The sequence below is a fragment of the Nansenia antarctica genome (assembly GCF_963989245.1).
Source record: "Nansenia antarctica genome assembly, chromosome: 1".
Classification (NCBI taxonomy): Eukaryota; Metazoa; Chordata; class Actinopteri; order Argentiniformes; family Microstomatidae; genus Nansenia; species Nansenia antarctica.
Window position 1 is genome coordinate 74,459,362 of NC_137674.1, and position 70,961 is coordinate 74,530,322.

The 70,961-nt window shown below is 46.8% G+C and overlaps 3 protein-coding genes across 5 annotated transcripts in view; all 3 read left to right on the top strand.

Annotated features, from left to right (window-relative positions):
• The window catches only part of cgnl1 (cingulin-like 1), a gene marked incomplete at its 5' end in the record, with an annotated part of 37,389 nt that extends 11,986 nt beyond the window's left edge, over positions 1-25,403 (top strand). Inside the window, 11 exons of the mRNA XM_080526112.1 lie at positions 6,266-6,472; positions 6,816-6,920; positions 7,053-7,205; positions 7,799-7,969; positions 16,424-16,585; positions 17,814-17,903; positions 20,990-21,073; positions 21,507-21,631; positions 22,531-22,639; positions 22,948-23,111; positions 23,525-25,403. Coding sequence (XP_080382238.1) covers positions 6,266-6,472; positions 6,816-6,920; positions 7,053-7,205; positions 7,799-7,969; positions 16,424-16,585; positions 17,814-17,903; positions 20,990-21,073; positions 21,507-21,631; positions 22,531-22,639; positions 22,948-23,111; positions 23,525-23,678 — 1,524 coding nt within the window. The 3' untranslated portion in view covers positions 23,679-25,403. The remainder of the gene's footprint in view (positions 1-6,265; positions 6,473-6,815; positions 6,921-7,052; positions 7,206-7,798; positions 7,970-16,423; positions 16,586-17,813; positions 17,904-20,989; positions 21,074-21,506; positions 21,632-22,530; positions 22,640-22,947; positions 23,112-23,524) is intronic.
• A 4,783-nt stretch (positions 25,404-30,186) lies between these two features.
• Positions 30,187-53,601, top strand: myzap (myocardial zonula adherens protein). Of its 3 annotated transcripts, none has more exons than XM_080542406.1 (14): positions 30,187-30,322; positions 31,950-32,033; positions 42,377-42,466; positions 46,419-46,586; positions 46,831-46,923; positions 47,099-47,212; positions 47,856-48,008; positions 48,824-48,949; positions 49,342-49,470; positions 49,599-49,693; positions 51,523-51,628; positions 51,927-52,010; positions 52,326-52,432; positions 52,523-53,601. In XM_080542406.1, exons 1-14 carry the CDS (start codon positions 30,257-30,259, stop codon positions 52,965-52,967), a joined length of 1,860 nt encoding a protein of 619 aa, XP_080398532.1. In that variant the 5' UTR covers positions 30,187-30,256; the 3' UTR covers positions 52,968-53,601. The 3 variants fall into 3 exon arrangements, with proteins under 3 accessions (XP_080398532.1, XP_080398534.1, XP_080398533.1); XM_080542408.1 differs by having other exon boundaries at positions 52,371-52,432; XM_080542407.1 differs by having other exon boundaries at positions 47,880-48,008.
• Positions 53,602-54,094: 493 nt separating this feature from the next.
• Positions 54,095-57,090, top strand: polr2m (RNA polymerase II subunit M). The gene is made up of 4 exons (XM_080542463.1): positions 54,095-54,262; positions 54,544-55,140; positions 55,859-56,081; positions 56,427-57,090. Exons 1-4 carry the CDS (start codon positions 54,147-54,149, stop codon positions 56,556-56,558), a joined length of 1,068 nt encoding a protein of 355 aa, XP_080398589.1. The 5' UTR covers positions 54,095-54,146; the 3' UTR covers positions 56,559-57,090.
• Positions 57,091-70,961: the final 13,871 nt, after the last annotated feature.

Sequence of the window (70,961 nt, forward strand, 5' to 3'; positions counted from 1 at the left end):
GCTATTTGGCCCGGCAATAGAGCCTCCATTTAAAATTAAAATAAAAAAGGTTTTCTTTCCCTGTCCCTCAGGACAAGACAAGATTTGATTGCTGGCATCTTATGTTGACTGGAGGGACGCCAATACTTCTCAAGCATCACGTTTTAATTTCCACAGCAAGCCTTTTCTCTCGAGCTATCACAGGCCTTTCTTAACCAGGCAAACCCCTCGTCTGTGTGCCTTTTGTTAGAGAGGGAAGCTATTGTAACGCATACCTCTCTGCTGGTGAAACAAACCACGGCTTAGTCATCGCCAGAGAAGAGTTTGAACCGTGGAGGTATTTCTTTTCCTTCAGGACAGAGTGCTCGGTGTTGAATACAGTCAACTCGATACCACACAGGAAATTACCTGTATACCTGGGGTGACCTTGGTCATTCCTATGTGTTTTTATTGAGTCACGATCCCGGCTGTCCACCACTGTAGCACTCCCCCCCCCCCCCCCCCCCCCCCCCCCCCTCTTCTTATCCCATGTTTGCTTTCGCCTCAGGGAGAGAAGCACATGAGGGGAAGTCATTTGAGCGCAGGGCCATAAAAACGACGAGGGCCTACCATCACCTTGACTTTCAGAACCCTCTAACCTGGGCCATAAAGGTTCATGTGACACTGACCACTTGCTTTATTTTATTCGTCCATGTGGTCGTATCTGTTTCTGTCTGTTTGAATGATGTCACATGAGCGTGTTGTTGCAGCTGCGTCTGAGGGATATCCTGTGTTCCTCTGCATCCTGGCCTCGGCAGGCTGGGCTAGGTACGGGGGAAACACACTTCTGCCCCTCGGCTCCTCACTAAAGCCATTTTGTCAGTGGCACTGTGACATTCTGTAGCAGCTTGACGATGTGTCAGTTCAGCCAGAGAAATGTTGCTGCTCTGTGCTTCTCCCAAGGCCACAGCAGACAGAGCGAGCAGAACAGCGTGTTCCATTGTACTTACAGTACTCACGTTTCTCAGGCAGTATGCTGATGATAATCTTGAATTGTCAGTGTTGTTGTCAGTGTTGTTGTAAAACCAGTCTTTATTTGGAATGCCGTATGTTGACCTATTCTGACAACAGTATATATTATACTCCCTAGTAATGCTCTGTTTGTTCCTGCAAGCTGTGCATGTCATGAATATATTATGCATGTTTAGGCGTGTGATACAGTATTACTTCCACATGTATTAGATTCGATTTGAAATGCAGAAATGCATCTAACCAGAAGTGCAAAGAGTGATATAAAACATGATATAAAACATGACAATGATAGTGATAGGTACAATATGGCAAGTACGGTAGTTTAGAGGTATATACAGTTGAGCTATGTACAGTTAAGGTAGATTATGTACAGTATGTATAAATAAAGGCTATATCAAAAAGAGGTATGTGCAATGTGCAAAAATATGGTATGTGCAAAGGTAGTATTGGAAACAGCAGTAGTGCAAAGAGTAAATGAGTGTTCACATTGACCAGGGGTGTGTGCAATCAGTAGTAGTGCAAAGGCTAAATTGGATTGTCCATCTCTTTACTATGGAGGGAACACGCTTCCCAGTGAATCAAACAGCACATTTCTAAATGTTACTGGCAAGGGACGGAACACACTGCACGGTTCAACTACAATGTTTTCAGGATCGGTTTTGGACTTTTTTTTTTAATATTCTTGGGGGGATTAAGAGTGGGATTAACTGGATTGTCATCTGAAACAGGACATTTTATGTGCCTACTAATGTGAATGGAGTGGGGCTCTGCTGGGGTAAGGATTACCGCGGCAGGTTTATTGTGCCCGTAATTGCTGCATGAATATCAGTAAACTCCATTGTTTACGCTCTGGGCTCCACAGATGATTCAGCAGGGGTTCCCTAGTGACCTGGGAATCAGAGAAAACTGAGTGGTTTGACCTTAGCGCACACACACACACACACACACACTGGGCCATGCATACTTCATCCCATCGTTAGTGGCACTCTTTTTATAGGCAGCACAATGGTAGTTAATGCCCAACTATAGACAAACAGTTTAAGAGTACACACGAGAGCTCTTGAAATCAAACTCCCCAATTGTTCATATCAAAGCTTTGTAACACCCCGAGCCTGTAAAACACAGACAAACACTGACAACAATGATCACCAGGACTCCCTGTGAATTTCCACCACCCAGGCTCTGTCTGTCTCACCCAGGGTGGTGGTGTCCTGGCCAGAGCCTGCACAGAATCATCGGCTGGGAAATGGGACAGTCAGAGAACGGGTGAGAGGGGTGAGGAGGGGGGTGAGAGGGGGAGAGGGAGGTGTTTGGAAGATAAAAGACTAATAAAAGTCACTGAGTTCCCTCATTTCCTCTGCGGTTGCGTCCTTTCCCCCCCTCATCCTGATGACCCTTCACCCCACAGTCATCCCCAGTTAGTTCATCGCCGTGGAAACACAGAGATGATACGACAACATTCGTTGACTTAAGTTACCTATAATGTAGCAGGACTGCAATGTTTGGCCCAATCATACATACTGTATCGGGTAAATATCAGACACGTTTTCTTTTTTTACTTTTACTTGCGGGTATGAATACGGACAGATGTTACGTGATCTTTCCGATGTTTTGAAAGATGTAATGGATATGCCTCCGTTCTCACACTTTTTAGGGACGTTTTTTTCAGCTTTTTGCACACAACCGGTTCCAGGTCATTCCGTAAGAGTCAAACTCTCAGGCTGTCAGGCTGTCAGGCTCTCTGGGAACCAGATATTGCTCTGAGCCGTCCAGGTTGACCCAGCCGACACAGGCAGGAATGAGGGTGGCGCTGAGGGGAACGGGCCAGACCGGCCAGCGTCTGTGGGCTCGGGAGGGAGGGGGGGAGGGAGGGGGGAGGGAGGTGTGGTGGTTAATGATCTGTCTCATCTCCGCTGGGTGACTTCAACGCCTCACCTCAGCTCAAACACTGGAACGCAGAGCCTCATTGACCAATGAGGGTCCTCCACCTCTCCGGCGAGGTGAGAGGATGTGTGAGGGAAGGAGGGAGGGAGGGGTGGAGGGAGGGAGGGGTGGAGATAGGGGAGGTGGGAGTGTGTAGGGACTTTGGACTCTTTTGACTGAAATCTTGCCTGTGGATAATATGTTACTACAGTGCAGTGGCTCTCTAATGGCAGAGGACTGGATCCATGCCAACATGTATTTACACAAACACACACACACACACACACACACAAACACACAGTCACATACTCTATTCTTAGCACAACACACACTCCTACACACCCACTCAGACACCCATAATTAACTAAACTCATGACTACAAACCTCCAGTGCTGTAATTGCAGTTCCATGCCATTAGCTGTCTGGTATTTAGCACTGATTCATTAGGGCCGGTTTTGTGGTGTGTTTAGTCAATGCTCCGTGAGATAGTTAGCGGTATTGCTCACCTGGAGCTCAGTGTGTTTGTGTGTGTGTGTGTGTGTGTGTGTGTGTGTGAGTTGTGTGTGTGTGTGTGTGTGTGTGTGTGTGTGTGTGTGTGTCCGACAGCTGCGTGCAGAGTGTGTGTGTGTGTGTGTGTGTGTGTGTGTATCCACAGGCTTGTCTTGGCCCTGTGCTCGGTCTGGGTCCAGTGAGAGGAACCTGCCGGTCCGGCCCGGTGAAGGGGAATAGAACCCTGGTGTGCTGATCTGCACCGCCGGGCCCTGACCCTCCTGGGAGCCGCCAGTCCTGCTCACAATGGACCTGTGTGCCTGCCCACTGTACGACAGAACACACCAGAACCTGGGAATGGAATACGTTTTAGTAAATGATACGTCGTCATTGGTCCTTAATTTTTTTCCTGATTCCTACGTGATCTGCCTAGAAAGCGTCCGGGCCCTACCTGCAGTTTTGCTGGTCAGGTTTTGTCAACAAACCCCTACTACCATACAGTATGTATTGGCAATGAGTCACACTTCCTCCATCTTGGGTGTGCCTGTGGGAAAAAAAGAAAGAATAAAAAAGAATAAAAAGCGCGGGCTCTCGTTTCTCTACCGCCGCCAAACAGGAAACGACCGAACCTGCTCGTCTGCATTCTGTTTGACGTTCCAGATATTCTCGTTTTCCCCCCAAAAACCCTCATGCGGCCGCCAGTCCACTGTCACTATCTGTCATTTTCAGGAAGATATCAGTCAACAAATCGCTCTCAGACAGAAGTGTCATCATACACAGCCAAAACCTGCTACAGTATCTGTTATACAGTATGTATTGCACATCCTCAGCGGAGGTTACGTTGAATCAGTACTAAGAGTTCCTGCTCTACTGCTGGTTTGCACAACCCTGGTCAATGTGAACACTCTTACCCTTTGCACTACTGCTGTTTACCATACTACCGTTGCACATACCGTATTTTTGCACATTGCACATACCTCTTTGATATAGCCTCTTTTATACATCCTGTACATTATATAATGTACATAAGCTACCCTAACTGTACATAGCTCATAACTGTATATACCTCTAAACTACCGTACTTGCCATACTGTACCACTATCATTGTCATGTTTTATATCGTGTTTTTATATCACTATTTGCACTTCTGGTTAGATGCTAAACTGTATTTCGTTGTCTGGTACTTGTACTCTGCAAAGACCAATGATAAAGTTGAATCTAATCTAATCTAGTCAAGTGCGTAAAGTCCTTTACCTACAGTACACAGTTAGCCCAGACAGGGCAGCCTCCCCCATTCATAAACAGGACACAGGGTGGAGAGAGAAAGCCCCACAGGACCCTCCTTTTCACTGGCTCTGCCGCACCAGCAGCCAAGCACCGCACAGAGAGAGGGTGGCACCAACAGCTCAGAGAGAGGGTGGCACCAACAGCACAGAGAGAGGGTGGCACCAACAGCACAGAGAGAGGGTGGCACCAACAGCACCGAGAGAGGGTGGCACCAACAGCACAGAGAGAGGGTGGCACCAACAGCACAGAGAGAGGGTGGCACCAACAGCACAGAGAGAGGGTGGCACCAACAGCACAGAGAGAGGGTGGCACCAACAGCTCAGAGAGAGGGTGGCACCAACAGCACAGAGAGAGGGTGGCACCAACAGCACAGAGAGAGGGTGGCACCAACAGCTCAGAGAGAGGGTGGCACCAACAGCACAGAGAGAGGGTGGCACCAACAGCACAGAGAGAGGGTGGCACCAACAGCACAGAGAGAGGGTGGCACCAACAGCACAGAGAGAGGGTGGCACCAACAGCACAGAGAGAGGGTGGCACCAACAGCACAGAGAGAGGGTGGCACCAACAGCTCAGAGAGAGGGTGGCACCAACAGCACAGAGAGAGGGTGGCACCAACAGCACAGAGAGAGGGTGGCACCAACAGCACAGAGAGAGGGTGGCACCAACAGCTCAGAGAGACACCGGGCCGTTCAATTAGGGAATGTGATCATGTATAGCTGACAAGTGAGGACCAACAAGCTTTTAGCTTGACTAAGCCACAAGCTGCAGCTGTACAGCCCCAAGAGGCAGGTTGGAGAGGCAGGTTGGAGAGGCAGGTTGGAGAGGCAGGTTGGAGAGGCAGTGAAACGGCAGTCATGTGGTCCAGTTCAGGAGACTTAGAAAGGACCGGGGAGGTTAAAGGGGTCTGTGGTTTGTTCACGTCCATCACCTCCGTCTCCCCAGCCTGCTGTTGCTGCTGTCACCCCAGCCTTTTGTTTGGGCCCACGGTGCATCGGTGACAGCAGCTCAACAGGAGGTTGAATAGAGGCTTACATTCCGACAAGTTGATTGCACGGCAAATAAAACATTGTTAAGGTTTTTGTTTTTTAATGAAGTGTCAGGACTTACAGTAGATGGACGCGCCGCTGTCGTTCTGCTCTGTAGAAAAGCCGCGTGGGAATCGGGGGAGTTTCTTTTCGAAGTCGGACTTTGTCAGACTGTGCCGTAGCCGTTCCGTTGTGCTTCCTGTCGAGCGATGTTGGGCTGTTGCCCGCCCGAGGTCACATGTGGTGTAGGAGGTAGAGCCGGCGTCTAATGATCGCAAGGTCGGCAGTACAGAGGTTCGAACCCCAGCTGTCCACATGTCGAGGTTTCCTGGGGGCAAGACACTGAACCCCAAATTGCTCCCAATGAGCGGGGCCGGCGCCTTGCATGGTAGCTTGCCGTCGTTGGTGTGTGAATGTGTGTGTGAAGGGGTGAATGAGAGGCCGTTGTAAAGCGCTTTGGAATAAGGAGCTATATAAGTCAGTCCATTTACATGCTTCTTCTTCTTCTGCGTACGCACGGACGCTGACCCTCCTCCGCTCTCGTCCACCAGGTCAGCGCGTCGGCGAGCCAGGAGAAGGCCGAGGTGGAGGCGGCCAAGGGGGCGGCGGAGGGCCAGGCGGGGAGGCTTACCCAGGAGGCCGAGCGGCTGCGCAAGCGTGCCCAGGAGCTGGAGAACGAGGTGGCCAAACTCAACCGCATCATCGACGAGGCCAAACTGCAGGAGAGCCGCTTGGGAGACCGAGTGGGCAGACTGGAGGTGAGGGACCTCAACACAACGTAGTGTAGTGTACAAGGGGAGTACACTACTGGCGGAGGTAGAAATCGGAGGAGGGATGGTATCGAACACAGATGGAATCAAACACGCATGGAATGGAACGAGGAGTGGTGTTTAATATTGCAATGAGCCCGTCCTCCGATTTCTGCCTCCGCTAGCCTCCACTGGTACTGTAACATGAGCTACTGAGTAGAGCTACCGTAAACTAGACATTAGCCAATCACTCACAAAGTTGTATTTTTAGATTGAAAACATTTATTGAGATGACAGTAATCAGTTGTGTGTTTGTGTATTTGATGTTTCCAGTGGTATTTTATGTTCACAGAGAGAGAAGAGGCAGCTGGAAGAGTCTTTGGCCGAAATCAAGGAGCAAGAGGAGGAGATGTCACGTGCCAACCGTCTCTTGACCACGCGGTTAGAGGACGTACAGGTGAGGTCGACCGTAACTTGACCACACACACTTACTGTACAGCAATTGGTTGGATTCAAGATTCAAGCAAGGAAGACACAGTTTGATGAGTTGTCCCCATGCTAACATCTCTGTTAATCCTTTGTGTCTCAGAGGAACTTGACCAAGCTGAACCACGACCACAGGGACCTGGAGGAGAGGCTGAAGGAGGAGAGGAGTCAGAAAGAACAGTTCAAGAACACCAAGAACGAGATAGAGGACGAGAGGAGGCTGCTGGACCGCACCGTGGAGAAACTACAGAGAGAGGTGTGTGTGTGTGTGTGTCTCTCTGTGTGTGTGTGTGTGTGTGTGTGTGTGTGTGTGTGTGTGTGTCTGTGTCTGTGTCTGTGTGTCCATGACTGTCTTTGTGTCCTGTTCATACAGTGTGTATGTTTGAAACCGCAATCAACACTTCACATATGTGTGTGTGTGTATGTGTGTGTGTCTCTCTCCATCTCTCTCTTTTTTGTCTCCTTCTTTCTCTCCCTCCCTCTCCCCCTCTCTCTCCTTCTCTCTCTCCCTCTCTCTCCCTCTCTCTCCCTCTCCCTCTCTCTCCCTCTCCCTCTCTCTCCCTCCCTCTATCTCCGTCTCTCTCTCCGTCTCTCTCTCCCCCTCTCTCTCCCACCCTCTCTCTCCTTCTCTCTCTCCCTCTTTCTCCCTCTCTCTCTCTCCCTCTCTCTCTCCCTCTCTCTCTCCCTCTCTCTCTCCCTCTCTCTCTCCCTCTCTCTCCCCCTCTCCCTCTCTCCCTCTCTCTCCCTCGCTCCCTCTCTCTCTCCCCCTCTCTCTCTCTCCCTCTCTCTCTCCGCCTCTCTCTCCCTCTCTCCCTCTCTCTCCCTCTCTCCCACTCTCTCCGTCCTCAGATGAGTGAGATCGTGGAGGCGTCCCAGTCGTCCACCCAGGAGCTGCAGGAGCAGATCGACGTGTACAAGGAGAAGAACCGCCGGGAGCTGTCGGACCTCCAGAGGCAGCTGCGGGACCGGGGGCTGGAGCTGGACAAATCCCGTCTGGCTGCCAAGAACCTGCAGGAAGAGGTGGGTGACCGTGGACCCCCCAACCCCCCCCGCTCCCGGGCCACAACAATGGAGGATGAGCCATTGTTCTGACTCAGAGGGGTGTAAACCCCCCCGTGTCCCTCCCCTTTCTTGGTTTGGACAGTGATGTCATGGGTGTGGAATGTGCACCCTCTCCTCCCCCCCCCCCTTCCTGTTTGCCCCAAACAGGGCCATGACATCATGTCAGTGGTGTGGGTATTGAAGGGTATTCTGTGGTAGAGAGGACGCCACTGCTGAGGTATTTGTTGTTGAGCGTTGGAGAGGTGGAGCCTCAGTACAGTGTGGAGGGTGGCAGGGGGAATGTTTAGAGTTCTCTTGAATGGCTCAGCCATTGAGAACTCCCATCAGCACTGAGGAGCTGTGATGGACCTCTCTTAATTAAGTACCGTACTCAATCATTTTCTGTGGCTCTTGTCTTGACATCGCCTCCATTGTTCCTGTGCTTCATTAGAGAGGTAGCTAGGTAGGCTTATGGAATTCGAAGGAAACTGGAATACTCTCCACGGCAATTTGGCCCCCTGTTTAGTGTTTTTCCAGGGAAATATTCCAATTACTATGGTTAGTTCTCACAATGTAGTTATTATTAGGCAAGGCAAGGCAAGGCAAGGCAAGGCAAGTTTATTTGTATAGCACATTTCATACAACAGGGGCAATTCAAAGTGCTTTACATGCATTATTTAAAAATACAGCAAGAGGAGCATAAGAAAATAACAATTACAATGAATAAAAGCAAATATAAGAAGTAAATAGATAAAACATTTAAAAAGACAATAGTTAATGGGAAAAAGACATTGATAGAAGTGTTTGTGTTTAATCATATCCCTCCACATCCTTCTACATCCCTCTACATCCCTCTACATCCCTCCACATCCCTCTACATCCCTCTACATCCCTCTACATCCCTCCACATCCCTCCACATCCCTCTACATCCCTCTACATCCCTCTACATCCCTCTACATCCCTCTACATCCCTCTACATCCCTCCACATCCCTCTACATCCCTCTACATCCCTCTACATCCCTCTACAACACTCTACATCCCTCCACATCCCTCTACATCCCTCTACATCCCTCTACATCCCTCCACATCCCTCTACATCCCTCTACATCCCTCTACATCCCTCTACATCCCTCTACAACCCTCTACATCCCTCTACATCTCTCTACAACCCTCTACATCCCTCCACATCCCTCCACATTTCTCTACATCCCTCTACATCCCTCTACACCCCTCTACATCCCTCCACATCCCTCCACATCCCTCTACATCCCTCTACATCCCTCTACATCCCTCTACATCCCTCCACATCCCTCTACATCCCTCTACATCCCTCTACATCCCTCCACATCCCTCTACATCCCTCTACATCCCTCTACATCCCTCTACATCCCTCTACAACCCTCTACATCCCTCTACATCTCTCTACAACCCTCTACATCCCTCCACATCCCTCCACATTTCTCTACATCCCTCTACATCCCTCTACACCCCTCTACACCACTCCATATCCCTCCACATCCCTCCACAAGAGGAGCATAAGAAAATAAAAATTACAATGAATAAAAGCAAATATAAGAAGTAAATAGATAAAACATTTAAAAAGACAATAGTTAATGGAAAAAAGACATTGATAGAAGTGTTTGTGTTTAATCATAACTGGTGCAAAACATGAAGGTTTTTAGCTTAGATTTAAATATTTTAAGGGTTTGGGCCTGTTTGATTTCTTCAGGGAGTTTGTTCCAGGAGCATGCAGCAGCGTGACTGAAAGCTGCTGCACCGTGTTTTGTTTTTACTCTTGGAATTATTAGCTGATTTGTCTCAGCTGACCTTAGGGACCTTGCGGGAATATAGGGTGGGAGGAGATCTGATATGTATTTTGGTCCAAGACCATTTTGTGATTTGTATGTAATTAGGAGGATTTTGAATTCAATTCTCTGAGAGACTGGTAGCCAGTGCAGGGATCTCAGGATTGGTGTAATGTGTTCAAATTTCTTTGTTTTTGTTAGGACCCTAGCAGCGGCGTTTTGGATGAGCTGCAATTTACGAACAGCTCCTTTAGATAGGCCTGTTAGTAGACCATTACAATAATCAAGTCTACTCGAAACAAATGCATGGATGAGTTTTTCAAGGTCTTGCTTGGACATGAAACCTCTCATTCTTGTTATGTTTTTCAGGTGATAGTAGGCTGATTTAGTTATTGAGTTTATGTGGCTGTTGAAGTTTAGATCGGAGTCTAGAATTACACCAAGATTTCTGACCTGTTTTTTACTGTGAAGAGAGAGAGAATCAAGTTTTGCACTGACTTTCGATCTTTTGTCAGGTGCACCGAATACAATTATCTCTGTTTTGTCCTTGTTTAGTTGGAGGAAGTTTTGTGTCATCCAGGCGTTTATTTGCTCAATGCAATTACAGAGATTGTCAATGGGACTATAGTCGTTCGGTGAGAGGGCTATGTAGATTTGAGTGTCATCCGCATAGTTGTGGTAGGCAATTTTGTTCTTTTTTATGATGTGTCCCAATGGAAGCATGTAGAGATTGAATAGAAGGGGGCCAAGGATTGACCCTTGGGGAACCCCACATGTCATTTTAATTTGGTCAGATACAAAGTTGCCAATGGAGACATAGTAGCTTCTGTCCTGTAGGTAGGATCTAAACCAGTTTAGGGCAGTGCCCGAAAGTCCTACCCAGGTTTTTAGTCTATCTATTAGAATGTCATGGTCTACAGTGTCAAAGGCAGCACTAAGATCTAGTAGTACCAAAACTGAGATTTTTCCGGAGTCTGTGTTTACGCGAATGTCATTAAGGACCTTAATAAGGGCCGTTTCAGTGCTATGTAGGGGGCGAAAGCCTGATTGAAAGTCATCAAAGAGATCATTTAGGGTCAAATAATTGCTAAGTTGTTCGTGGGCAACCATTTCAATAATTTTTCCTGTACAGGGAAGGTTTGATATGGGTCTGTAGTTGTTTAGTACAAATGGGTCTAGGCCGTTCTTTTTTAGTAGAGGCTTAATAACTGCAGTTTTCAGGGCTTCAGGGAAGATTCCTGATGAAAGGGAGGTGTTAATTATTTGTATTAGTTCGCCTGCCATGCAGCTAAATATGTTTTTTAAAAAGCTTGTTGGCAGGACATCAAGGGCACAGGTGGATGGTTTAAGACGTGACATGATTTTATCTAGGGTCTTGTAATCAATGATGTTAAATTGTGACATGGTTGTTATGTCCGCCCTATTTGGGGTTGTTAATGGGGACATGTTTTTCATGCCTGACACAGAAGACCTAATGCCTTGTCTAATGGTTTCTATTTTATTGTTAAAAAAGGATGCAAGCTCATTGCATTTACTAGTTGAGTGAAATTCCTGAGCAATGGGTGTTGGGGGATTTGTTAGTCTGTCAACAGTTCTGAAAAGGATGCGGGCATTATTTATGTTATTGTTTATGATCTTAGAGAAAAATGATTGCCTGGCACTTCTTATTTCTAAGTTATAGTTCTGAAGATTCTCTTTATAGATATCATAGTGGACTTGAAGGTTTGTTTTTCTCCATCTGCGCTCTGCTTTACGACATTCTCTTTTTTGGGTCTTTACGGATGGGGCAGTTCTCCAGGGAGCTTTTTGCTTACCAGAGATGCATTTGGATCTAATGGGTGCAATATCATCAATGGTTTTTGTGATTTTTAAGTTGAAATCGTGTAGAAGGTCATTTACTGAGGTTGGAATAGAAGTTTGGGGTGGGGGGGCTAGGGAAAAGGCCTGTGTGAACAGTGCACTGGTCTTTTCATTGATATATCGTTTGGAAATAGTTTTAGACATAGTTTGAATAACAGGAAAGATAGATACGTCAAAGAATATGCAACAGTGGTCAGACAGGGCAATGTCAGTTACAACAACATTTGAAATATCTAGGCCTTTGGTGATGATAAGGTCCAGAGTGTGACCTCGATTATGAGTAGGGAGGTTCACATGTTGTTGAAGTTCAAAAACATCTAACAGAACAGAGAGTTCTTTGGCTTTGTTGTCCTCTGAGTTATCTACATGAATATTGAAATCACCAGCAATGATCAGACCATTAAATTCAGTAGTAATGATGGAGAGAAGCTCTGTAAGTTCATTAAAGAAGCTTGTAGAGTATTGGGGTGGTCTGTATAAAATTATAAAAATAATTCGAGTGGAACATTTAAAAACAACTGAAAGATATTCAAATGATAAAAATTCCCCGAAGGATTTCTGTTTGCAGTTAAAACTGTCTCGGAAGAAAGAGGCGATTCCACCACCTTTTTTGTGGGATCTAACGACATCTAAGGTTCTAAAATTGGGGGGTGCTGACTCAATAAGAATTGGTGTCTTGTTATCTTTATCTAACCAGGTCTCAGTGATAAATAAGAAATCTAGTTCATAGGAGCTAATCAAGTCGTTGATTAAGAGAGACTTATTAGCTAAGGATCTGGCATTGAAAAGTGCTAGCTTGAGTGGTTTTGTGTTTGGTCTCTGTGTGGGCTGTGTGTGGCAGGGTACAGAAATTAAATTTGAGGGGTGTATAAAGCATTCAGACTTGCAATTAACTGTTCTGTTACTGATATGAACAGGGATAGCAAGAGTTGAGAGTCCCAGCTTTATATCAGGAATGTCAATGGTATCAACTCTATGGAAGCAGGGACTGTTAGAGCATCAACTGATTCTGGGTGTCATCCGGGGGATGGGGATGGGTGTTGTAGATAGCATCCTGTGGCGGGGTAGGGCGATGGGTATTGTTGGTGAGGCTGGCATTGTTGATGAGGCTGGCGTCACAGGGAGTGTGGGGCCAGGTGTTGTAGAATGGAGAGTTGCCTGAGATGGAGCAGCTTTCGGGGTGAGCTCTACTCCTGTCTTCACCATTTTCTCTAACCTAGCTGAGAAAGGCAGGAACGGCGTGAGTTGGAGGAAGGAGAGCTCAGTGGACTCAGTGGATGAGTGTCTCTGGGAGTTGGGGGTAGAGTGGTTTGGGGGGTCGGGGGCAGAGTGGTTTGGGGGGTCGGGGGCAGGGAGGGAGGGTGGGGGGAGAGAAAAGGGGCTGGACCGTCGCCTTAGTGGGGGTTCAGCCAGCTGTGATGAGTTTGGAGGGCCCTTTACTGTAGGCTGTGATGAGTCACAGGACTGTGGGGAGAGTTTATCCACTGTGAGCAGTTCAGCTGCCTGTGCTGAGTCTGAAGAATCCTGCACTATAGGCCTTTCAGTTGGTTCAAGAGTGAGGGAAGGGGGAGCAGAGTTTATGAGGTTGAAGAGTATGTTGTTCATCAAATGGTATTCTCCCGATCTGTTTAAGTGGAGGCCATCTCTTTTGAATAGGTCTCTCTGCCTCCAGAATATGTTCCAGTGGTCAATGAATTTCAGCCTTTTAAGTTGGCACGCAGCAGAGAGCCACGTATTAAGGCTTAGGAGCCGGCTGAATTCCAGGTTACCTCTGTCAACAGTGGGTAGCGGTCCACAGATGAATGTCTCAATCTTAAGCTTGTCAAGTCTATTGAAAAGTTCCATGAAATCACGTCTCAAGTCTACTGAGCCCATTTTACGTGAATCGGTTTGTCCCACATGTAATACAAGACGCTTTGTGTCTGGGTTTTTAGACAGTGTTTCTTCCAAATCTTTTGTTATTTCTGAGACCGTTAGGTTAGGAAGACAGTGGATATGTAATTTTTTACCTCTTACGTTTCTGATCGCCGAGTCTCCAATCAGCAAAGTATCTTTTGGAGGTGAAGTCTGTTTCATCCGCTGCATGTCACACAGAGAAGTAGAAGAAGGAGGGGGTGACCTTGAGCTCGTGTCTGCGGGCCGGGGAGTCACCGGGGGGGGCCGGGGAGTCACGTGATTCCCAGGCCTGGGAAATCTTGGCGTGACTCTGATGTTCTTATCTCGGGCCTTGGGAGTCATGCCAGCTCGCTGCTCCGCGGGCCGGTGTCTCAGACTCCTATCTCGGCTCTGTTTAGTCATGCAAGCCCATGGCTCGGGCCTACCTGTTGCTAATGATGCTAGCGGTGCTAACGAGGACTTCAGTTGGCTGCTTTTCAGTAGTTTCGGGGGATAATTCATCTGTCCAGTGAATTTTGCAGCTGTCACCTGCCTCGTTAGCTTTGGGAAGTGTGAATTTTGATTTAAATCCTCTTCAATGGCTTGCGTGGGTGGAGAACCATTAGCGTAGCGATTCTCGAGTGCGGAGAGTCGCCCCTGGAGAGTATATTCCAATAAGTCTACTCTCTTTGAAAGATCCACACAACTTTGACAGATAGCAGGCATGGTAGGAATAACAGCTATATTAAAAAAAAAAAAAAATGTTAAAACTATAAAAAAGAAGCAAGAAAAAAGCAGGAAAGCAGTGGTATGAGAGGAGCGAGGGAGAAACACGTCTAATCTACTCAGAAGCAGGAAGCAGAGTCTTCAGTAACTGTATTACTCTTCAGTAACTGTGGTCAGCTCACACAATGTAGCCCTAACCCCTGTCCCGGGCACTCCTCATTGGTTCGAATTATGCGCTTTCAATCTTGTCAACGCTTTGGAACGCAGGGAATGTTTTTGTTGAATATGTGAATTGAATTAGAAGGGGCAGGGAATATTTGGCTGGAATAATAAAGCCCTCCCCCAGCATGCATCTGGGTTACTCACCCTTGTAAAAAGCCATTAAAGACAATCACTCCCTCAATCTACAGGCAGGATAAACGCTGTAGTTAGCAGTTCAGCACGTACAGTAACTCTGAGGGAGGTTTTAGTGAAGGTTTCTGAACAGTTTCCATGACTGTGTCAGACGCTACATGACTTGAGAGGCCTAGCTCTGAACGGTTAATGTTTCCATGAGAGTTTGAGAGTGTGTGTGTGTGTGTGTGTGTGTGTGTGTGTGTGACAGTGTAATGTATATGTGATAATGGATAACGCTGATGCATCGTAGCCCAGCTGGTCTCCAGGATGCGGGGGAGGGGGGGGTGGTGTTGTGTCAGTGTTGTGAGAGCTGGACTCCACATCCTCCTCTCCTCCCCCACGATCCCAACACTCCTCTAATGACCGGTGATGTCACTTTTCCAGCTGCTCTCTCCGATACCTAGTCTGTCCCCATCCCACCCCACAACGCACTCTCCCTCTCCTACCCTGCCACATCCCTCTCCTTCTCCCTCTCCCTCTCCCTCTCCCTCTCCCTCTCCCTCTCCCTCTCCCTCTCCTACCCTGCCACATCCCTCTCCCTCTCCCTCTCCCTCTCCCTCTCCCTCTCCCTCTCCTACCCTGCCACATCCCTCTCCCTCTCCCTCTCCCTCTCCCCCTCCCTCTCCCTCTCCCTCTCCTACCCTGCCACATCCCTCTCCCTCTCTCTCTCCCTCCCTCTCCCTCTCCCTCTCCCCCTCCCTCTCCTACCCTGCCACATCCCTCTCCCTCTCTCTCTCCCTCCCTCTCCCTCTCCCTCTCCCCCTCCCTCTCCTACCCTGCCACATCCCTCTCCCTCTCCCTCTCCTACCCTGCCACATCCCTCTCCCTCTCCCTCTCCCTCTCCCTCTCCCTCTCCCTCCCCTACGCCTGCCTTTACAGTGGCTGCGTTCGTAAAATACGCTCTGGAAATCTGATCAGCACTCATGGAATGCCCCTTGTCCAAATCAAATGACTTGGTCCCTTTATGACGTTGAACCCAGTGTGCGCTCCAGCGCTCTCAGAGCGAATTTACGAACGCAGCCAGTATGTCAAGGCTAAGTGAGGAGAAATGTTATTCCTTGTTTGATCTAATTCACTCACTCAGCCCTATAGTAGTTCCAGTTCCTGACTCGGGTCATTATGATTAGGACTGCCCGTAGACTGAAGCAAGGATAAGAGGGAATGCATTTGAAAGTGTCTTTGAACAAATGCAAGTTGTTCAAACATTTATCTGAAATCACACGGAGGTTGCATCTTGTGGGCGTTTTTTTTAAAATCTGCAGACTTTACAGTAAAGAGTGTGCATGCAAGCTCTGAAATACCACACGTTTTTATTGTTAACTTCATCTCTCAACTCAGATGAACCACATTGTTATTGATTATAAAATCAGCAACGATCAGCATGTACCGTACAGTTTACAGAATGTTCCAGAAATAATGCAATAGGGGTGCATGGTCGCGGCCGTGTTGGTATCTCAGTGAACCGCTGCTTGTGCTGAGCTGTGGGTTTGGTCCGGTCCAGTGTTTATTTTGGCAGGCTTTTTTTTATAAATCTTTTTTTATTTTAGTCTTTAGATGAAGACGCACATTCGTTTTAGTCATTATTTAGTCATTTTGATCCTTCTTAACTTTAGTGTAGTTTTAGTTGACGAAAACTGAAAACATTTCAGTCTAGTTTTAGTCTACAAAAACACCAAGACATTTCAGTCTAGTTTTAGTCTACAAAAACACCAAAACACTTTAGTCTAGTTTTAGTCATCGACGATGGTCCTTTCTGTCGCTCCCTGCAGCTGAGTCACGTAGAGGAGGACCTGAGGCAGTGTAAGGCGGAGCGGGACGACGCTGTCCTCAAGGAGAAGGCCCTGGAGCAGAAGGTGTACGACCTGGAGGTGGAGGCCGAGACCAGAGCCCACTCCAAGGACGACAAAGTGCGACATGTCAAACTGGTGGAGGTAGGTAGTGCGTGACGGAGTGTCCGTGTCCGTGTCTCGGTGGCCCTCAGTCATCGTGCACGCTGTGCCCTCGTTGTTGTGTCATCTGTGCCTGTTGGGAGGTGTCCTTGTGATGTTTATCTCCCTCTCGTACATTGTGTGGCCCTTTGTATCGCTCTCTCTCGCTCTCACTCTCTCTGTCTCTCCCTTTTTCTCTCTCTCTCTCTCTCTCTCTCTCTCTCTCTGTCTCTCTCTCTCTCTCTCTGTGTCTCTCTCTGTGTCTCTCTCTGTCTCTCTCTGTCTCTCTCTCTCTCTCTCTGTCTCTCTCTCTGTCTCTCTCTCTCTCTCTATGTCTCTCTCTGTCTCTCTCTCGCTGTCTCTCTCTCTCTCTCTCCCTCTGTGAGTACACTCTAATCCTCATGAGTGCCTGAGGTAGTACTGGGTCACATGTCCTGCAGGCCTCTGCTGTCGACAGGCTTACAGCAAAACACTGTAAGAGGAAGTCTAAAGCTGTCATTAAAGGATCCCGCCCATGGTAACGACACAAGGGATCAAATAAACGAGTTTCCCTCGATTCTAAGAAGCCAAACGACCCATGCTGTCATAAGAGGCCTTATGACGATGGTTTACATGACAAAGGAGAGAGAGAGAACCCTATGTCGTAATTTCTTTTTTTTACCTTTATTTTACCAGGCGAGACAATTAAGAACAAAATTCTTATTTACAATGGCGGCCTGCCTCATAAGGGGAAAGGGGAGGAGGGCTGAAAGATAAAACATGTTAAAAACAAAGCACTTAAAACCACAATTAAATCGACAATTGAATGAGATGCCACAAAACAACAATAAGCATTAAACACATGCATGTAACACAAACAATACAACAAAAGCACTAACGGACATCAAGAATGGAATACAACAGTAAGCACAAAAAGCAGACAGGCAACACTATAGACAATACAATACAACAAAACGCACTGGGACACAGCCAATCAAACACAACAATACAGCAATAAGCACTGATGCACAGTTAAGGAAAGACAATAATACAACAATAAGCGCTGGGACACGACCAATCAACACAGCGATACAACATAGACACTAAGACAGCCAGTAAACAAACCAATACAACAATACACACTGAGACACAGTCAAGCAAACATAAATACGGTACAACAATAACAGTAAAGAAAAAGACTGTTCGAAGGAAATGTTATTGACAACGTTGATGTTGACGCTGTGGCCTGTAGGACCGGATGGCTCAGCTGGAGTTGGACCTGGAGGAGGAGCGGCAGAGCGGAGACCTGCTGATGGACAGGATAGACCGGGGCAGGGAGCAGGTGAGTCAGTCCTTACACTCCACCGCTCTTCAACTGACCCCACGGTCAGCGGTCGTCAGTCCTACGATCGCTGTCTTATCAGGTCCTTCTCCACTTTGTAACTGACCCCAGATCTTCTCTGCCTCCGCTAACTTGGAATGTCCATGCATGAATCTTCATCATCATAATCATCATCATCATCATCATCCTTATCTAGAAAAGATAGGTTTGAGACTGACTGTTGTTTCTCAGACAATATGGGAAGCATTGTGTGTGTGTGTGTGTGTGTGTGTGTGTGTGTGTGTGTGTGTGTGTGTGTGTGCGTGCGTGTGTGTGTGTGTGTGTGCGTGCGTGTGTGTGTGCATGCTTGTGTGTGTGTGTGTGTGGCTTTGGAGCTGTCAGTGGCGGGTGGGGATGACACTGGAGCACAAGGCACTGATATACGTGAATACATGCACTACTACAGTATATCTGAAATACTCCCATCATAATCCTTTGTCCCCATGTGTGTGCACATGCGTGTGCCCGTGTACGGGTTCCCCACTCTACAGATCAGCAGTCCAAAAATCCCAGTTAATTTCTGTTCTGGTGGAGAGTGGAGGGGTTATTGCAATTGTAAGAGGATCTTGCATAATCGTTGAGTTTGGCAGGCTGCCCGCGCGGTGTAACAGCGCCTGTCCAATTTTCATGCATCAGTCACAAAAGACCCCCTTTTAAATGCACCGCCACTGCCAAAATATGCAGACTGCCAAACGGCTCAAGTTTACAGGCTAAGGAGTTCACTTAGCTGGATCTGAGTCTCAGGGAACAAATCCATTTCTTTGCTCGATCATATTATTATTTTATTTAATTATTTAATTTATTTCTTTATTTCTTTATTTATTGAGAGAGAGAGAGAGAGAGAGAGAGAGAGAGAGAGAGAGAGAGAGAGAGAGAGAGAGAGAGAGAGAGAGAGAGAGAGAGAGAGAGAGAGAGAGAGAGAGAGAGAGAGAGAGAGAGAGAGAGAGAGAGAGAGAGAGAGAGAGAGAGAGAGAGAGAGAGAGAGAGAGAGAGAGAGGACTAAGAGGGACTAAGAGTGGTTAGTCAGAGAGTGCTGCTGAATCATCTCTGGAGAATGTTGGGTCCTGGACTGGTTTTCGTGAGGAAACGACATTGTTCCAGATACAATGCGTGTACCGTACAGGAGCGGCTTCCTCAAGGACGCAGAAGGTTTTTACTTTGTTTTACTTTGTGTATTACTGCACTCATGCCCTAAGTGTGTGTATCCTGTAAGGGTTGGTCCTGATGCGATGCCTCTACAGTCAAGCCTGTCCCCATGCATCAGTCAATTTATTCATATTACTGCAGTGCCGTAGGGATGAACAGTGCACTATTATCTGAACCAATGCCACAGCTTCAGCAAAGGATTGATTCGAAGGGTTTGAGTGTGGATGTTCTATTAAGAGTTTTGATAAAGAACGCAGATGGAAGTATATACACCAGAGGCCTAAAAGGAGCGGACCAGTACAGTACTTGAATTTCCTTGAAAAAAACTTGTCCCCGAGAGAAGAGAGTGGCATTGTGGCCGACTGGCATCGCTGCGATGCCAGGGCTGGGGTGAATCGCCACGGCAACGGTGGAGCGGTGGTGTGTGTGTATGTGGTGGAGTCTGAGCAGTGTGGATGAGGTTAGTTAGGAGGAGGGTGATGGTGGGGGGGGGTGGAGGTGGGAGTGTGTGTGTGTGTGTGGGGAGGATGAGGAGGGTGAGAGTGTGTGTGTGTGTGTGTGTGTGTGTGTGTGTGTGTGTGTGTGGGGACGACGGTGAGGGTGTGTGTGCGTGTGTGTGTGTGTGTGTGTGTGTGTGTGTGTAGGGGGGGGTCCGCATGGCCATGGGGGTCTGGTGGAGAGTGTGGCGGCGGAGGAGGAGGAGGAGGAGGAGGGAGGCAGGAAGAACACCTGCGTCTCTCCTGGCACCAGGTGCTCCTCTCCTGTCTAAACGAGAGTAATCTCCCCTCCTCTCCTCCCGCCGTCTCTCACAAAGCAGATTAGTTTCGCTGTATGTTCCAGTCTGCTGATTCAGCTCCCTCCAGCACCGCGCAGGGCACACCGGTTATGTGGGCCATCGTTCATCAGAGGAGCCCCACTGTCAGCCGCTAATTGGCATAAAATATCACCCATTCTAAGGCTCTCCTCTGGAACAAAAAAGGAGAGAGTCATCCGCTCCGTATCGATTAGTTGTCTCTCCTTCGAGACTGCCTCTGTTCTCCTCTTCTCTCCTGAACTAGGCTAGAGAGGCAATGTCACCCAACGATGTCTCTTAAGAGAGTTCTCTCGGAGCTCATGAGGTAGTTTGGTTTGAGGGGATTAGCTATGCTCACAGGAAGGCATTTTAATCACGATTTGATTGTTATTATATGGAAGCATCTTCACCCCCCCGCCCACCCCCCTGCCCCATCTTAAATTACCAAAACCAACCAACCAGAGATCAACGTTTGACGACGATTCCAACTTGCTAATCTTTTATCTTCCTACAGTCAGGTTCAAAAGCTAACATTTTACATTTCTGATCTGAGGGGTTCCACCGGCTTGAGGAATGAATGGGCTTTAAGTTTCATTCTTGGCTCTTGTCATGAGATAGAATGAAATATCGCTGATTTGATTCATGGCCTCACTGATAGTACAAACCACATAAGAGTTGACGTGACAAACACGCAGAGGAATGTCACCTAACAGGATACACATACACCAGGATACAAAACCGCCAATTAGCATTGGCCTGTAGTCAACGTTGGGTGGTACTGTACTACAGTCCCTGCACACCTACTCATACACTACACACACACTACACACACTACACTACACACACTACACACAATACAAAGGCTTCCTTTCATGCAGACACACAGGCAAGGTCTGAAGATAAGGGTCTGCTCGGTCTGCTGCTGCTGTGTGTGTGTCTGTGCGTGTGCGTGTGTGTGTGCGTGCGTGCGTGCGTGTGTGCGTGCGTGCGTGTGTGCGTGTGCGTGCGTGTGTGTGTGTGTGTGCGTGCGTGCGCGCGTGTGCGTACGTTTTGCTACGTGCTCGCGAAACCATAGCGATGACACGTCCTCTCGGCTCTGGGTTGACAGGTGGAGCAGATGAGGAATGAACTCCTGCAGGAGAGGGCTGGGAGACAGGACCTGGAGTGTGACAAGATGGCTCTGGAGAGACAGGTACACACACGCCAACCCGCCCCCTGCTCACATCAGCCCACTCCTGTCTGGACCGAAACACCCTCGTCCTCCGTCCTCAGCCGACATGAAAACTCTATTATATCAAACCGAAAGCCTCCATCCCCCCTCTCTCATCCATCTCTGTCTTTCTCTCTACGGATCCCTTTCTCTCTCTCTCTCTCTCTCTCTCTCTCTCTCTCTCTCTCTCTCTCTCTCTCTCCGCAAACACACACACACACACACACATTTCATTTGTTAACCCATCTCTCATCCCGCTGGGGTCTCTTGCTTTGTGATAGTGCTTTAGGTTTTTGTTGACCACAGACAAACAAAGCGATATCGATAAAGTCAAAAGTGCTATAAGTCCCAGAGAGAGAGAGAGAGTGAGTTGGGACGTGTGTTTAACTGTGGGATGACGTGGTCTCTCTTCTAGAACAAGGACCTGAAGAGCAGGGTGTCCCACCTGGAGGGCTCCCAGAGGTCCAACAAAGAGGGCCTGGTCTCCCAGCTAGAGACCCGCATCCAGGAGCTGGAGGAACGGCTGGAGGGGGAGGAGAGGTAGGGGCTGGGGTTAGAGGGATGGAGGGAGGGAGGAGAGGTTGGGGCTGGGGATGGAGGGAGGGAGGGAGGCAGGGGATGAGAGGTAGGGGCTGGGGTTAGAGGGATGGAGGGAGGGATGGAGGGGCTGGGGATGGAGGGATGGAGGAAGGGAGGTAGGGAGGGAGGAGAGGTAGGGCTGGGGTTAGAGGGATAGAGGGAGGGAGGAGAGGTTGGGGCTGGGGATGGAGGGAGGGAGGGAGGCAGGGGATGAGAGGTAGGGGCTGGGGTTAAGGGATGGAGGGAGGGATGGAGGGGCTGGGGATGGAGGGATGGAGGAAGGGAGGGAGGGAGGGAGGAGAGGTAGGGCTGGGGTTAGAGGGATGGAGGGAGGGAGGTGAGAGGTAGGCCTGTGGTTTGTGTGTGTGTGTGTGTGTGTGTGTGTGTTTCTTGCGGAGGGATGGTGGAAGGGAGGGAGGAAGGGAAGGAGAGGTAGGGCTGGGGTTAGAGATGGAGGGAGGGAGGGAGGGGGAGGAGAGGTAGGGCTGGGGTTAGAGATGGAGGGAGGGAGGGGGAGGAGAGGTAGGGCTGGGGTTAGAGATGGAGGGAGGGAGGGGGAGGAGAGTTAGTGCTGGGGTTAGAGATGGAGGGAGGGAGGGGAGGAGCGGTAGGGAGGTATGGTGCCCTTGCTATCGTGACCGTGTTGAACCTACACACTCATTCCCAGAAGCTGTGTTGACCCTTGTGATTAATCAGGCCAACACTTGATCTTGGTTAACGGATCGGAGAAGGTTTAGAAACATTCTTTAGGTTATTAGAAATCGTCTAGTACTGTATGCATTAAATGTGTCATGCTATGCACCACTGCTGTACTGTGGCTGGTCGTCAGACTTTTACCCATGATGCTCTGCTCTCCCCAGGGACCGCGCCAACCTGCAGCTGGTGAACCGCCGCCTGGAGAGGAAGGTGAAGGAGATGATGATGCAGGTGGATGAAGAGCACCACTCCATGCAGGACCAAAAGGACCAGGTATGGACATGACATACACACACACACACACACGGGCATACACACACACACACACACACACACGGGCATACACACACACACACACACACACACACGGGCATACACACACACACACACACACGCACACACACGGGCATACACACACACACACACACGCACACACACCCTGTACACTCCAGCGTCCGTGCTCCCGCAGTCTTAACCCTTTGCGCTCCTCCTCCTCCTCTCCTCCTCCTCCTGCACTCCTCCTCCTCCTCCTCCTCCTGCACTCCTCCTCCTCCTTCTCTCCTCCTCTCCTCCTCCTGTAGCTGAACCTGCGTCTGAAGGCCCTGAAGAGGCAGATGGACGAGGCGGAGGAGGAGATCGACCGTCTGGAGCACGGCAAGAAGAAGCTGCAGAGAGACCTGGACGAGCAGCAGGAGGCCAACGAGCAGCTCCAGAGCCAGCTCAAGACACTGCGCAGCGAGATGAGGTGACAGGACAGACACACACACACACACACACACACACACACACACACACGTTAATATATTTAATACACAAATATTAATGTACTTCTACATGTAGCAGTCAAAAGTTTGGACACAGGAGGGGTGGGTGGGTGGGTACATAGGGAAAAAGAAGAAATAGAAGGACCTTCTATTCAAGCCCTTGTGTGCCCATAAGTGTTGTATGCCTTGTGTTCTACTTCCTTCTATTAAAAATATTGTAAGAGAAAAAAAGAAAATGGTTTGGACACACTTTCCCATTCAATTGCGTCGCCTAGCGCCCCCCTCCACCAACCTGCCGTCACATGGCTGGCGGTCTGAAGCCCCACACCTAGATGGGGTCACCGCAGTAACACACACTCACTCTCTCTCTCTCTTGTTATCTCCTCCCCCGAAGACGCAAGACCAACTCCGCCCCTCTGCTGAACAACCTGGACGACGACGACGACGAAGACGACACCAGCACTGACGGAGAGACCTACTTCAGCTCGTCATCGGGGTACAAGCGCTCGTCCAGCCAGGACAACATCATCTCCACCTTCTCTCTGTGAACTCTTCCCCCACTCTCAGGTCACCATGACAACACTCACACTCACTACGGAAGGGGAGCCCCGAGCGGACTGACTTCCTCCCTTCAGATATGACCACATCCTGTCCAAGTGCTTTTTTAGGAAGTAGGCCAACTAGCGCTGAAACCACGGGACCATGATGTCTTCTATGTGGCTTGTTATCCTTTCACAGTGCATGGATTGCTTGTAAATGGTTAGATGAACGATAGATGACTATTTGTGTTAATGGTAATTAATTGCCTGGTAAATTATTGATTAGAATTGAGCACAAATTGAATTATCTGTCTTACATTTTGAGTTCTTGTTAATTATTACAATGTGACCATTATATGTGACCAATGTGACCATATAACAATTTCTCATGAATTAACCACCAGCTAGATATTAAGAGTATCTGATTATTTGCCTTATAAATGCACTGTAAATGAAAGCATAACCTCTTAGGCCTTGTTGACATATATTAATTTGTTAATCCCTCTCTAGGCCTTGTATTCTTAATCAAATACGCTAAAGCTGCTTATCACGTCAGATATACAGTTTGAAATATTCATTTTTTATATTGTGAATTGAAATATCAATTCCCTTGTATAATGAAGTGTTTATTAATTCCAGCTATGGTATATGATGTGCAGAGTGCAAGCTTTTAACTGATTCAGAGTGAAACATTTGTATTTATTTACTGTTGAATATATGAAGGAATGGCTGAATGAAGGGCAATATGTTTAGGGAAATTTGTATGAGGGATTATTTTTACACACGTATCTCATTTTGTACTTATATATAAGAAATATAACAATCTATCCATATTAAGAGTCTACATTATAGAAACTCCTCTGTTCACGTTTTATAGCTTATGTTACTGTGCTTCTTACACCTGACTTATGGACTCATCCTCGGCTCACTGCAGTATTCAATATTCCATATTCAACGCAGCATTTAATGAAAGACAGGTGTTTTGTAAGGGCTGGTCAGATCACAGTACTCTAAATGTTTCTGTTGGCTAACGAGACGGTTTCATAACTCAGTCTTCATTTCTTTATAGTCAATACGTTAGCATTACAGTTACGAACAGATTCCTTATGAAAATACTTCATCTCTTAGATTATAAACTATTATACTCATACCTGAAACATGTTACAACGTCAGAAGAAGCTATTTATGTTTCTGGTATGCAGTACCTTCCACGAACAAGACAGTGTTAATATTGGACATACGTATGAGTCAATCTGCTGTATAATGAACAATTCTATTTTTTGTTGACTTCCTGTATTGTGTATTTGATATGTGCCTCTGTGGGACCATGTGACAGTGCAGTATCTGTCATGAACATTTGTGTGCCTGCTTGTTTGGAGGGACTGTTCTCTGTATGCAAGTCTATATAATGAGGGAGTTTCTACAGATGAGCTGTATTGACAATCGTTGATCTCTTTTTTTTTTTTTGCTACACTGTGATGATTTGCACTGGCTGACTTGTTGGATTATTCCAGAAACGCAGGCTGTTGTTGCCTTAGGATGGGAATGAAGGACGCCCGTTCTGCTCCTTCTAGATCCGAAGGTTGTTGCCATACAGAAACCTAGACGCCTTTGGCTTTGACTCTTCTGCTTATTTAGGGAGGAGGTCGGAGAAGAAATCCTGCCACTACCTCTCTGTACACATGTGTATGTTGCTGAGACAAAAAAAAAAAAAACTGCTAAACTGAAATAAAGTTACCCTTAGTTCATCTCACTTCTGCTTATTGTCTCGGTAAGGAATCCTCCTGCTCACATTGCTCCTTTAATAATCTATTTATGAACACAAAATAAGCAACTTTGGGGAGTGTTTAGTTATATTAGTGAAGATGAAAGGTTTGACCCCAGCAGGACGTGATGGGAGGCTTGGTGGACCTCTCTCGTGCTTACTTATTATTTGATCGTCTGGCGATCACAGCTGTGTCAATAGCGGCCCTCCATCTTTAATACGCCACTCAGTGGGCCGGTATTTCCCTGCAAAAAGAATAAAAGCATATGCATCCTGTGTCCGCCCGGCCTGAACACCTGACACCACAGAGTCGCAGGCCTCCAGGGTCTCTGGGGGGGGGGGGGGGCAGGGGGGGACATGATTGATCCCTTGTGTTCAGAGGGGGCCACAAGTTGCGGGGGTTGCAAACCAGGCTGCATTAAGAGATATGACTACATTCTTTATAGGGGGTTTTACAGTTCACTACAGCCGAAGAAAAGGCCTGGAGACGGGCCTTTCTTATCCCCTCAGCAAGGCTGGCCGGCTATTGTTCCCAGGCCGTGACCTGCATTTGTCGCCATTCTGTGGAGAACAAACAAATCAACCTTTTTAAATGCGAGGGGATCATCTCTGCCCCCTCTCTGTCAGCCCGGGCAGCATACAGAGGGGTTGGGGGAGGAGGGTGGGGGTTGGGGGGTGGGGGCTGGGGGGGGTTAGGTGGGGGAGAGGGGTCTTTTGTGAGAGCTTTACAGGATGACCATTCTTGGAATTCCTGTTCCGTGCTTGGCTGAGCTCATGCAGTTTGATTGGTGAGAGAGGGGACGGAGGGGAGTGAGTAGAGGTAGTTACAATTCTACAATTGTAAAATATTAAGCTGTCATGGTGGATGGTTGTAGTGGTTTTCTGTTGAGTACAAAGTAGTGGACCATAACCTCAGACTCTCTTTTTCACTCTCAAGTCACTCTATTCTAACTGTTTTTTGTTTTGTTTTTTTGACGTGTCTGATTGAAATATGAGTACAATTTCAGACAAGACTGAAGAATCTCATACTTTCACAGACAGCTCTTATTGGACATGAAAAAAACAGTAACAACTTTTTTTCTTCTTCTTTTTTATTTTTTCGTAGTTCACAGTACTCTGCTGCCCTCTAGCTATAGAAACGTCGAAGGCACAAGGTGTCAGTGAGGAATTTCAAATACATCTCGAATGTGGGCCTCTTTGTGTCTGTTGTAAATGTTGTTCTCAAGTCCACCTGACAACATTTGTTAAGCTGGTTCTGCATAGAAAAGTGTCATCTCGTGTCCGATACGGAGAGCGACCGACAACTAAAGGGATTAAGCAAATAGACAATGATTTCTGACGCTCATTTTCATAACAAACCAAATCCATATTCATGAGAGCGAAGACAGAAGGGGGAATTTTTTTAATTTGACCGAAGTATAGAGAGTACATCTAGAGAGACTGAGCGACTGAGTGATGAAGGGAGAATAGAAGAGTATGTTGACGGACATGTGTGCTGATTGATGTGTTCCATCATCGGGTGAGGCCGAGGGCATTAGTGGTGAGGCGGTGGTCGGCAGCTAATGAATCCCAATAGGAGTCTATGGACCTTGGCAGCTGGCCTTTATCCCCCTGCCTGGCTGTCACAAACCTCTATTGACCCAGAGGGAGAGAGAGAGACTCCCACTGCAGGGACCCCATGAAGGCCCAAAACCACCATTCACTCCAGCGTTGGGTGAATCTGAGACATGCGTCAGTGAGATAGTGAGCTGTCTCTTTCCCTTTTGTTTGGGGGGAGTTATGATGTGAGAGTTTAGTGATTTAAGTGGACGACTATCACTATTCACTTCAACTTGTAGGCCAGAATAGGCCTATTACCAGACAAGACAGGGATCACCTCTCTAACCAGTTTCAGATGGAGCTACGTGACCTGTCGTTGTGCGATTGCACTACGAGTTGCAATAGTCTAAACATCTGACAACGACACACACACGTCTTCTACGGGAAGGACACTTTCTTAAGCCCGTTCTTAAGCCCTTCAAAAGTGCTAAATCAACACATGACACACAACACAATGACTGATGTCAAACAACCTCCTCACTGCCTTCCGTGTTATGTTGTGTTGCTGAGTGTCCTTAAAACAGAACGAGCCATTGTGAAGCTGCCGTCACCGGGGACAACGTGATATTAGACGGTCAGCCCTGGGCGGTTGATGTTCAGATGTTCAGAGGCTCTTCCGTCAAGTATATATACCAAAATAAAGTCAATAAAGTCAACGGAATTCATAGGCTATGTACTGTATCGTGATCCTGGACAGACAACAAAGTTTGTTTTTGGTTACAACAACAACCAACCAACCACTTCAGCACATCTCAGGAAGTACCCTCACAGAAGGGTGCTGCTCTCTGACAGGTATAATGGATTGACAGATAGGGGGGACTGGGTCACTGTGTCTGGATCTGACCAGGCAAACAGAGAACGTCAAAGACGCCCAGCCAACCTGTGGCCTGAACGCATGAACGAACCAACAGCTCAACTGAATACACATGTGGCCTTATTATTGAAAGGAAATGAAGTCATATAATCCATGTCAGAGTCGTTTGGCAGCATTCAGCTTGTCCGGTGGTTGCCATGGAGCATGGAGTATTTACTAAACTGTATGCAGGTTGGGAATGCTGATGATGTCAGGTCATGAGTGAAATGTTCTGGACTTTTCGTTTTGATTCCCTAGAGGGAGGCCTCAGCTCAGATGTGCTCTCGTGTGAATCCGGTCGTTCTTGTAAGACCAGACGGGCATAAACAAGGGCAACACTGTTGTTGAAGGTTACAGGATAAGATGGGATCAACACAGCCCGCATACAGTAAGCACGGGAGGGTGAGAAATGCTGTAGGACAACCGAGAGGTCTAGAGTTGACGACCGTGTGTCTGTCAGAGCTGATCCGCACTATCAAACCCTGGGGGGTATTCCATCAATGTCACTAAATGAAAATCCAAGCTTATTTTTTTGATAAATAGAGACTTATAGAGAGAATAAAGAAGAGACTTATAAAAGAGACTTGATTCAGATTAAGTCTTGCGAAAACGTAGCAAAAATAACCCTGGATTTCCCTTTAGCGACGTTGATTAAATACCTCCCTAGGGTGGCCCCTACTGCGGAGGTGAGCTGGCACACTGATTGCAGAAGTAAACACACCGGTTTATTGGTTGTTTGGCTACTGATTAACCTCTGAGCCTCGTGGATATATCACTCCTATTGTTCATCGGATCTTTGCTATGTTTACCCCCCCCCTCGTTTACAGTAACGATGAAACGGCTATTGTGAAATCCCAATTTTATAATTCATTATCTGTTTATTCTGTCCCATTTATTTTCATTGCTAAATCATCACCTCTCAGATGACCTATTGTATTGTGTGTGTGTGTGTGTGTGTGTGTGTGTGTGTGTGTGTGTGTGCGTGCGTGCGTGCGTGCGTGCGTGCGTGCGTGTGTGTGTGTCTATGGGTGTGCGTGTGTGGGTGTGCGTGCGTGGGTGTGCGTGTGTGCGTGCATGCATTTGTAGTATTTATGATGTCTACATTGTCTAGACCTTTCTCCCAGATTCATTGTCTCACCTTTCTCCCAGATTCAAAAACAGGTTAATATGGAATGTGTCCTACCTGCTCTGCTCCAGCATTCTCAAGACAAATCTGTTTCCCATCTCTCTGCCTCTGTTTTGGCTCAGGGAGGAAGGGGAGTTACTATATTATTATTTTGTATTAATAACTCTATTAATCTATATCTATGGTTGTGACTGTGGTCATGTCAGGAATGTGTTTGTGATGCTGAGGAATGTGTCCTTGCATCCTTGGGAGGAGAGGTCATCTAATCTAACCCAATGTTTTCATATTCACCAGGCACCATTAGATAAGGAACCTATGGCCACAAATCCACCTCTCATTAAGATGTGAGATTAGGCAGAATGAGCATCTGAACAACAATCGCACGCCTCATTCATTAAAATCAAAAACCTTGAAAAAAAAAAACTTCGAAACGTCAATGTAACCAAAGGATTACCTCTCCCGAAACAAACGTAAATCAACTCAGGCCTAGTTCCACAAGTGCACAACCCAGCTAGTTACTAGTCTTGCTGTTGACCTGCCATCACCGGAGCTGATTAGATGATAATACGTCCCCTTTGTGGTTGACAATGACAGCCCCGCCCCGCGGTCACGCCCGTAGAGAATGAGTGCTCCACCTGTCCCTGGCTGAGTGAGAGGGGACACCCCCTCTTGGGGCAGGTGGAAGGCGGAGAGCAGGTGAAATGTGGCCCGACAGGTCTGATGAGAGGATCAGAGAGAGAGAGAGAGAGAGAGAGAGAGAGAGAGAGAAAGAGAGAGAGAGAGGTTGCTGAGCGACTGACAGCTCTGTCAGCCAGGTGGAGTCAGGTGGAATGTCAGGCAGGGCTGGGAGGGACACTGTCACAGTTGCATGTACTGGAGAGGTGGGGCTGTGTGGCAGTGTTTGTGGGTGTGGGTGTGTATGTGTGTGTGGGGCCGCGTAGGACTGGACTGTAGCGACACACAGGTCTCTGACTGACACTCAAAGGAATACCAGGTCTTGTGGACATTTTATTTCCTGCCCTTTATCAAGTGGAGGAGGAATTCTAGCGTTGGACTGTCAGAGTGGAACTTTTCTCCCCCACCCACCCCCCCCCCCTTCCCTCTCTGGCTGGAGCTGGGGGCAGGTGGCCACTGTGTTAGTTTGTACAGTACTCCGGAAAGAGAGTGAGAGGAAGGGCGAGTGGGAGGGAGAGAGAGAGAGAGAGAAACAGAGAGCTGGGGAGTGGACGGGACAGGGGAGAGACATGCTACGCTACAGCTCGCCTAGGACGGTCACCACCGCCGGGGACACTTTGGATCAGTCCAGCGAGGTAAGTGAGTCCCCTGGGGACCAGCCTCTGTCCCGGGACAGCACACACACACACACACACACACACACACACACACACACACACACACACACACACACACACACACACACCCTCCTCTCTCCCTCTCTCCCTTCCTCTGCTCTGCCTGTGGTCAGCAGCTCGCCTGTCACACGAGTAGCCGTGTTTGTTTGCTTGTAGACCAGCCCTGGTGTTTGGTTGCTTCTCTCCCCTCTCCCTTCCTGTCAGCCCGCTTCCTTTCATGGCACCATCAGTCCACGTGTTTCCTGCATGTTCACATTGGAGCTAATCATTTAAAAAGAAAGAAAACCAGAAAATCTGTAAAGTAAAAAACCTGTTGGAATTTTTCACGCTTGCCCTGGGATATGTTTATCTGCGTGAGGGTGTAACCAGAGCCCGGGATCAGAGAGGCAGGGCTGTCATGTTTATTTGATCAGCTCCCTGTGCCTAGCAGACCGCTGCACTAAACTGCCATTAGAAACCATTCACAGCTAATCAAGTCCCATGAAAGGATTTATATGTAGTATATAGCCAAGGCATCTCAGTAGGGGGGGGGGGGGGGGGGTTGGATTAATCCCTCTGACGATTTTTACACCCTTATGGTTTTACTCTCTTGGTAAACTCAATAAAAGTGGCAATAAAACTTTGTCCTGCCAAAACATTGACTTATGTTGTTAATCAGCTCATGGCAGGGAAACTTAGGTTAGAGTAGTTGAACACAAAGCGGGAATGTCACTACGTATTTTCCACCATTCACTACCTATCTTCCCCCGTAGAATGAAGACTCATCTTTTCAGGCATCTTAACTGTCCCTCCTGAAGACCTCCTCATCCCCACTACCCCCCTGTATAGTTTATCTGCTATAAAAAAAAGGAAAAAAGTAATTATTCCTTCTTCTAGCATTGTAACTGCCAATGCCCCTGGTTCCTAGCATAGATTATTTTTCTTATGATGACTGATAGATAGATGATTCGCTTACTTATTCAACAAATGTATTTGTTGTCAGTCGCTTTGCATAAAGGTGTCTGCTAAATGCAAATGTAAAATGCAAAAATGTAAATGTCAAATGTAAATGTAATGTCTTTTCATAACCAGCAATATTCTTTGGAATCTTCCTCGGTGTAGCTGTATTTCCAAAATGTTTGTTTGCGGCGTTGAGGAGTCACAGTCTAAAATTAGAAGGACTGGTGGTAGCCTGTTGTATTTGGTCATCATCAGCAACATTCCTCAGCTTCAAGTGATGACAGCTTGTTGTAACACAGACTGATGTGTTTATTACTGTGTAATAAAGGGTTCATTAAGACTCACATAACAAATCATTGTTGTTTCCTAAATCCCATGAGGGAATATGACAAATTCTACAACAAAAACTCAAGTTTCAAGTTTCTTGTTATGTCACATTACACAAGTGTAAGAGAGTAAAATTCTTACGCTTCGGGTTCCTGACATTGAAGCACAAGCAAAAAACTGCAATGTTGTTGAGCGCAGCAGTCGTGCACATCGCGCCATCTTGCCTATGATATTGATTAGGGGTACGTGCTGAAGAAATAGGAATTGAGAGGTAGTGATTATCTACCGTGTGTCTGTGTTTCTGATTCACCCCCTTCAGAGGACAACCCGGCGTCTCAGACTGACTCTGGGGCACCCTGGAGGACATGGACCAGATGGAACTAAAAACACCAACTCTGACACAGTGAGTCTCACCACACACACACACACAAGCGGACACACACACACACACACACACACACACACACACACACACAGCGTCTAACGATCGCAAGGTTTGCGGTTCGATTCCCTGCTCCATGTGTCGATGTGTCCTTGGGCAAGACACTGAACCCCAAATTGCTTCTCTATGAGCGGGCTGGCGCCTTGCATGACAGCTTGCCGCCATGGGTGTGTGAATGTGTGCGTGAATGACGGAATATGAATGAGAGGCCATTGTGAAGTGCTTTGGAATAAGGCGCTATGTATAAGTGCAGTCCATTTACACACACACACACACACACACACACACACACACACACACACAAATTATTCATCCTCACAAGCCAGTATGTACAGTAATATTGCAATCTGCGTCTTATCTTAGTGCTCTCACACCCCAGACACGCCTTCTACACTTAAAACATTTTCAATCACACTCAGTATGAAACCAGTGTACTGTACTGTACTGTTTGATCTAGTGCTTTCAACACGCCATGAACTCTGACTCCACCATACAGAATGAGAAACAAGGTGTAGCCAGTCCGTTACGGCTGCGTAGCTATCGGGGCCGGTTATGCAATCATGTCCTCATTGGGTGTGAACACCCATACTGTCCGCAGAGACAGCTGTTTCTGATTTCTCTCAGTACTTTGCACAAAGTTTTCGAGGTTGACATCATGTACTGTTTCTACCCATTTTTATGGATAGCATAATACAAATATTGAACCATGAAAAATGAAAAACACGTCATCAACCCTGTTCACCAGACCCGGTTCTGTAATGGTGAGGCGCTCTACAGTACAATACACGTAGGCAAGGCAAGGCAAGTTTATTTGTATAGCAAATGTGTTCGCAAGGACAAACAGACTGAAGCTCAGCTTCTACCCCAGGGCCATCCAGGCCCTGAACACAGCAAAGACCTAGGTTCTGGGCCCTGGACAGTCTGGACGGACTGATGGCAGCTGCTGGATTGAAAAAAATCAGGTGTAGTGCTGAGGCACAAATGTGTACATTTCAAGCCTGCAAACTGCGACACTTTAAATGAATGTGCAATAACACTATGTGCAATATGACAACCCTAGGGTACATAAGGTTGCAGAGAAATAGGAAATGTTAGAATAGGTATAGCATAGCATAGAGTACAGCACAGTGTTTTATCTGTACAGTATAGTATAGTGGATAGTGTACATAGCCTTTATTTATGTAAACCAGCTCCTTTCCCTTCTTGTTCTTTTAGTTTTTTTTCTTTCCTAGCACCAGGGGAGCCACCCCTCCCAAATTTCGTTGTTTGGTACCTGTACTATAGCAATGACAATAAAGACCATTCATTCATTCATTCATTCATTCATTCATTCATTCATTCATTCATTCATTCATTCATTCATTCATTCATTCATACAACAGGGGCAATTCAAAGTGCTTTACATACATTATTTAAAAATACAGCAAGAGGAGCATAGTAAGAAAATAAAAATGACAATGAATAAAAGCAAATATAAGAAGTAAATAGATAAAACATTTAAAAAGACAATAGTTAATGGAAATAAGACATTGATAGAAGTGTTTGTGTTTAATCATAACTGGTGCAAAACATGAAGGTTTTTAGCTTAGATTTAAACATTTTAAGGGTTTGGGCCTGTTTGATTTCTTCAGGGAGTTTGTTCCAGGAGCATGCAGCAGCGTGACTGAAAGCTGCTGCACCGTGTTTTGTTTTTACTCTGACCTTGCAGGAATATAGGGTGGGAGGAGATCTTATGTATTTTGGCCCAAGACCATTTTGTGATTTGTATGTAATTAGGAGGATTTTGAATTCAATTCTCTGAGAGACTGGTAGCCAGTGCAGGGATCTCAGGATTGGTGTAATGATGTTCAAATGTCTTTGTTTTTGTTAGGACCCTAGCAGCGGCATTTTGGATGAGCTGCAATTTACAAACAGCTCCTTTAGATATGCCTGTTAGTAGACCATTACAATAATCAAGTCTACTCGAAACAAATGCATGGATGAGTTTTTCAAGGTCTTGCTTGGACATGAAACCTCTCATTCTTGTTATGTTTTTCAGGTGATAGTAGGCTGATTTAGTTATCGAGTTTATGTGGCTGTTGAAGGTTAGTTTTGCACTGACTTTCGATCTTTTGTCAGGTGCACCGAATACTGTATTCATTTATTTAAATTCTGATGAACATGTGTATCATTGGGTTCACCAGCGGTTCGCCTTTAAGCTCTGTTTGTGCTGGAGGTATGACTGGTGCCTTAAGCATTGATGTCCTGTATACAGTACTGTAAATGATGACTGTGCGCTGTGTACTGTGTACTGTGTTGAATAGTGTACAGGCTGTAGGAGGTTTCGGTGCCGAAAGCAAAGTTTCTGACAGGAAAGACAATAGGGCATATTAGAACTATGTACTTTGGATCGTGTGAATCTAGACAGTACCAACACTGCCCCACCCCACCTCATTACCATCAAAGTTCAACTGATAACTAATGGTGTAAATCTCTGCTGATGTTTCTCTTTGGGAGGTTGTGACAGATGTTGAGAGATGAAAGAGGACCGTCAGGTCAGGGGCCAACAGAGACAGCAACACAGAGGTGTCTCACGGATGACACAGTCTATGTCTGTCTGTCTGTCTGTCTGTCTGCCTGTCTGTCTGCCTGTCTGCCTGTCTGCCTGTCTCTCTGCCTGTCTGTCCGTCTGCCCATCTATCTGTCTGTCTCTCTGTCCATATGTCTGTCTAACAGGGACAAGAGTCTCTGTCTGCCTGTCTGTCTAACAGGGACAAGGGTCTCTGTCTGTCTGTCTGTCTGTCTGTCTGTCTGTCTAACAGGGTCAGCAGTCTCTGCTTTGACCAGCCGTGTTGCACCATTCCACTGTGTGGCATCACTGTGTGCTGAAGCTAGGCCCCACTTAACAAGCCGCTCAGCGTTATCAAGACCGAGAGCTCTGGAGAAGCCGGGACATATTGCACATGACATTAATTATCACAGCCCATTAACTTCAGAGGCCTTTACAGATAGGCTGTGAACAGAGGATTAGCATGTTAGCGCAGTGGGAGAGGGGCGAAGTAGAATGTTCAAAGTATCCCTCCACCCGACCACCCAAACCACACCACCTCTGAAAAGCCCTCTTTTATCTGTTGAGTAAGCAGGCAGCAAGCAATTATGGCTAAAAGCCCTGTGCAGGTGACTGACTGTATGTACAGTAGCAGTGATTGACATACAGTGCCCTCCATAAGTATTGGAAAGAGGAAGCATTTTGTCTTCTTTTTAACTCCAACAGTTTGGATTTTAAATCAAACAGTTACTACGGGGTAGTGTAGAGATTCTCTTTTTCAGATTGCGTTCACCATTTAGAAAGTACAGCATGTTTTAAGCATACTCTATTTCAGGGATCCGAATGTATTGGGGGGGAAAAATCATATAATGTCCAAATAGATTGGACAATAGAATGTTTGGTATTTGGTTGACAATCCTTTGCATGCAAGAACTGCTTGAAAGTCTGCAACCCACTGACACCATCAGATGCTGGGTGTGTGATGATCTGTGATGCTATGCCAGGCCTGTACTGCAGCCATCTTCAGTTGTTTTGAGGTCTTTATGCCTAAAATCTTATCATCAGGAAATGAAATGCATGTTCAATTGGATTTAAAACAGAAGATTGACTTGGCCAGTCAAGAACACTTTTTGTCTTGAAGAATTCCCTAGTTGCTATGGCAGTATGTTTGGGGTCATTGTCTTACTGGATGTTGAAGCACCATCCATGTACTCAAGCAGACCTCAGAATACATTCTGCTGCTGCTGTCTGCAGTAACATAATCAATTAAAACAAGTTAGCCAGTTCTTGTGGCAGCTATACATGCCCAAACCATAGTCCCTCCTCCACCATGTTTCACAGATGAGGTGGTATGCTCTAAATCTAGGCAGATCCTTTTTCTCTAATCACTCTAATATATGATCATAATAATTAATAATTTTAATTTTAATTAATTAATTAAATAATTAATTTTGCCATTTAGCAGACGCTTTTAATCCAAAGCGATTTACAATTACGAATTACAGGGACATTCCCCCTGGAATAACTGAGGGCTAAGTGCCTTACTCAAGGGCACACTAGTAGTGGTGTGGTTTCAGGCGGGATTTGAACTCACAACCTTCCGATCACAAGTCCAACTCACTATCCACTAGACCACCACTACCCCTACCCCTGATCATATTCGTCTTCCTTCCAGACCTCTGCAGCCTTTTTAGGTACTTTTCAGCAAACTGTAACCTGACCATCCTTTTTGAGGAGAACTAGTGGTTTTACACCTTGCAATGGGGGTTTTCTTAATCATGGTGAGCATTCTTCAGCATTCTTCGGTCATCCACTGTCTTCATTGGCCTAACAGCCTGTTTGAAATTGCTGAGCTCACCAGTGCCTTCTTTCTTTTTTAATGATGTTATTAAAGTCTACGGTTTTGACAACATGTTGACAGAAACCAATAGCAGACTCTAAAGGCAAATGCAAAGCTTAGAATAAATATTAGACATTGACACCTCTCAGGGCCAGCCGCTGGCATAAACAGTCTCTGCAGGAGGCTTTGATATCTTTAGATGCTGAGAAGGCATTTAGATAGAGTGGAGTTACCTTTTGATTAGAGAGATTTGGTTTTGGGAAAAGTTTTATTAAGCTGCTCTATTCCTCTCCGCATGTCTCAGTCAGGACTAATAATATTCAATCTGGATACTTTCACCCGTACCGCTCTACAAGACCGGGCTGTCTTGTACTATTTGTGATTGCCACTGAACCCCTTTCGATAGCGCTTCGAACTAACCCCCATATTACGGGCATACTATAATTTAGAGTTGAAGGTCTCCCTTTCCACAGATGACCTCCTTTTGTACGTTTCCAACCTGCCTATCTCTGTCCCTGTTGTCCTTGCTACTCTTCAATTATTTGGTCAAATATCTGGATGCCAATTGAGATATATCCTATTACAGTTTTTTACGATTGCTAACTCACCATGTTCAATACTGAAACCACAGTTTCACAACTCTTCATACAGTCAGCAGAGCAGAAACCCATGTGAACAAAACTGTGACTCTTTCTCTGTGATTTGTGCATTGCTTTCATACAGAATGCATTCAATGACTACGTTCTCCAAATGCCATAACACTTCTCTCATTCAAACTCCCCCACTTGCAAAATACTATGTATTTGCAACACATTTTTTCATTGCTAACATACTGTGTTCAAAACTGTGAAGAACACGTTCAAAACTGAATTATTTGGTGCAATTTTGCAGTAATCATATTCCTATCATATATGACAGAAAGCTCGCAATAAACTGTTTTTTTGCACAGTGTTTGAGTGTGCAGATGCTGTTATTTTGCACTCTATTGATACTCTTCAGTTCCAGAACCTCAGCAAAGTCTGATAACGGATGAGCGGTGGTATTTTCACTATTTGCCGTAATCATATTGAAATGTCTAGAAAATATTAGCAGAATATATACAATGAAATGAAATAGACTAGATGCATTGCCAGGGAAGACATTAGATGTGACCAGATGCAGACCAGAGGGTGGACCAAAACCCTCAGGAGTGAGACATTTTTGGTGTGATTGCTATTGTATTGTAGCCCTGGAATTTCTGTTTTTATTATTTTTTTACAGTATTTGAACTTTGCATCTTCCACTTTATTTTTCATTTTACACAAGTAAATGTAGTGTACTTTGAATTAAATGTACCGTAACTTACTTTCTGCAAAGATACTGAAAAAAAAGGATAAAACATAAAGGATAGAAGCAAAAGATAGAATACTGTAAGGATAGAAGCAAATTGTGGCATTTCTGATTCATTCTTGTTGCCTAATACTTTACAGTTGTACAGTCAACTATTCTGTCTATGATTAATATAAATCAAACCATTTTTATAATGAAATATTCATTCTTGTGAAAATCATTCAAACTATGTAATGTTGTTAGTATTTTGTAAGTCAGAATGTTATGAATGACAGTGTATGCTTCTGAGTGAACATTGTTGCCAGTGTGTGGTTGAACGAGCTTCTTTTGAGACATGAATGAAGTCATTGGCCAACACGAGTGTTACGAATGCAGACTGTATGAAGAGTTGTGAAACTGTGGTTTCAGTATTGAACATGGTGAGTTAGCAATCGTAAAAAACTGTAATACAGCCGCTAAGAATTATCCCCTACATAATCTACCCTTTAAAATTGCCCAACATAGCTTTACATATCTTGGAGTTCAAGTTACACACACATTTAAAGGGGACAAAGCCCCTTGTTGACCTGAATCCAAGAAGACTGTGAACGCTGGTCTGTGCTCAATCTGTCCGTAGCTGCTCAGGTCAATTGTATTAAAATGAATATTCTGCCACGGTTCTCCTATTTGTTCCAGTGCATTCCACTATTGCACCCTCAGACATTCTTTCGTAAAGTAGATAGCCTAATCTTGGAGTTTATCTAAAATAAAAAGGTTCCTAGACTGCGTAAACAATACCTGCAAAGGTCTAGACCACTTGGAGGGTTGGGTCAACTAAATGTTAGGTATTTTTACTGGGCTGCCAATATTAGGATTTTTAAATACTGGCTTCAATATGAGGTCTTTGATCCCCCCAACATGGCTGGTTATAGAGGCAAACCCAAACCTGTATTACTGAAGGCACTAGTGCACTCTCCTATTCATCCTTCCACTGCCCCCTATACTAGTGATTGTTAAAACCTCTCTTAGCATCTGTGTTCAGTTTAGGTGCTATTTTGGTCTACATTCTTTTTCTACCAAAGCCCCAATAGCTGCAAATCATGTTGTCCCTCCTTCCTTAGTAGACAGTGTTTTTTAAGGTGGTCAAATCTTGGTATCAAGATGTTTAAAGGCTTGTATATTGACAAGGTTCAGCAGCTCTCTGACAAATGTTCACTTCCCAGGCGACTGTTGATATTTACAGATCCATAGCTTCCACACCACATTCCCTAGGTTTCTAAACTTACCTAATGATTCTATTTTTGATGGTTTCCTGACACCAGCCCAATTCTGAAAGGCTCAATTTCATATATTTATAACCAAATTAATATTTTACATCCAGAGTCATTGGATTCTATAAAGACCCAATGGGAGGTGGATCTGGGGGAGGCAATCCCAAATGGTTGTCCTTTCTCAATGATGAAACCAATCTGAAAAAAGAATAGTATAGAGTATAGAGCTAAAAGAAGACAACATGCTTCCTCTTTCCAATACTTATGGAGGGCACTGTAAATCAGTCCTTGTTGTCAGTAAAGCCAGTTCAGTATTCATACGTAGGTACAATGGATAAACTTTGAATAAATCAAACAGTAGGCAGAGGATGGTGACCTGCATTATGGTAGGGCAGCGTGGAACACTGACTGAATGCCGCACATTTCTGAGGGCGTTCCCGTCCTTGAAACTAGAGTTGTTTCATAGTTGTACTTCCTTTAGATGTTATCTGCAGAGGAATGTAAAATATAGGCTATACTCTATATGATCCCCATATTATACACAGATACTTGGGACTGTAGTAGGAACCGAAACCTGGGTAGCATGAGACTAGGTGTGTGAGAAGAGACTAGGTGTGTGGGGGAGAAAGAAAACAGGCAAGACAAGATAGCTGAGTGGCGGAAGAAGCAAAAATGTGTGTCTTGCGTTTAAGACAGGTCTTCTGTTTCAGTGGAAACAATGACAAAACTGGTGATCGACCCATTAAATAAAAAAAGGGTGTGCTTTGTAACCTGACACTCTGTGGGAGACCGGCCTATCTGTGTCTGTGGCCTGGATGTGGTGTCGAGCATTTTTTCCATGTGAACTGTGTGCAATTTTAGCGCAGAGGTGCTACGACTGGAGTTGAATAGCCTGCAGCGCTAGATTTTTATTGCCACCATGGATTCAAGTCAAAAGATGGTCTTCAAAGCCAAGCCAAGCAAATGTTTCTGCTCCTTCCACGTGTGTACGTGCCCTTATGGCGCTTTTCCACTACCGACCCGAACCGGGCCGCATTTGTATCCGAGCCGTGCTGTACCGTGCCGTACTTTTAGAAACGCTTCTCCATTATACTGAGCGACCCGGGACTGTAGGAGGGGTTACGTGTCATAAGATCCCCCCCCCCCCCCCCCCCGCTATACAGATCAGCGGGGGGAAATGCGATAAGAATTATGTCAAAATGCAAAACTGGGTCGACCCGGGCTGGCCCTGTAGTGGAAAAGCACCAATAGGAGAGGAAAGGCAGGACACAACGCTGTGTTTGTTTCACAGCGGAGCCTTTCCATATTCTACATATTATGCAATCATGTACAACGACAGCTAGGTTTGGGCAATATTATATCAATGATTGATGTATTTTGTGATGATTAAAGAGAAACTTTGTGTTATTCGGACTTAGGGCTCTTTGATCTGTCGGTGATGACGTAACAGAGGGTGCCGGTGGTTTCTCAGAGCAGGGTCAAGTTCCTCCTGCAGGAGATAAACGCTGTATGCACAGCCCCCCTTATCTTCCTGTATGAAACTGCTCTGTTGTAGCTCAAGTCAAGAATCCGTGGAGAAATATGTTCTGCAAATACACTCCAATATCGGATAATGTACAACTTAATATTTACACCTAGCCTGTCACATTTAGTTATTTGAGAGGGAGTGTACAGTCACTCTTGTAGCTGTGGCCATAAAACATAAGTACAAAACGTTTTTTCCTTCTCTCCCATCTGTTGGAATTCACATTGCCTATTAGGAGCCCGTCATAACTCCTCAGCCAGGCTGCTCTGTGGATTATCTAGTGTGGAAATGTGAAGCTCTGTCCAGCTCAGGAGGCCATGAAATAACACTGGCGTCATTGTTCTTGGTCCTCCTTTCACTCTCTCTCTCTCTCTCTCTCTCTCTCTCTCTCTCTCTCTCTCTCTCTCTCTCTCTCTCTCTCTCTCTCTCTCTCTCTCTCTCTCTCTCTCTCTCTCTCTCTTATCTGTTGGCCGGGAGGATGGGAGGACACTGCCTGAAGGTCTTGGCTGAAGTTCACTCTGCAAATATTTATTCAGCGGGAAGCTCTCTTTTTCAGTCCTGGGAAACAAGAGGTTTTAAATCACATTGTAAATGATGTTCAAACATCAGACTCAGGCCCGACCCTAGGGCTTTGGTGGCCCTAAACCAGATTATGAATGTGGCCACGTTTTGTCGGGGGGGGGGGGGGGATAATAGCTGAGTTTTTGATTGACGGGTGTTTCGTCACCCAGGGAAGAGGGGGGTTGGGGGGGTTTAGGGGGGTGGTAGCTTGCGCTAAATCGATGGTGTGGCCCCCTCTAGCGGTTGTGGCCCTAAACAACCGCGTAGAGTGTTTATGCTAGCAGCCAGTCCTGATCAGACTTTGTGTTGTAGGAGTTTGTCATTGAAGGGTCAAAAACCATGTCATTTCCCCACTCCTATTCCTAGGGTGTTGCAGTATTCAGAATACACATGGGGTCTGACTAAATGAGGACTAGAACTCTGACCATATAAATCAAATTACGGTTGTGAATGTACACTCACCGAACACTTTAATAGGAACACCTGTAGACCTTCTCATTCATTCAGGTGGTGTAATGATGTGGGGAAAGTTTTCTCAGCACACTTTGGGCCCATTAATACCAATCAATCATTGCTTGAATGCCACAGCCTATTTGAGTATTGTTGCTAACCATGTGCAACCCTTCATGGCCACAATGTACCCATCTTCTAATGGCTACTTCCAGCATGATAATGCACCGTGTCACAAAGCAAAAGTCATCTTTGGGAACAACACCTTTGGGATGTGGTAGAACGGGAGATTAAGAGCTTGAAAATGTACCTGAAAAACCTGCATGAATTTGCGTGATGCGATCATGTCATCATGGACCAGAATAGAAAGGAATGTTTATCTTGTGGAATCAATGCCACGAAGAATTGAGGCTGTTTTGAGAGCAAAGTGAGGCCCCTACCCAGTATTAGTAGAGTGTTCCTAATAAAGTCTTGGTATGTGCAAAGTCTACGGTATGTGAACATCCAGCAGTTGTAATCTGTCATCAACAGTTTGATGACAACAGATAAATGACACACGCTTTAGAAACTCTGTCTCACGGCTATACCTTACTCACACAGAGGAATGTGTCATGTCAGCTACTTTGATGCATATCATTTGCAAACCAAATATGGTGATTCCGAAAAAAAAACTAATTCCAAGGTGTCAGTAATGACCAGGTTCCAGTGTGTCTGCGTACATGGTGACAGCAACAAGGTGTCAGTAATGACCAGGTTCCAGTGTGTCTGCGTACATGGTGACAGCAACATACGTGTTATTGAGTATTGTCTTGTTCTTTGCAGGAGGAGAAGGCTGTCGACGGCTCCTGGAAGAAGAAGCAGAATGGTCTGATCCAGAGAGAGAGTCCAGCTGGCAGAGAGTCACCTGTTCAGGTACGGTCTGATCCAGAGAGAGAGTCCAGCTGGCAGAGAGTCACCTGTTCAGGTACGGTCTGATCCAGAGAGAGAGTCCAGCTGGCAGAGAGTCACCTGTTCAGGTACGGTCTGATCCAGAGAGAGAGTCCAGCTGGCAGAGAGTCACCTGTTCAGGTACAGAATGGTCTGATCCAGAGAGAGAGTCCAGCTGGCAGAGAGTCACCTGTTCAGGTACAGAATGGTCTGATCCAGAGAGAGAGTCCAGCTGGCAGAGAGTCACCTGTTCAGGTACAGAATGGTCTGATCCAGAGAGAGAGTCCAGCTGGCAGAGAGTCACCTGATCAGGTACAGAATGGTCTGATCCAGAGAGAGAGTCCAGCTGGCAGAGAGTCACCTGATCAGGTACAGAATGGTCTGATCCAGAGAGAGAGTCCAGCTGGCAGAGAGTCACCTGCTCAGGTACAGAATGGTCTGATCCAGAGAGAGAGTCCAGCTGGCAGAGAGTCACCTGTTCAGGTAAGAATGGTCTGATCCAGAGAGAGAGTCCAGCTGGCCGAGAGTCACCTGTTCAGGTACAGAATGGTCTGATCCAGAGAGAGAGTCCAGCTGGCCGAGAGTCACCTGTTCAGGTACAGAATGGTCTGATCCAGAGAGAGAGTCCAGCTGGCAGAGAGTCACCTGTTCAGGTACAGAATGGTCTGATCCAGAGAGAGTCCAGCTGGCAGAGAGTCACCTGTTCAGGTACAGAATGGTCTGATCCAGAGAGAGAGTCCAGCTGGCAGAGAGTCACCTGTTCAGGTACAGAATGGTCTGATCCAGAGAGAGAGTCCAGCTGGCCGAGAGTCACCTGCTCAGGTACAGAATGGTCTGATCCAGAGAGAGAGTCCAGCTGGCAGAGAGTCACCTGTTCAGGTACAGAATGGTCTGATCCAGAGAGAGAGTCCAGCTGGCAGAGAGTCACCTGTTCAGGTACAGAATGGTCTGATCCAGAGAGAGAGTCCAGCTGGCAGAGAGTCACCTGTTCAGGTACAGAATGGTCTGATCCAGAGAGAGAGTCCAGCTGGCAGAGAGTCACCTGTTCAGGTACAGAATGGTCTGATCCAGAGAGAGAGTCCAGCTGGCCGAGAGTCACCTGCTCAGGTACAGAATGGTCTGATCCAGAGAGAGAGTCCAGCTGGCAGAGAGTCACCTGATCAGGTACAGAATGGTCTGATCCAGAGAGAGAGTCCAGCTGGCAGAGAGTCACCTGTTCAGGTACAGAATGGTCTGATCCAGAGAGAGAGTCCAGCTGGCAGAGAGTCACCTGCTCAGGTACAGAATGGTCTGATCCAGAGAGAGAGTCCAGCTGGCAGAGAGTCACCTGTTCAGGTACAGAATGGTCTGATCCAGAGAGAGAGTCCAGCTGGCAGAGAGTCACCTGTTCAGGTACAGAATGGTCTGATCCAGAGAGAGAGTCCAGCTGGCAGAGAGTCACCTGCTCAGGTACAGAATGGTCTGATCCAGAGAGAGAGTCCAGCTGGCAGAGAGTCACCTGCTCAGGTACAGAATGGTCTGATCCAGAGAGAGAGTCCAGCTGGCAGAGAGTCACCTGTTCAGGTACAGAATGGTCTGATCCAGAGAGAGAGTCCAGCTGGCAGAGAGTCACCTGATCAGGTACAGAATGGTCTGATCCAGAGAGAGAGTCCAGCTGGCAGAGAGTCACCTGATCAGGTACAGAATGGTCTGATCCAGAGAGAGAGTCCAGCTGGCAGAGAGTCACCTGTTCAGGTACAGAATGGTCTGATCCAGAGAGAGAGTCCAGCTGGCAGAGAGTCACCTGTTCAGGTACAGAATGGTCTGATCCAGAGAGAGAGTCCAGCTGGCAGAGAGTCACCTGTTCAGGTACAGAAGAAGCAGAATGGTCTGATCCAGAGAGAGAGTCCAGCTGGCCGAGAGTCACCTGATCAGGTACAGAATGGTCTGATCCAGAGAGAGAGTCCAGCTGGCAGAGAGTCACCTGCTCAGGTACAGAATGGTCTGATCCAGAGAGAGAGTCCAGCTGGCAGAGAGTCACCTGCTCAGGTACAGAATGGTCTGATCCAGAGAGAGAGTCCAGCTGGCAGAGAGTCACCTGTTCAGGTACAGAATGGTCTGATCCAGAGAGAGAGTCCAGCTGGCAGAGAGTCACCTGATCAGGTACAGAATGGTCTGATCCAGAGAGAGAGTCCAGCTGGCAGAGAGTCACCTGTTCAGGTACAGGGAGGGTCTGATCCAGAGAGAGAGTCCAGCTGGCCGAGAGTCACCTGTTCAGGTACAGAATGGTCTGATCCAGAGAGAGAGTCCAGCTGGCAGAGAGTCACCTGTTCAGGTACAGAATGGTCTGATCCAGAGAGAGAGTCCAGCTGGCAGAGTCACCTGCTCAGGTACAGAATGGTCTGATCCAGAGAGAGAGTCCAGCTGGCAGAGAGTCACCTGTTCAGGTACAGAATGGTCTGATCCAGAGAGAGAGTCCAGCTGGCAGAGAGTCACCTGATCAGGTACAGGATGGTCTGATCCAGAGAGAGAGTCCAGCTGGCAGAGAGTCACCTGTTCAGGTACAGGGAGTACACAACCCCCCAAACAAACACAAGATGAGTGATAGTGGCAGAATATAGAATACATGGATAGTACAGTAAAGTCTAGACTCATAATAATGAACATACAACAGAACATACAGTAACTCCCTGAACCTGTCAGGTAAACCCTGCTATCCGTGCAAGAACCAGAAACATGCAAACTATGGCTTTTGGGCTTTTTTTGGCCCTAGGACTTTTGTGACCCTAAGCAAGTTTTTTATTGTGCCCCCCCCCCACCCGCACACACACACACATGTTTTGTCAACGTGGAGGGAGGGGTGGCTGCGGATTGTCGGATTAACGCAGATGTTTCGTCGACCGTTGGGGGGGCGGGGGGGGGGGATAGTGGAGTTTCGGCGGGTTTTGATGGGTGTTTTGTCAACAGGGGTAGCAGTGTTTTTGATTGACAGGTGGTAGCTTGCGCTAAATTGATGGCAAAAGTGTGGCCCCCTCTAGCGGTTGTGGACCTAAGCAACCGCATAGACTGCTTATGCCAGCGGCCGGCCCTGTGTGAACCTCCTCTCAGATAATAAAGTGTCGATTCAGTATGATTTATTGTAGTGTGTTGTGTTGATGTGTTTGTCATATTGGATACAACCGGTTCCTTGCCTCTGGCTCCAAACGGATTTCCGAAGGTCATATAAAGGTCATATAAACCAGTACGCAGATACAACAATTGGCACTATTTAATGGCACCCAATACTCTCTATATGAGTCATACTAGAGTCACAGGGAAGGTAGTTGTGTTTGCTCCTCTACTGAACAATGTACAGTAAAGATGTGTGAATGGACAAGGCATCTACGGTACATTGTTTCAATCACTCAATAAGACTGGTCAGATATTTCCATTGTTACTGCGTGATATGACAAGATTGAAATGAGAGCTGTTGTATCCTGTATCTGTGTCACTCAATAGATTCCTCCTCCTGTCATACATACATACAGTATTGAGCCTCCCTACTTCCTGGTAGTGCTCCTATAGTACAGTGAGAGCCTTGGGAGCCTGGTGATGGCAGGAACAATAGCCAGGCAGCAGGAGCTGGTGTACTGGGTTGCAGAAACATGACACCCTCACTGCACCCTGCACACTGTGTTAGTTGCTGCTTCTCAACCTCCAGTTTCGAGTACTCAGCACTCAGCAGCAATTCTCTAAAAATACCTGAGCATGCGCAGGTATGCAGGTGTACACACACACACACACACACACACACACACACACAAAATACACACACACGCACAAAACACACACACACACACACACACACACACACACACACACACAGACACACACACACACTCACACACACACACACACACAGAACAGGGCCAGTGAAGTGTGCCTAGAAACCTGACCGGTGTGATCCTGTCTCCCTCAGCACCTCGGAGCCTTGACCAATGGGGCGACAGAGACGCCGCCGCCGCAGCAGAGCGGGCCCAAGGTGTACGGTGTGGTGCAGAGGACGGGCACGGACACACCGCAGGAAGTGATGGCGGTGGAGTGGTCCGTCAATCACCTGAGGGACGAGATGAAGTACATCAGGGAGGTGAGTGGAGACAGACAGAGGAGGAGGAGGAGGAGGATCAGACTAATCAAGGTAGTCAAGGAGTGTCAACAAACGTAGCGCCAAGGCCTCCAGTACAGTTACACCAGCCAGCCAGCCTGGGCTCAGTGTCCTGGCAACCAGCTCCTCCATGCATGCAGGATTCATATGGATCTGATGACCTGGAGCGATGGGATGCACTGAGGATGGATTACTTCATGGGTGTGTTATCTCTGTGTCAACACAGGTGAGAGACTCTCTGGAGAAGGTGCGTGAGCGGATGTACGGTCAGTTCGGAGGAATGCAACAGTCCGTGGAGAAGCTATCACGAGATATCAGGGTAAGAAAGGAAACACAATCATGTGGTGGTCAGTATAACCACCATCCATATCATGGCACTGGAGCTCAACAACAACAACAACAAATGATTTCCTTTCATTTCCTCATTAAAACAAAAGTGTAGACACAGAATAGACGGCGAGTGAGTGTATCACCTGCCGTGTGTGTCTCTCCAGGTCGCCAACTCCAAGAGGCGCAGTCTGGAGTCGGAGGTGAGGGTTCGTACCGCGGCCCTGGAGAGCTTCGACCAGATGAACAGCTCTCTCATATCTGACAACATCGGCCTGCAGGTACACCATCACTGACAGGCAATGTCCCATAACTCTCTGCTTCAACTCCTTAGATATTCTCCATTAAAGATGCTTTTTAGTCCAGGATTAACACCAGAACAGCCGTGCCTTTTTTACCTACTATAAGAGCCGCCTCGGGGGTCAAACCATAGTCTTTACAATGCCAAGCTGCTATTTACACACAATGACCACTAGTTGGCCATCTTGTAAATTAGCCTGCCTCCTACACAGAAAAACTCTGAAATAGCTACATATTAGCTTATCCTGATGTGGTTTTGAAAATGTAAGGATACTGGGTGGTAGAATGCACATATCTAGGAAAAGTCATGAAAGGAGGTTCCTGAAATTTGATCGAGTGCAAAGATATAACATTTGTTTTACTCACAGGGTCAAATGACCCCACCCATGGCTGTTCTAGTGTTACGTTTGTCCTTTCAAACAGAGATGTATGTGCAGTACGTCCCCCTACTGCACTGTACAACCTGCCGCCTCGTCAAATATTCATTTTCTAGATAAATAAAGTATTTCTAAGCTGCTCTCTCTGTTTCAGAGAATGAGTGATACTCCTCCTCATTGCAGTTGATTGCTGCAAGCCTACTGTATGATGGTCTGGATAGGTTTGAGGAATAAGGTTCCTTTACAGAAATCTCTTCTGGAGGGTTGTCAGAGCCGGGTGGACACTCGGGATGAGGTGAAGACTCTCCGGCGCTCCTGTGAGCAGGCCGAGGAGAAGCTCAAAGAGAGGGAGAAGCAACTGGCCGCCGCAAACACAGAAAACCTCACACTCAAACTACAGGTAGGCTATGGCTGTGGCTAATGTAATCAAACTACAGGTAGGCCATGACTGTGGCTAATGTAATCAAACTGCAGGTAGGCCATGACTGTGGCTAATGTAATCGTGGTAGAATGTCCTGTGTCAAGTGAGACAGCTAGCGAGCTGGTCCCCAAATAGTGATCATGTCAAGTTTCCTCTTGTTCCTCCTGTCAGAGCCTATCAGAGAATGTGCCTGGTAGAGATTGCTGAGAGGGGCTCACTGATGAGGGCTTTATGGCACGCATCCAGGATAGGCATGTCCCCCGTGATCACTTAACGAACGCAGAGTTGAAGCAACAGATTGTATTAGTATTGAAGCCCACAGGTCGTCCTATTAATGCCAACTGTACCTAACTTGTGTGATCTGACCATGTATCATTGATTTCCTCTCAGTGCGCCCTTCTCTACTGTGGGATCAATTGATATATTTCTCTCTCCTCTAGTCTCCTCATATTCTCTGCTTGATTTCTTTGGCTACATGCCCTGGTTCTTTCATTCCAAGCTCGATCTCTCTCCCTGACTCAACGTCTGCTCTGATCTCTGAACACTCCACTTCAGCTCTGTGTAATGATGAATGACAGGTTGTTATTATTATTATTATTATTAATATCAGTTTTCAAGTGAGGTCATTTTCAACAGACATTGCCCATGACACTGATACGTTTGAGTATATACCGTTAATATGATATCAAAAGAGGCTGCAATTCCCTTTATCATGTATCAACCTTTCTTGAATTGAAAATGTCATCCTATGCAATTGACCCTACGAAGCGTCAAGGTTTCCTTATGTTGTTCAGGTGGAGTCGACTCAGGAGACCACGAGCCATGCCGTCCAGGAGGTGACGACGAGGCTCCAAACGCAGCACGAAGCGAGGCTGAGGGAGGAGCAGAGGAGACACAGAGAGGAGATAGAGAACCTACAGGTTACATCATGATGTCACCTCCCATCACTTCATCACATCCTGCCCATTCAATACCAATAGAAATATGGAGCTGTTTGATCAACCATGAAGGAAAACACAAAGCAGGAGATATATTCACCATATTTGAAACCTTAAAGGGAATCTTAAATCTTAAATAATGTATGTGTAATAGGTTCCAAAGTGACACTGTGGTTTTACTAGTGGTTTGAGTCTCCCTCTAGTGGTACAAAAATATTACTACCACTATTACTACTGCAATGCTCTATTAATTGCAGATAATTCAAGAGTAGAACTGTTGACAATCAAAACCCCCCCATCTATATGATAGAAACACACATTGCCTACAGTATGAGCTGTTTACATTAGTAATTATATGTGTTTCTATCAACCAGGCCCAAATTGATGAGTATGTGAGGCGACTGGAGGAGGCAGAGAGGAATGCTAAGATTGCAGAGGCCAAGATCGCTGAGAAGGATGAAAGAATCAGTGAGGTGGAGCGCCTGCTGGACTGTATGGGAAAGGTAGGCCCAGGGGCAGCATCAAACATGCAGCGTCATGGAAGATAGCCTATTGTAGTATCTACATCACTTTCAGGTAAATAACACAGGCAGGATTCCTTCAATATTTATCATATTCATATTTGTTTCAGGAAAAAGACCACCTTCAGAAGAAACTGCAGGAATGTGAACAACGCCTCCGTTTGATGGAGCTCACAGACAAAACAGATGCAGTTGCAACCAAAAGGTACTAACACAGTGTCAATACAATGTTCAATAGTGTTGGATCTGATATGTGATTGATAATGATATAACATTATCATTTTTTATTATTTTCTTTTTTTTATTTTACCTTTGTTTTACCAGGGTAAGCCATTGAGACCATTTTCAATGGTGCCCTGATTACAAAGCATTTTTAAGACAATACAAAAACATCACACATCAATACAAACTGAATACAAAAACATCATACATTCACCCAATAAAACTAATAAACATTATGGCAACATCCTTAAAAACATGCACAGACCTCAACCTCAACTTTTTGAACTTGCCCAAAGAGACTAAAGGCATCCCATTTGAGAGTCTCTTGACACTCATTCCAAGCTCTAGGGGCACAGTAACTAAAAGCAGTTTTTCCCAGGTCAGTTCTGACTCGAGGGATCTCAAGTACTATCCTATCCTGAGATCTTGTTTTGTGATCACTAGAACGCCATGGAATGAGTAAAAAATAAATAAAAGAATAGCTAGGTAGCTTTTGTAAGGTTGCTTTAGAAACATACAGGAGCCAATGCTGTGTTCTCCTAGCAGCCAGGGATGGACAACCTACTGCATGATATAGATTACAATGATGATTAAAATGATCACCGGTAATAAAACAAAGTGCTGAATGATAAACAGTGTCAAGCTGTGTCAAGGTGGTAGAGGCAGCGTGCATGTAGATAATGTCGCCATGGTCAAGTACTGACAGGAAAGTAGACTGTACTAAAAGCTTCCTGTCATCACGTTATTATTATTTCTATAAAAGAACCCAAGTTTCACCCTTAATTTTTTAGTCAGCTCATCAACAAGCAATAGGAAGGACATCTATTAAAAATCAACTGTATCAAATGCTTTGGACAGGTCATTGAACAGAGCAGCACACTGCTGTTCTTTGTCAAGAGCACATACAATATCATTTAAAACCAGAGATGCAGCTGATACAGTACTGTGACCAGATCTAAACCCAGATTGAAAAGTATTGAAATGCAGTTTCTACTCAGGAACAAGCTGATAGTTGACAGATAGTTAAATATTCAAGGGTTTTGGCTAAGCAAGATAGCTTGGAAATTGGGCGGTAATTATTAAGCTCTCTACAGTCATCACCCTTGTGAAGTGGAAGCACATGAGGAGTTTTCAAAGCCCTGGAACAATCCCCAAGCTAAGAGAAAGATTTTAAATATGTATTAAGGGCCCAAATATAACCAAGGCAGCTAACCTCAAAAGTCAGCCCCAAAAGACTGTCACCCACTTCCACTTCAGCGACCCAAAAGAGAACCTAAGGATCCCTGTCCTTCCAGAGTTCTGGACCTGATTGGCAGGTCTAATTTGTATTATGCTGACCCAACCAGCGATATCTATCGGATTTATTTTTATCAAAAATATGGACTGCATTAATAAAATTAAAGGCATTGCAGATTTCCATTTATGGAACACAATAACTGCTGGGGAAGTGCTGGGGCTGAGTTATTCTTCATAGATTTAATTGTTTTCCAGAATTTAGATGGGTTACCAGCACTCATGTGTAGGGAATTAAGATTATGCAGATTTTGCTTTTCTGATCATAGTGGTACATCTGTTTCCCAGCTGCCTGAACAAAATCCAGTGCAAAGCAGTCCCGGTTTTTCTAGCTTTTGCCCATGCCGAATGAACTCTCAGTAATGACCTCAGAGAGCTAGTCCCGTCTGTCCTGTATGTCTGTCCTTAATCCGTAGTCTCCTAAAAAGAGAATGTTTGTCAGCAATAGTATTAGAAGCGTTGATAAAAGTTGGTCTAGCTGAGGTTTGACAAGCTGACCTCCTGCTGGTCTTCCAACAGGTCTGAGCAGACGCAAGAGGAAGCCTCCGAGCTCCGGGAAAGAATCAAGCACCTGAACGACATGGTGTTCTGTCAGCAGAGGAAGGTCAAAGGCATGATAGAGGAGGTGAGGAACAACGTACAAACATCTAGACTGCTCTCTCTGCCTCTGTTTGACATACACATTTCAATCATAGATGACTTTTTCCTGCTGTGACCGGTAGATAGATGGTTCGCTTACTTAAGTATTTGTTGTAAGTTGCTTTGGATAAAGGTGTCTGCTAAATGCCCAAAATGTTTATGTAAATGTAATCAACATTCTTTCACATACATACAATACTAACAGACAGACAGTCAGTTGTGTGGGATAAGGTTAATACACTGAGATATGAATGTGTTTCCTCTTCATCTTGAACATTGTGAAGGTTGAATCGTTACGAGCGAAAGTGGCGCAGAAGGATATGTTCATTGCCGAGCTTCTGGACAGAATCGCTATCGTGGAGTGTGAGGTAAGACTAGACGGGACTGCCCTCTTCGCCGTCTAAACAAGTCATTACAAACGCATGAGTGTGGTGGTGAAAACTATGATTTGAGAAAACTATGAGAGGATTCAGTATCCCCTCACTTTTGAGTGTCAATCTGTGTGTGCTTTTTTACTGTACTTATCAATTCACTGTCCCAGATGTAGTGGCATCAGTACCTGTTTCGGTCTCAAATGCTTGGATTACATCATACTCATCTCATTTGAAACTGAAACTGAAAACTGAAACTTTACATGCATCTGATCTGACTCTGACTCTGCTCTGCTCTTTTCCTCTTCCTAGAATAATCAGTTAGAAGACAATTTGAAGTATTTTATGTCTGTGCAGAGTGAGACAAGAGAGGTCAGGCACACCAGAGAGATAGGAGTGGGCTGTGACCTGCTCCCAAGGTAAGGACACTGACATGTACCATGAGGGTTTCTTTCTGGCAAGGCGGCTTCTTAGGCTTCTTAGTCTCACTTCTCCTTTTACTTCCACAGACCTGAGATGCAGAGGCGTGATGTTGAATCTAACACCGAGCCTCCGCCAAGCTTCTACCAACCCAGACAAATCCCAACCGAACGCCGTCCTCTGCTTCTTCAGTCCAGAGCGTTCATATCTGGTCCACCACCACCCAGCCGACTGGAGTCTAGCCTCCTCAGGTTCACTCCTCTGGAGTACAGCAGGTTTCTGGAATCCAATCCCTCAAGATCTTGTGGAACTCTAACAAGCCCAACACTCACTGCCTCGCTAAGCCCAGGCCAAACCAGGACAGAAGAGTCTGCCTCAGCTCAAACCTCAGACATGGCCTCAGGTTCAGAAGGGTCTAGTCCAGCCCTGTCCGGTTCTAGAGCCAGATCAAGTCCATCCAAAATCTACACACCTTTCATGAAGCTTATGGAGATGACCGCAAATATTAACATAGAGAATCGTATGGAAAATTAATTAATTACATTAATTAATGTAGACTTATTTAGCATACTTTACACAGTACTGCGCTGTAAATTATGAAGAGGCTATATTGCACATATGTAAATAATATGTTTTGTAAATAAACAAATTAAAAATGTTGTCTACAGTGAATGTACATTATGGTTTATGGACCTCTATATTCACCTTCTATATCCAATCTTGAATGAAGGTTTATATTTATACAGTGTCCTTTTCCTGAAATGTTTTGTTTGCTCTGTATAAATGAGATGACATATTATTTTCTTATTTGGCAAATGATGTACTGAAATATTTATGAAATATGCTTTGTGCCTTTATTAACAGCCTAATTCCTAATATCACACACCGGTGGTGAGAATCTGTTGCTTTTTTCTATTAAATATTATTTAAGTTTATAACTTACAAAACTGAAGAACTGTATTTCTAGTAATACAGTAACTGCCATCCCTGAGCCACTGGCACAGTTATTGTCTACACTGCCAGGAGGACGGTGTGTCCAAGAGGTGTTTTGAACAATGAAGCCATAGCTTTATGATGTGCCTTTCTTGGATAATACATATCAATTGCATCTTATATGTTGTATGTTGTATGTTGTAACTTGTATGTTTTGAAAATAAACAACAAACAAATAAAACAACGAATGTTGCGAATTTGCAACTGTGTCCTAAAATTACATTACATTGTGTGACTGTTATATTAACCAATGTAGTTTTTTGCTTTAAACCACTGGGTGGCGCCATCTGATCAACGATGTGCCCTGTCGTCTATGATGTGCGTGCCTTGCTATGGTCTTTATCTCACTGATATGTGCTTTGAAAGTATGTTGCATCACAGATAATTAAACAAATACAATTAGGGGATAACATCTACTACTGAGAGAATACACAGATAAAGCGATAAGAAAAAAAAGATGCGGTTTGTTTAACCAATGTTATTCTATGGTACATGTGATCGGCACTACTTCCGGTTCCTCTTCCGGGTTGTGACAGCGCTGTCATATCAACATGTCATGATGACTGGAGTATTATTTCTATCTTGTCAGTTAACTGGAGTTTATACTGAATATCAATGCTCAGAACTATTACGCGAATTAGCTATGCAGCATATGTCTTTATAAGGCTCATTTATTAGGTATTTAGCCATTTGGGGGGGGGGGGCGGAACATAGATAACAATGTCCTCATCATCGTGGAAGGAAGAACGTCAGGGACAAGTGGGTGATCTCAGTCACAAGAGCAAAGAAGAACTTCATGAATTACTTTCACGCCAAAATAAATTATTGTCTAACAAGTAAGTAACTTTGTCTTGCATCGTTCATCTGATCAGATGCTCAGATTGACAGAGACTAACTTTGGTGAATGTGATAATAACTTGTATACATCCTAGGGGCTATATCTCCAAATCCATACTTTGCAAGACTATCTATGCTGCTTAGTTACCAATAAATAGTCATATAATAGCCTATTGATTATGTTTAATATCTGGATAATTTATCTTGCTAGCTTATGGTAGAATACTATACTGCCAACTGCTGCGTTGATAGCCGATTTGATGTTCGTTGTTATCAACAGGAGGTTCATACAGACCCTTCCAGACAAAGGGAAAAAGATCTCCGACTTTGCAGAGAGAGTGCGCCTTGCTCTTGCCCACCATGAAGAGGAGGAGAGGAAGCAGGACCTGTTGTTAACCGTCAGGACAGAGCTGCAGTCCAAGTACCAGCAGGCTTTGACACAACGACAACTAGCCCTACCAGGAACCTCCCACCACAGCAGGCCAGATGGGGACACATCACTGGAGAAAGCTCCAGAGGTGGATGTCTCACCCCTCTCATCTCATGTACTGGAAGTTAACGGCACTGACGAGCAACTAGTCAACACTGTCCTCCCCAAAGTGTCCGCTGTTGGGACCGATCCTGCCGGTGATGCTGGGGCCCCTCTGAACTCTGAGAGGACAAAAGAGGGTGATCTGGTTGAGGCCTTGCAGAGGGTCAGTCTGTCTGAACACACTTGTGCCGCGTCCACTGGCTCCCCTGAAGAGACACTGAGCAGCATGGCGACTGGCTTGACCCACTATGGCAGACAGCCACTGAAGAAGCCACACTACATAGAGGTCCTGGAGAAGACAGAGAAGAATGTGTCTACAACCAGACACAAGTTTAAGCCGAATCAGTAAGTCCTTCATACCGTATTGTTATGTGTGTTGAAAGACTGCTTCATGTTGTGATGGACGAGAAGATATGTGACACGGTCTGGTCGTTTGGGCCGCAAGTCCCAGGCAACCAATCAAAATGTTCAGACTTTTATTTTGAAACACGGAAATACATTTCAACGTTGTTGAAAATCACAACACAATACTCGCAAGTCAAGACAAAATACTGCAATGCAATGTATTCGGTGAGTAATCCCCACTGCTACCTAGTTAACTATAACACTGCTTTACATTGTTTGCAGGCTCACAAAACAAGCTGTTGATTAGCGAGTGTGTCGTTGATTTTCAACAACGCTGAAATGTGTTTACATTTTTCGAAAGAAAAGTCTGAACATTAAATCGGATGCCGACTTGTGGACCAATTGACCAGACCGTGTCACATATGATATTTTTGAAATACCGACTTTGTTTCTATGATGTTTTCTGTACAACTCCTCCTTCGACTGGCTCAATTGGTGTGATCAGAGTCAGGCTGGGGGATGTTAAGTTATTCTGGACTATTTTTACTGTATATAATGTTCAGATGTCTATTTTATTTTATTTTATGTTATGTTACTCTTTTATTCTATTGGCACTTTATTTTGTTGTTGTTTGTTTGTGATGTAACACCTTAATTTCCCCCTCTGGGATCAATAAAGTATCTATCTATCTATCTATCTATCTATTTATCTTTTTCAGGCTCGTCCCTAAGACAGACGGCTCTCATTCCAGCTCCCCGTCTCCCAGCCCTTCCCCTGGGGGATATGCACCTATCTCAGCAGCGGCCAGGAAGGAGCGGGACAAGAAGCACATTGATGACATCACTGCGGCCAGGCTTCCCCCTCTACACCACAGCCCCGCCCTGCTACTGTCCCTGGAAGAGTCGGCTGACCTGCAGTGTGAGCAGACCAGGAAACAGAAGGTGAGCCCAGTGGCAACATAATGTCTGACAAGCTCTCCCCCCCACAACATAGCCCTGCATACCTACATGAAGGAAGGGACATTGAATACAAATAAAATAAAAGACTTCACTGTTCAATACAGTACTGACGTGATTAAAACACCCTCAAACTACAGTATAAGTATGACTCTCTAGCATGCGTATATGTTGTCTAGCCGAGGCTACAGTACACGCTCAAAACCTACACCTACTTTTCCGGAGTACTTTCTTTTTTCTCAGATTTAGCACTTTGTTGGCGTCCGGCGTTTTTTTCGGCCCCTTTTCATGTCAGCATCCTTTCCTGTTGCCCCATTGTGTTTGTTTCAGGAGCTGCAGGCCAACATGGCCGCCCAGAAGCTGTCTGAGGGGCTCGGCCTCAGCATGGAGAGCTATCACCCTGACGGGGGCCCACCGGCCGCCTACCGGGAGGTTCACGACCAGTCCTCTGAGGAGGACTAATCCTGAGGGGGAGCCTGTGCAGGGAAAACCCAGTGTGACCCCCTGACCCCCTGAGACGACAGGCTTTGGGCCCTGCATCAGGGCCTATGGAAGGGGGGATTTCAGTACAAAGACGAGGAGCCTTAAGGGAGATGGTCATGGGGCCTATTGCCTATTGTGAAGGCGTAGTGGGTGTCCCAGTCCACCAACTCAGGGAGGTGAATTGTGTGGAGTGCTCGGGTTCACCTTCAGTGATTCACTGGGTTGTCAACCAATCAGCGTCGTGTCCGGGTTATTAAGAGCTCGCTCCAGCACCCTCGGTTCTGGGTGATGTTGTGTTAACCTCTTGCTGGGATCATCGGTAACTCTCGCCATGTAGTCGTAGAGAGAGTCGATGGTTGGCCTTAAAATGTCCAGAGAAGAAGTGCCGTCAGTGTGATCAGGCTGCCATGTTGTCAGGTATTGTTAAAGCGTTTGACATTTCCCAAAAAAGACTGCAAACTCATGAACTGTCTCTATTTAGGAATTGGTCCGAAAATATTTTTGTATGATATTTTTCTCCATCAGTGTTATGGCAGTTATACAGTGTTGAAATAAAACTGTTATTTTAATGAATGACTTTCGCTTAATGTGTCCAGTTCCGAATGGTTTGAATACTCCCTATTAACGGTGGAAGTGGTTAATGGCTGTTTTAGATCAACCAGTGTGCTGACATCCTCCGGCAGAATGTTTGGTTAACCCTGCGATGGTTTGATGAGAGCGATGACTCAGTCGCCGTTTCAAGCCTGTGTGATGTTATCGGTGGGGAAATCTGTGACACGCTTTAGAAGATTAATACACGGGTAGTGAAATATCGAAGCTTGATGGAGTCGGCCCAATGGCTGTGAAATACATCTGGATCGCGTTTGGGTCGTGTTACTCCTCCGAGTGGCAGGGGATGATGGGATGGCAGCAGACTGACGTGACATATGGCAAAAATAAAAGAAAATGTTGCCTTGCTAATGCTGATAAGGAGGGCCGACAACATTAAGTCTTCCCAAACAGCCATTCCCATCTCCTCTATTCCAATCCTCTTTGAAAAAGTTACACAGGCCATTTTGACTTTTTAGTACGATTGAGGAATTTGAATAAAAAAAAATAAAAAAGAGAATTGATTGAGGCGAGCTTAGAGGGAAATGAGGGAGAATTCATGTGGGTCTGAGCTCCGTGGTAGATGCTCCTTGATAACCTCTGGTAATTGCTGCTGAAGGCATTGGTGGGAGCTGCTTTAGAAAAAACACCATCTGGCTGCTGTGTGTTTAGACATAGGCTCTGATGGACTCCAGAAAGCCTCTGCTCTGACGTCCAATAATAAATATGTCAGCCAGCCCTAGAGAGGATCTTCCTTGTACTGGGATTAATTAGGGCCTACCTTGCTTACATAAAATGTGGAGACTGTTACCAATTACGGGGTGCATTTTTTCCTGCAGCTTTATTCAACGGGTATCTACCCTGCGCGTATCTATCATTCACACAAGTACGATATGGCTGAGCTGGAACCAAACGTGCATTCTACAGCCAGGGCCTTTAAGTTGTTCGTTTGGAAGGTTGTTTATACTTGTGGTGAATCCCACACCCCTTCCCTCAGATTAATAAACTGTTCATGAGGTAGTCTGCAAGTGATTTGCTCTGACTGTGAGTCCGAAATCACACGTCTCGAGGGAGCAGGAATAATTTGGGATTGGGAGGGGAAAATGGCATATGATTTCAAAGACTAGCCATCTTGGCCCTCCAGTGAACATATATATGATGTATGGACTGGCAGTGAACAAATGATGTACAGACTGGCATTTAGATCCATTCGGGCCCTCGGTGGGATGATTGCGTTATGTTTGCCAGGTTACAAAGTCTGAGGTCATTTGCTTTTTTTTCCCCCATTCTCTCCTCATGTTTTTCACTTTCTTTCATTTTTTTCAAAGCACAAAAGGATATGGAATAATGCAGCCCTCAGCAGCTTTCTGCAGCTAGGGTTACAGTATATCTCCTCATCCCAATTAGAACCAGCTCTGTCTTTTCCTAACTCCGACGGAATTGAATTATGAGTTCCAGGTTTTTTCGTTTCATTCATTGGTATTTTGATCTGCGCCTCGTTGATGAATTGTACATGTCAATGTACTTTTCCTTTTATGATGGAGAGCTTTTTTCACTCTGTGGTATTTGCCGGAGATCTGTTTTCATAATACCTCTTGATGCAGGGAAGACATACCTCAAGGCAGGTCGGAGAATGGCAGTGTTTTGATAGCGCAGACAATATTGTTTTCACTGAGTTGGTGTTGTAGCTGGTATTACTGCATTTTCTCATGGAAATACTCAAAGCCAAGGCAGACACGGCGACCCCTCCTCTGTACCTCTAACCCCAAACCTTCACCTGGTCTACGACACAGCATTCTTAAAACAGTTGTTCCTTTAGTTGACATGAAGATGTGATGTTACTCTGAGAAATCAGCAACAGAGCATAAAGTATACAAATGGATGCTTTAAAAAAAAGCCGATATATCTGTTAATGTCATATGAAGCCGTGTTTATTTATGAGTCTGTTCCAGTCGACTGCTCTTCTGAATGAGGCCAGGTTGCTCTGAGCTAATAAAGGACAGTTTTCTCCGGCGGTTTTCTCACAGTGGTTTTTTCAATGTGAGAAAGTTGTGTGTGAGAAAGAAAGAGAGGAGAGGAATGCAGCAGTAAAAAAAGGGGAAGAAGTGTTGTTTATGTCGTCCCTGATGTGTTCCAGAATAGATGTGACACGTGGCCACGCCAGTCATGAAAGTGTCTGCAGACGCCTCCTCATCTCTACCATATGCAGATAGGAACACACTGACCTCCCTGGCTGCTGTGGGAGCGCAGGAATATAGAGATACAGCTGTCTGAAACTGGGTCTCCTCACGCACAAACTAAACCTTTCCTTCAAAGAGCAAATACTTTTAGATTTTCACTTTTTTATTATTACTGTAAACAGATATTTTTTTAATGCAGAGTTTGTATGAGGACATTGAGAGGGTGTTATTAATTATATTCAGCTGTATTGCCGTCTGTGCTGAAGTGCTTTTCAGGATAACATTCAGAAGGAGACAGAGGGACCGGTCCAGTTCACATATTGCATGCAGACCTACCCGGTTTACTCAGTTTCCATGTGGTAAGAAGCTAAGCTCGGTAGTTCTTTGGTTCACAAGAATTAATCTGTGTAAGTTTCACTAAACAAATGTTTACCTTACATAACATACAGTAGCCTGCAATGAATTACTCTGATGTAGCCTACAGCACTACCTCCAGCAGATGTACAACAGACTTTATTACCTACTGTATGTATGTAGCATCTACGGTTGACCACTAGATGGCAGTAGCACCACTGTGTTTATTGTCTTCTCTGCTGTACCTGGATTTCTCTCACACCTTTTCACACGGGACAGACCACCAACATGATCAGACCACCAACATAATCACGACCAACTTAATTTTCTACGACGTAGCCGTTGCAATACAGAACAATGAAATATGTGGAGAAAATGACGACGTGCTGTTTTCATAGCACCAAGGCCACCCCGTCCTAACCCAAAGCGTGCAGCCAGTGTCACCCTTCTACCCAAGGAATCCTGGCGGAACAGCTGTCAGCTGTCATTTGCAGTTGCGGAGCTGACATAATTGTGTTTAATTCCAGATAGCCAGACCCTGCTGTTCTGAGGTGTGGTGGGATGTCCCTCATGTGGCCCCAGTAGGGCCACAGCCCAGCACCTGCTCAGATTAGCCCAGATAACACCCACCCTCACCCCAGATAACACCCACCATCAGCCCAGATAACACCCACCCTCATCCCAGATATCACCCACACTCAGCCCAGATCTACATCTACAAATCCTCCAGGAGGAAGAGAGAGAGAAAAAAAGAAAAAGAAAACACAGTATGAAATCTCTGTCTACATGTGTGCCTGAGTGGACTCCCACAACTGTTGCTCGGACAACTTTGCATAACAATAATTAGGCAGCAGAAAGAAAAAAAGAGGGGCTAGAGAAGAAGAAGAGAAAAACAGAAGAAAAAAAGAAGAAGAAGAAGGCGAAATGGGTCCGAGGCCCGTGGAGGAGCAGCGCCGGCCAAGAAGCTGCCAGCGTCCCCCGGCCGCCCCACGTCTGGGCTGGCACGGCATTAAGCGGGCCGTTTCGGGGCCTGTCAAAAGCTCATCACGGCGAGGAAGCCGTCTCCGTGGGGATGCTGCGGGGGTGCCAGGCCGCGGCGGGGGGGAGAAACCAGAGACTCTGGCCCAGCAGCTCGGCCATAATGAGGAGGAAAATTCCCATTCTTGTATCCAGATTAATGTAACAACAACAATGCGCTTCTGTCCAACTTTTTTTTCTCCCTCTATGCCCCTGCCCCCCTCTGCCCCCCCACCCCCCCCTAATTTCTAGATCTGCTCATCAGCTGAACCGAGTTCTGGCTACTCGTTTTTTGATATTAGCCCGATATTTAGTGATGTGTTAGAACATCCAAGAACATTACACAACCACTGCCACCTGGCCTTGTTAGAGTAGTTATATTTAATTCTGAAGTTGTGTAACATCACTTACTTAATGTGTGGGGTGTCTTACAGCCTCGGAACAGGAACATTTTCCATTAATACTGACAGGTAGAACATTGGTTGTCTTTGGTACAGTATATTGAGTAATAGATTGTGTGCCATGTTGTCACTAGGCTCCCTGAGGACTTTGGCTTATGTCAGTTATGTTATAACATCCAAGATGCAGAATATCAGTTTTAAGTAATAACTTCTTGGCTGAGGTATTTATACGTGACGTAAATCTATAGCTGTCAGTAAAAGGGGCGTGATAAGTACAAAGTAATTGTTATGTTTTTCATCATTTTCAAGTGTAATCATGCCACCCTGATTTGTGAACGCACCGATTGAAAAGCACCAGGAGTGTAAATTAGCAGCTACTCAGGGAATGGTGCCAGACATCCCAAATTGAGAGCACTTACTTCATTTAGGCAAAGGGTCATGAAATACAACCACTGAAATGTCAAATATCATCATTATTATTATTGCTGGCATTCATTTTAATTTTGCAGGTGTGAAAGTGGGATGTGGTATGCAACTTGGAGGAGGTTTCACATCAAATCTGAAGGACGGTTCATTTGTCATGACAGGAATAACCACCGAGCTTTCTATAGTCACAGGGTAGGCTACAGCTGGGGGGGGGGTTGCTGGGGGAGGTTGGGGGTCTAAATGCTTTTTGGTTAGAATGTCCTTGTATTCTATGTAGTCTGGATCGGGTAATAAAGATCTGCTCTGGGCCTTGTGTCTTACAACAGTAGTAAAACCCTGCAGTAAAAAGGCAATCCTCCTTAGCCCAGCTCATAACAATTATGGGGCCCTCTATATGGAACTGCAGGCTTGTTTATATGCTGTAATGTTGTGTCCACGCCAAACCCGCTCAGAGCCCTGGGGCCTGGTGTTTTTGATTGCGGCGGAGAGTGTGTCGGAGCGCCGGATCCTCCAGCACGATTCTGGCTCGGCGGGGCGGCAGGAGAAGGGCGGGATGTGTCAGAGGAGACTGGGTGGGAGTGGGAGGCGCTGCCTGTTTGTTTTCTTGTTTATTTGTTTGCTTGTTTGCTCACAGGGCGTCTGTCAGGGAAAACAGGAAGCTCCTTTCTCTCTCTCTCTTTTAATCACTCCCGTCTCTCTCACAGTCCCTAAAAGAAAACATATTTTGTCAATGAGGAAGGAGATGTTGTCCAAACGTTAATTAAGTGAAGCTGCTCCAGACTGTCAGCACTGATATTCACAGAGGACGCCTAATCTGCACGCTCTGGAGACAACGTTTTGGAGACGACCGTATGGTGGTGACATCTCCGACAGTCTCTGCGGACTCTTTGTCCCCTGAATGGTCCCAGTGTCTCTCCCGTGACTTTGGACTCACATGTTCTCTCCTAATCGTCTTTTACCTCTTTAGAAGAGGCCAGACAGCGAGGACGTTGGTGAGGCTATGGAGAGGTACTGTATAGCCTGCTCTAGCTATGTCACTATGAGGGAAGTCTTCAAGGAGAAAGCAGTGTGTGGCCCTGGCCCCAGGTCTCACTCTGCCGGGAGTGTTTCATATCCATTTACAACCTGGGCTGCTAATGTCGTTGGAATTGGCCCTTCTATTATTAGTCCAAAAAAACCTCATGAAATCCAATCCCTTATTAATGTGGAGAGAGTCTGGATAGGCCACCTTAGTCATGTTAAGGGAAAAAAACGGTGTGTGTAAGTGTGGACTGTGTGAGTATGTGTTTCAAAGACATCCAGAGGGGTAGTATGACTTCACTGTCTGATGCCCAAGCTGGGGGATCAGTCACCGGGTCTTGTCTTGGATCTTTTACTGGAGACAGGATGAAACCGGTCGGGTCATAAATCTACCTCACGCCGTCAGTCACGATTTAGCGTTAGATATTCGATATGACGGGATAACTGAGATGTCGGGAGTGTACAGAAGGGATACATCCAACGTCGCTGCTGTGTTTCGGATGGATAGCTTGTCAGTTTACACACGAGGGGCTGTAGGATCTGTATGTACTGTCAGTGTCAGAGTCAGAAAAAAAATCCTATAGACGAATATTGTGTGTATTTCTCCACCCATAAACATATGATTAAAATCCAGAATAACGAGTCCTTGAGCTACAAAGAATCTCTGCTGACATACAGTCATCACAATAAGGGATGGAGGTAAAGGGGCACAAAAAAAGTGGCGTTTGTCCTCTTCCTGTTATGGAGGGCGGGGGGCAGGGGGTAGGGTGTGTGTGTATGTGTGTGTGGGGGGGGGGGGTCCTGTGATTCAGCCGTAGGAGGGAGGGAGTGTCATCCACCCCGCTCACTTAACTAAATTCATAAAGGCTGTTTGTCTTCCTGTTCTTCTTTTGTTCCTCGCCAGCACAAAACAAAACAAAATTACAACGAGACCGTGACCAATGGAGAATGTATCACACTCTGGCAAGCGTTCCCCGAGCTGCAGATGGTGATGGTTGTCTGGTCTACCTCCCTGACTGGACCCCTACAGGTGCCGCCGCACTGCCTAATAGAAAGCAGAGTTTTTGTGGAAGGAGGAGGAGGAGGAGGAGAGGAGGGGAGGGGGGGAGGGGAGGAGTGCACAGGGCTCCACTACTCTCTTGACATGTTTTACATGCCGCATGGGGCGCCTCCTCGGGCAGGTGCTGTCACTCACGCCGCCGCTGCAGTATCCACTCTCTCATATCGCTTTCACTCTGCGTGGAGACTTACAGTGGGCTCCCAGAGACACGGAGAAACCTTCTGTTGTCTCATTGTATGAGTGAAGAGACAGTGGGTCTCTCAGCGTGTGTGTGTGTGTGTGTGTGTGTGTGTGTGTGTGTGCGCGTGTGTGCGTGTGTTTTCCCTGATAGATCTTTATCTTCCTCTTCCTCTTCTCTTTCCACAAGAGAAATATGTCACCCCCCTGACAGTTATTGAAATACCTTTAAACGACACACACATAATCTTCAAGCCCTTGTTGGATTAATATTTCTACTGGGGACGATTCATCCTGCGCTTACATCTGCTCGGTGATATAAATCTGCCGGATGAAAAGCGCTCGTTCCCTCATGTCTAACCTGTGTCGGGTATCCCCTTCCCCGTCTGGCGTTGGACGGGGGGGGAGACGGGTGGACATCCTTTGGCAGGAGACACACAGAACGTCTCTTAGTCACTCTCGGCTCGCGCGAGGCCCCTTGACAACGCTTCTGGAAAGCTCTTCTGTTTCTCTGACAGGGTCTGTCAATCGGCTCCCAACAGAACGGCCATTATCAAATCAGCCACATGAGAGCTTTCTTCTCCCCCATCTCCCCGACTGGCTCGCCTCTTTAGCGCGAGAAGGGGGTACAAGTGGTCCAAGAGATTGTGTTCAGTGAAATAACGCCGGCTGTATAAAGCCTGCTCTGTGGGGTCCCCTTTCACTGACGCACTTGTAAACTAACCCAACTTCCCACCAAACTCATTCAGAGTCCCCAGGCTTTGTGGTAGGGGAGGGTTTTTTCGAAGGAAACGTTCCTTTAAGGTTTCAATGAATTATTAAAGGAGTTCTATATTTACAGAGGGAACGTAGCACGCTTCCCTAGAGGCCATATTCTATAATCCAATTTAATACTCTCTTTTGGCAGTCCGCGTATGACATTAAAGACCCTCATAATTATATGACATTTCACAAGATATCGAGCATGAGGAATGATTCGCTGGTGTTCTGTAATGGACGCAGTAGTCCCTCTCGATACATCAACATCTCGCCTCGTCTAGTCCAGGCTAAGCTGCAGTCTAACCGACATGTCAGGGAGAATTTCAGTGAGGAGCTTTCTGGTCCGGGTGCAGAATACCCAGGGGCAGCATCTCTCCATGGAGGCAGCTCCCACACTGTCAGAGCTGTCTTTAGTTAATGCTGCGGTTTCCCTTCCGCCAGGGAACAGGACTGGCAGAGCCCTCGCTCTAACAATCAGTGCAGTCAGCAGCGCTCAGAGAAAGAACGTCAATACAGGTATATGCAGGTAGCCAGGTTTTCTGAGAACGATTCCTGACAATTGTATCCTCTCTCTCTCTCTCTCTCTCTCTCTCTCTCTCTCTCTCTCTCTCTCTCTCTCTCTCTCTCTCTCTCTCTCTCTCTCTCTGTCTGTCTTGGAAATTATATTTGGGGAAACTTGGGGTCAATTTAACAGATTACATGAAGTTATGTGAGTGCTTTCCTTAGCATTCAGACAGCCTGAAAGCCTTATCGTTGATTCATTTGGGTTTATCCTTAGAACAGAGTCATTAGCGCTGGGCTGTCAGTGTTACGGTTACCCCCGGTACAGTACACCACAGGCACGTACAGTCGCATTTTTCAGCCATCCTCTTTCTTCGCCTTGTTCATCTCACGGTGCAGAGAGCTGACAGGACGATTTATTGATCCCAGAGCCTTTGGCACGGGGCCGGTGTTGGCTCATACCGCTGAAGACGTGTGAAGGTTATGTTGTTTAACTGGAGGAGGCAGGTATGCTAAACACCCAGAGAGGCAAGGAGGGACATCTGCTCCTCTACTCACCATGCTCGCTGGCTGCTTTAACTCAGAGCAGGCCCAGAGCCTCCCCATCCCTTCTTTCCTCCGTCCCCCTTCCCCAGTACCCCAGCAACCCCCCCCCCAGTCCCCAGGCCTGGCCCTTCCTCGGTGCCGGGCCCTGGTACTACGAGAGGATCTCACTAAAAAACACAAACAAATTGCAAAAGAGGAGCTGGCAAAAGGAGAGAGCCAGCTGTGGCCGGGGCTGGAGGTCCTGTGTGAGTATTCTTTAATCCTGACACCTGCAAGCCATTTCATCATGATTTACAGTGGGGAGGACGCAGGGTGGGGGGCGTGGAGGCTACGCCGGGAAGTGTTTTCCTAGCAAATGACGGGGAAAGCACTGTTGTCGGTTGTTGTCCAGGCATTTGAAGTCTGTTGCCCTCTAACCTACTGGGAACTCTCCGCTCTCCGCTCCGTCTGAAGCATCTGAGCATCTGAGAAAATGGCCTGTGTGTGTTGGGTGTGTGTGGGTGTGTGTGGGGTGTGTGTGTTCTCTGTGTGTGTCTGTCCGTGTGTGTGTGTGTGTGTGTTTGTGTGTGTGTCTCTGTGTGTGTGGGGTGTGTGTGTGTGTGTGTGTGTGTGTGTGTGTGTGCGGGGGGGGGGGCGATGTGTGTGTGTGTTAAGATAAATAGGCCAGAGGGCTGGGGGACAGGATATGGAGTCCATACGGATGGTCATTAGCCAGATCTCAGCAGAGCAGAGCAGCTCGGTGTAGCGCTGAAACTCACCCAGCTGCTTGCCCATAATGCCTTGGTACATGGTTCTGTTTTACACTTAAATGCATTACGTCTAGTCAACCTGACATGTAATCACTAGTTGCGTGAGTATATCGGGTTGAATTACCGTGTGTTTTGACTTGGGTGTTTTCTTGGCTGTTGTGTAATGTATTAATGAGAACATGCCGTCTGGTCTGTTGGCCAGCGAAGCTGATATACAGATTGTTTGATGACACAGGATTAAGTTGTCCACCCTTTGGTTTGGCTGCTGCCTGCTCCTCTGTCCAGGATGGCTGCTGCCTGCTCCTCTGTCCAGGATGGCTGCCTGCTCCTCTGTCCAGGATGGCTGCTGCCTGCTCCTCTGTCCAGGATGGCTGCTGCCTGCTCCTCTGTCCAGGATGGCTGCCTGCTCCTCTGTCCAGGATGGCTGCCTGCTCCTCTGTCCAGGATGGCTGCCTGCTCCTCTGTCCAGGATGGCTGCCTGCTCCTCTGTCCAGGATGGCTGCCTGCTCCTCTGTCCAGGATGGATGCTGCCTGCTCCTCTGTCCAGGATGGCTGCTGCCTGCTCCTCTGTCCAGGATGGCTGCCTGCTCCTCTGTCCAGGATGGCTGCCTGCTCCTCTGTCCAGGATGGCTGCCTGCTCCTCTGTCCAGGATGGCTGCCTGCTCCTCTGTCCAGGATGGCTGCCTGCTCCTCTGTCCAGGATGGCTGCCTGCTCCTCTGTCCAGGATGGCTGCCTGCTCCTCTGTCCAGGATGGCTGCCTGCTCCTCTGTCCAGGATGGCTGCCTGCTCCTCTGTCCAGGATGGATGCTGCCTGCTCCTCTGTCCAGGATGGCTGCTGCCTGCTCCTCTGTCCAGGATGGCTGCCTGCTCCTCTGTCCAGGATGGCTGCCTGCTCCTCTGTCCAGGATGGCTGCCTGCTCCTCTGTCCAGGATGGCTGCCTGCTCCTCTGTCCAGGATGGCTGCCTGCTCCTCTGTCCAGGATGGCTGCCTGCTCCTCTGTCCAGGATGGCTGCCTGCTCCTCGGTCCAGGATGGCTGCCTGCTCCTCTGTCCAGGATGGCTGCCTGCTCCTCTGTCCAGGATGGCTGCTGCCTGCTCCTCTGTCCAGGATGGCTGCCTGCTCCTCTGTCCAGGATGGATGCTGCCTGCTCCTCTGTCCAGGATGGATGCCTGCTCCTCTGTCCAGGATGGCTGCCTGCTCCTCTGTCCAGGATGGCTGCTGCCTGCTCCTCTGTCCAGGATGGCTGCCTGCTCCTCTGTCCAGGATGCTGCCTGCTCCTCTGTCCAGGATGGCTGCCTGCTCCTCTGTCCAGGATGGCTGCCTGCTCCTCTGTCCAGGATGGATGCCTGCTCCTCTGTCCAGGATGGCTGCCTGCTCCTCTGTCCAGGATGGCTGCCTGCTCCTCTGTCCAGGATGGATGCCTGCTCCTCTGTCCAGGATGGCTGCCTGCTCCTCTGTCCAGGATGGATGCCTGCTCCTCTGTCCAGGATGGCTGCCTGCTCCTCTGTCCAGGATGGATGCAGGGATGGTTGGCCTGTGGGACCTGTGGGCTGCCTGCTCCTCTGTCCAGGATGGATGCTGCCTGCTCCTCTGTCCAGGATGGCTGCCTGCTCCTCTGTCCAGGATGGATGCAGGGATGGTTGGCCTTTCGTTTGGCTGCCTGCTCCTCTGTCCGGGATGGATGCAGCCTGTTCCTCTGTCCAGGATGGATGCTGCCTGCTCCTCTGTCCAGGATGGATGCTGCCTGCTCCTCTGTCCAGGATGGCTGCTGCCTGCTCCTCTGTCCAGGATGGATGCAGGGATGGTTGGCCTGTGGGACCTGTGTGTGGGGGGGGGGGGGGAGCCAATCCTGCTCTCTTACCTTCAGCTCGCCAGGCATAGGGAAAGAACATCTGAGAGAGCACAAGCCAAACTAACAACTCAACTGTGGAGTTGGACTGCAGTTATGAAGCAGGTTGTTTGTCATTGCTGGATAGAAATGACCCCCCCAAAAAAGTATTTATCCTCGGTGTTCCAACCACAATTCACAGCCTCAATGTAATGTAACTCATTTCAGGCCTTATTTGTAAAAAGCCTGTCATGATGTTGAAACGCTCTGTCGTTGTTAACTAACCTCAGTCGTTATTTATCGTACTCCCAAGGGCGTGGCAGTATATTATATAAATATACTGTAAGGAATTATTTTCCGTTAACATAACTGCTCACGCCTCCCCCCACACCCCACCCCAGACAGAAAGCGGTGTGAGTGAGTTCGGGGCTGTCCGTCACGGGTGCCCATTAGGGCTGAGGAACATGTCAGCGATGGGGCAAACAAAAAACACATTGAGAAATGGAATTAACACCTTTCTCTCTCAGGAGCGGGGGGGGGGGGGCGCAGGACTCCGTGTGGAGTGCCGTTAAATAATAATCCCCGACCGTTAAACCGACTCCTCGCAGTCTGCCCAGAAAAACAGATTCCCGCCGTGCGGGGGCCCTTCGCCACCACTACGTTCGCCCCGAACCCCCCCCCCCCTGCTGTGGCCCGGGCGAGGAGGGGGTCTGAGAGCGAGAACACGGCGGGGGGTGGGGGGGGCTGTTGTGAGTGACATCATCAGCGCTGGACAGCTCAAAAGTGAAGAGCCAAACCTGCTGGCCGCATTCCTCTGTGTGCTCTTACAGTACGTCTCCCTTTCCAGTGGTGTGTGTGTTGTAGTGGAGGCTGATGGCGGGGGGGGGGGGTAGAAATCAGAGGAATGGTGTTGGATACCGTTCCACCACCAGCCTCCCACGGTCTTACGTTCTTTGGGTGAGGTATGAGAGACTGCAAGGATTGTGGTCCCCTAGATCGGGACATCTGTCCACACGCACATACTTATCCGTGTGGTCATATCCTTTTTTCCCCCCCAGAATGTCCAGTTCTACTCATTTTACTAGGCAAATATGTGAATATATATATGAATCATAACTTGGTCGTGAATCACTTTTATGCTATGAATCGCTCCGTCGTAACACGCAGGGATGTTTGTGTTGACGTGGTGACCTGCAGCCCGAGCCTGTTGTAAGTGATGAGTTTATGACGGCCGGGGCAGGTGGCTCCTCTGACTCTCTGGCTCGGGGACGCAGCCTGACATCACTGCCGAGACGTGGATTTATGGTGATGAAGTGTATCTTCATGTCATTATCACCCGTGTCCTTGTCACAGCTCTGTTATTCATCACCTCCGAAGTTTTCCTGATCGGCTCCAAAGAGCGGCTCTGGTCCGGCCAACGCAGCTTTGTGTCCCACAGTCGTCTTCTGGCAGCGAGGTTGGAGGAGGGGGGGGGGGCTTTAGGATCCCGGGGCTGTCACTGACGGGAACCACAGACCGTGTCGGAGGTTTGATAACAACCCCCCCCCCACACACACACACCCTCCCATTCTGTCATGATCATATTGAGTAAAAAAAAAAAAGTCATAAATCATTCCCTATGGCTGCATCTCACTGAACTCTGATGCCTGAGGTAGAGGAGAACACACGTGGCCATGGCGTGTTCATAACTTCATGCTTTGGTATGCTTTACTTGGTAAGCATCTCCAATTAAAGATGGACTGATTGCACAAAATGACGGCATGTTTTCTCCGAGAGCGGAGGGGAGGAGAGGAGAGGGGGATGAATGGACGTGGCAGCACTGTGTGTGGGTGGGAAGGCCCCCAGAGGAAGGGCAGGGAAGGTACAGTACACAAATCCAAAATTATATCGAGCCCCCACATCCACATTATTTCATACAGCTCCTTAGTGCTGCGTTTGTGAAACAACTCTTGGATTAAAGAGAGGCCCCACACGCACAAAAAAAGACTCCAATTGTGTCCATTAGTTGTTGGTCAGGTAAAAAAGAAAAGTATATGGATCCAGTGTCACCTTGGTCTTATCCGCCCTGCTCTACGGTCTGGCGTACAGGTGGACAACTAACCTGGACAAGGCCGATCATGTTTACACACCGCCTTTCATCTCTGGCCATGGAAACCTCCTTCCTCCCTGGAGGAAGATAACCTCGCCAAGAAACCTGGATTTAACCACCTTCTTCCTCTCCTGTTGGCCGGAGAGCGCTACATTTCACCCCTTTCCTCCCTTGCATGACCGCAGCATTCCTCAAACCCTGGTAAAACAAGACATTATATCTTCGTTTGGATATAAACAAATCACTCCCACGTGTGAGTGTAAATACATTGGAGCATTTGTCTTTTCTGTTTCAGAGAGGCTTTGCAATTATGCGGGGCTGTGTACAGTCCATTATCTGATTGTATTCCAGAAAGGAAACTATTCATTTTCGATGTAGGAAGAAACTGTGCGTCATCAGATACATAGAGACAGATGTCTGTTCCAACAAAGCATAACAGAGCAGATAAGCACATTTAATCTGATGGAAGACAGGGTTCGAGAAACAATCAATTCAACAGGACAGGTTTCACTGACACGAAGGGTGCGTTCGTAAATTCGCTCTGAGAGCGCCGGAGTGCACACCCCGGGTTCAACGTCATAAAGGGACCAAGTGATTTGATTGGACAAGAGGCGTTGCATGAGTGCTGATCAGATTTCCAGAGCGAATTTACAAACACAGCCAGAGACTGCTAACTTGCGTCCAT

What these genes read in the sequence shown, in the direction of transcription:
- myzap (XM_080542406.1), top strand. Translation starts at nt 30,257, where the DNA reads ATGCTACGCTACAGCTCGCCTAGGACGGTCACCACCGCCGGGGACACT. An exon ending in CTGACAACATCGGCCTGCAG is followed by an intron (nt 47,213 to 47,855) that starts GTACACCATCAC and finishes GTTCCTTTACAG; the next exon opens with AAATCTCTTCTGGAGGGTTG. An exon ending in GGCTGTGACCTGCTCCCAAG is followed by an intron (nt 52,433 to 52,522) that starts GTAAGGACACTG and finishes TTACTTCCACAG; the next exon opens with ACCTGAGATGCAGAGGCGTG.
- polr2m (XM_080542463.1), top strand. Translation starts at nt 54,147, where the DNA reads ATGTCCTCATCATCGTGGAAGGAAGAACGTCAGGGACAAGTGGGTGAT. An exon ending in CACAAGTTTAAGCCGAATCA is followed by an intron (nt 55,141 to 55,858) that starts GTAAGTCCTTCA and finishes TATCTTTTTCAG; the next exon opens with GCTCGTCCCTAAGACAGACG. An exon ending in AGCAGACCAGGAAACAGAAG is followed by an intron (nt 56,082 to 56,426) that starts GTGAGCCCAGTG and finishes TGTTTGTTTCAG; the next exon opens with GAGCTGCAGGCCAACATGGC.